The sequence below is a fragment of the Coptis chinensis genome, chromosome 7 (assembly GCF_015680905.1).
Source record: "Coptis chinensis isolate HL-2020 chromosome 7, ASM1568090v1, whole genome shotgun sequence".
NCBI classification, from domain to species: Eukaryota; Viridiplantae; Streptophyta; class Magnoliopsida; order Ranunculales; family Ranunculaceae; genus Coptis; species Coptis chinensis.
Window position 1 is genome coordinate 90,028,172 of NC_141462.1, and position 66,999 is coordinate 90,095,170.

At 36.0% G+C, this 66,999-nt stretch overlaps 10 protein-coding genes and 2 non-coding genes across 15 annotated transcripts; 5 read left to right on the forward strand and 7 right to left on the reverse strand.

Moving 5' to 3' along the window:
* Window positions 1-2,516: 2,516 nt before the first annotated feature.
* On the reverse strand, window positions 2,517-3,017 carry LOC147489853 (uncharacterized). The gene has a single exon (XM_086574746.1). The coding sequence runs from the start codon at window positions 3,015-3,017 to the stop codon at window positions 2,517-2,519; it is 501 nt and encodes a 166-aa protein (XP_086430872.1).
* A 1,449-nt stretch (window positions 3,018-4,466) lies between these two features.
* On the reverse strand, window positions 4,467-5,009 carry LOC147489854 (uncharacterized). Its single transcript, XM_086574747.1, has one exon. It carries the CDS (start codon window positions 5,007-5,009, stop codon window positions 4,467-4,469), a length of 543 nt encoding a protein of 180 aa, XP_086430873.1.
* Window positions 5,010-5,089: 80 nt separating this feature from the next.
* Window positions 5,090-6,103, reverse strand: LOC147489855 (uncharacterized). The gene has a single exon (XM_086574748.1). The coding sequence runs from the start codon at window positions 6,101-6,103 to the stop codon at window positions 5,090-5,092; it is 1,014 nt and encodes a 337-aa protein (XP_086430874.1).
* A 1,137-nt stretch (window positions 6,104-7,240) lies between these two features.
* TRNAS-UGA (transfer RNA serine (anticodon UGA)) lies at window positions 7,241-7,322 on the reverse strand. The gene has a single exon. It is a non-coding gene; the product is annotated as a tRNA-Ser (tRNA).
* A 559-nt stretch (window positions 7,323-7,881) lies between these two features.
* UGP3 (UDP-glucose pyrophosphorylase 3) lies at window positions 7,882-17,507 on the forward strand. 2 transcript variants are annotated; one of them, XM_086570087.1, is made up of 17 exons: window positions 7,882-8,595; window positions 9,189-9,369; window positions 9,500-9,649; window positions 9,794-9,955; window positions 10,059-10,231; window positions 10,350-10,416; window positions 10,848-11,014; window positions 12,465-12,623; window positions 13,469-13,593; window positions 13,731-13,825; window positions 15,112-15,189; window positions 15,383-15,478; window positions 15,919-15,993; window positions 16,091-16,182; window positions 16,294-16,456; window positions 16,973-17,033; window positions 17,126-17,507. In XM_086570087.1, the coding sequence occupies exons 1-17, from the start codon at window positions 7,976-7,978 to the stop codon at window positions 17,236-17,238; spliced, it is 2,577 nt and encodes an 858-aa protein (XP_086426213.1). In that variant the 5' UTR covers window positions 7,882-7,975; the 3' UTR covers window positions 17,239-17,507. The 2 variants fall into 2 exon arrangements, with proteins under 2 accessions (XP_086426213.1, XP_086426214.1); XM_086570088.1 differs by having other exon boundaries at window positions 7,883-8,595; window positions 13,502-13,593.
* A 265-nt stretch (window positions 17,508-17,772) lies between these two features.
* Window positions 17,773-20,164, reverse strand: LOC147489858 (U-box domain-containing protein 1-like). The gene has a single exon (XM_086570089.1). The coding sequence runs from the start codon at window positions 20,109-20,111 to the stop codon at window positions 18,006-18,008; it is 2,106 nt and encodes a 701-aa protein (XP_086426215.1). The 5' UTR covers window positions 20,112-20,164; the 3' UTR covers window positions 17,773-18,005.
* Window positions 20,165-22,338: 2,174 nt separating this feature from the next.
* LOC147489859 (uncharacterized) lies at window positions 22,339-23,998 on the forward strand. Its single transcript, XM_086574749.1, has 2 exons — window positions 22,339-22,753; window positions 23,115-23,998. Exons 1-2 carry the CDS (start codon window positions 22,339-22,341, stop codon window positions 23,996-23,998), a joined length of 1,299 nt encoding a protein of 432 aa, XP_086430875.1.
* A 54-nt stretch (window positions 23,999-24,052) lies between these two features.
* Window positions 24,053-24,864, forward strand: LOC147489860 (uncharacterized). The gene is made up of 2 exons (XM_086574750.1): window positions 24,053-24,254; window positions 24,680-24,864. The coding sequence occupies exons 1-2, from the start codon at window positions 24,053-24,055 to the stop codon at window positions 24,862-24,864; spliced, it is 387 nt and encodes a 128-aa protein (XP_086430876.1).
* Window positions 24,865-29,014: 4,150 nt separating this feature from the next.
* FOLK (Phosphatidate cytidylyltransferase family protein) lies at window positions 29,015-34,685 on the forward strand. The gene is made up of 6 exons (XM_086572478.1): window positions 29,015-29,477; window positions 32,777-32,844; window positions 32,918-33,049; window positions 33,692-33,807; window positions 34,163-34,277; window positions 34,361-34,685. Exons 1-6 carry the CDS (start codon window positions 29,097-29,099, stop codon window positions 34,536-34,538), a joined length of 990 nt encoding a protein of 329 aa, XP_086428604.1. The 5' UTR covers window positions 29,015-29,096; the 3' UTR covers window positions 34,539-34,685.
* Window positions 34,686-36,602: 1,917 nt separating this feature from the next.
* On the reverse strand, window positions 36,603-36,676 carry TRNAI-AAU (transfer RNA isoleucine (anticodon AAU)). Its single transcript has one exon. It is a non-coding gene; the product is annotated as a tRNA-Ile (tRNA).
* A 1,550-nt stretch (window positions 36,677-38,226) lies between these two features.
* LBD21 (LOB domain-containing protein 21) lies at window positions 38,227-38,908 on the forward strand. The gene has a single exon (XM_086571838.1). The coding sequence runs from the start codon at window positions 38,238-38,240 to the stop codon at window positions 38,757-38,759; it is 522 nt and encodes a 173-aa protein (XP_086427964.1). The 5' UTR covers window positions 38,227-38,237; the 3' UTR covers window positions 38,760-38,908.
* A 1,857-nt stretch (window positions 38,909-40,765) lies between these two features.
* LOC147489864 (trihelix transcription factor ENAP2-like) lies at window positions 40,766-44,301 on the reverse strand. 3 transcript variants are annotated; one of them, XR_015202107.1, is made up of 4 exons: window positions 43,305-44,301; window positions 41,829-41,904; window positions 41,630-41,730; window positions 40,766-41,108 (listed from the first exon to the last, which is right to left on the reverse strand). XR_015202107.1 is itself a non-coding variant. In XM_086572647.1 (2 exons), exons 1-2 carry the CDS (start codon window positions 44,149-44,151, stop codon window positions 41,095-41,097), a joined length of 861 nt encoding a protein of 286 aa, XP_086428773.1. In that variant the 5' UTR covers window positions 44,152-44,286; the 3' UTR covers window positions 40,766-41,094. The 3 variants fall into 3 exon arrangements, 2 of the variants coding, with proteins under 2 accessions (XP_086428773.1, XP_086428772.1); XM_086572647.1 differs by lacking the exons at window positions 41,630-41,730; window positions 41,829-41,904 and having other exon boundaries at window positions 43,305-44,286; XM_086572646.1 differs by lacking the exon at window positions 40,766-41,108 and having other exon boundaries at window positions 41,629-41,904; window positions 43,305-44,300.
* Between the last annotated feature and the right edge of the window lie 22,698 nt (window positions 44,302-66,999).

Consider the following 66,999-nt stretch of genomic DNA (forward strand, 5'->3'; position numbering starts at 1 on the left):
TTTAAGTATGAAAACATTCCAATAAGTGCAATCATAGCAACTATTGCTAAAATAAAATTTTAACTAACGCACCTTTATTATTAATATGATATCTGATGCCTCCTCCTTGCTGGTGACTTTTGACAATATACCTAATACCAATATTTCTGCTGATATCAGGACTTTATGCGCCTGGTATCGGCCATTGATTTTGATACCAGGATTTTTGACAATATGCCTAATACCAATATTTCTACTGATATCAAGACTTTATGTGTCTGGCAACGGCCATTGTTTTTGATACCAGGACTTTTGATAATATGCCTAATACCAACATTTCTACTGATATCAGGACTTTTGTGTGCCTGGTATCGGCCATTGTTTTTGATACTTAGACTTTTGACAATATGCCTAATACCAATATTTCTGCTAATACCAGGACTTTATGTGCCTGATAACAACACGTCTGTCGTTAACAGGGCTTTTGGCGATATGCCTAATATCAATACGTCTATTGATACTAGGATTTTTTGACAATATGCATGGTACCAGCATTTCTGTCGATAACATGACTTTATGTGCCTGGTATCTTCCATTGTTTCTGATACCAGGACTTTTTGACAATATGCCTGATCCCAACATTTCTGCCGATAACAGGACTTTATGTGCCTGGTATCTGCCATTGTTTTTGATACCAGGACTTTCTGACAATATACCTGATACCAACATTTTCGTCGATGCGGGGACTTTTATATGCACGGTATCGCCATTGTTTTTGATACCAGGACTTTTTGACAATATGCCTGATACCAACATTTCTGCCGATAACAGGACTTTATGTGCCTAGTATCTGCCATTATTTCTGATACCAGGACTTTTTGACAATATGCCTGATACCAACATTTTTGCCAATAACAGGACTTTATGTGCCTGGTATCTACAATTGTTTCTGATACCAGGATTTTTGACAATATGTCTGATACCAACATTTTTGTCGATAACATGACTTTCATACAAAATATTATAACATCATTGCATTATGAATCCAAAACTTTTATTATCATGAATATTCTTGCTACATAGCTCATTCCTTTAATAAAGTTGAAAAATACATTATTGATAAAATACCTTCAGATTTTTTACATTTTGAGGTTTTGGAAGTAAATCTCCATCAGCATTCTTCAAATAATATGCTCCGTTTATTCCCACCTTGTGTACAATATAGGACCCCTCCCAATTTGCTGATAATTTTCCAACCATTTTCTCTTTTGTCGCTTGAGTGACTTCTTTCAGTACTAAGTCGCCTTCTTGGAAACTTCTTCCTCTGACTTTCTTATTCAATGCTTTCCTTAACTATCTGTGGTAACAATCAAGCTGAATTCTTGCTTGCTCCCATTTTTCCTCTAAGTTTAAGATCTCTGCATGCATCCCTTGTTCATTCAACCCTTTTTCCACAAGAAATGTTCTAGTTGTAGATAATACCATCTCAACTGGAGTTACTGCTTCCATCCCATAGGCCAGAGTAAATGACGACTCTCCTGTAGCAACTATCGGAGTTGTTCTGTATGCCCATAACACACTATTTAACTCCTCAACCCATAAGAGCCTTTCTTGTCCTCTAACTTCTTTTTGATATTATCCATAATAGTCTTATTTGTCGCCTCAGCTTGCCCATTCCCCTGAGCATAATAAGATGTCGATGTGAAATGCTTGATCTTATATGATTCTAGGAAATCTCGTACATTGCTTCCAATGAAGTGAGGATCATTATCTGATATGATAGCAAATGGTAAACCATATCGACATACCACTCTCTCAAACAAAAATCCGATAATATCTTGTTCTTTGATATGTTGTAAAGCTATAGCCTCTACCCATTTAGTAAAGTAATCAGTCACAACAAGCATGAATCTTTTCTTGCCTCTCCCAGGTATCAAAGGTCCAACAATGTCCACCCCCCATAAAGCAAACGGCCATGGGTTTGATACGCAATGCAATTCCTCTGCTGGAACATGAATTGCATAACCATGTTTCTGACACTTAGTGCATCTCTTTGCATATCGAATACAATCCCTTCGCATTTGTGGCCAGAAATATCCTTGCCTTGTTATCTTGTTAGCCAAGGATCTTCCTGCTGAATGATTTCCGCACTCTCCTTCATGTATCTCTGCAATGATTTGATTAGCTTCGGCCGCCGATATACATTTCAAATGCGGTCCCCTAGGATTTTTTCGATATAAGCCATCCTCTATTAGCATATATTTTTCAGCTCCAGATTTTACTCTTCTAGCCTCATGTTTATCTTTGGGTAACTCACCTTTGGACAAAAATAAAATATAACTGCTTAACCATGACTCCCCCAGCGTATCTATCTCCATAATCTCAGGGTGCTTTATATCGATACTTGGATTCTGCTGGACACCCACTTGCAATATACGTCCTTCTGTATTTTCCAGCATAGCAGTGAAATATGCCAAAACATCTGCATGTCAGTTTTCTCCTCGATCGAGGTGTTGAAATTTGATTCTGCTGAAATTCTAAAGCTTCTTTCTGATGAAGTTCAAATAATCAATCATATTATCGTATTTAGTTGAATACCCTCCAATGATTTGGCTTACCACTAGCTGAGAATCACTGAATACAGATAATTCCTTGACATTTAACGACGTGGCCATTTCCAATCCTGTAATCAATGCCTCATATTCTGCTTTGTTATTAGACGCGTGGAATCCTAAGGTAACTGCTGATTCCAATCTCTGATTGTCTGGTGTTATCAAAACCGCTCCGATACCACATCCCTTTTGACTTGATGACCCATCGACAAAACGTCTCCACCAATTTGTACCAGCCCATGGATCATTCTCATCCATCACATCATCGGGTTCTTTCAATTGTAAATTACTATCTTTTTCAATATCCCAATTTTCATCTTCAGCGGGAAAATCTGCTAGAAAATCCGCTAATACTTGGCTCTTTTCTGAAACCCTATTCCGATACTCAATTCCAAATTCATCTATAAGAACTGACCACTTTGCCATTCTCCCTGACTTGGTTGTTTTGGCTAAAGTATGTTTTAATTGAAGATTTGTCATAACAATGACTGAATGGGCTTGAAAATAAGGCTTCAACCTTTGAGTGGAATAAAGAAGAGCTAATGCATATTTTTCCAACATCGAATATCAAGTTTCAGCCTCCAGCATGGTTTTAGATTGAAAATAAACAGGTCGCTTAGCCCCATTTTCCACTTTTACTAATACCGAGCTAATAGCAAAATCCAATACTACTAAATATAAAAATAAAGTATCACCTTCCTCTGGCTTTATCAAAGTTGGCACTTCTTGGAGATACTTCTTTAAATCTTAGAAAGCCTCTTCACATTCTTCCTCCCATATGAACTTTGTATTCTTCTTCAGTAATTTGAATAAAGGCTTGCATCGGTCAGAAGTTCTTGGTATGAACCTATTTAAAGCCGCAATTCTTCCTATTAGCTTCTGTATCTGCTTCCTAGTACTCGGAGAAGGCATCTGCTGAATAGCTCAAATTTGGTATGGATTCACATATATTCCTCTTTTTGTGACTATATACCCCATAAATTTCTCTAAACTGACCCCGAAAGTACATTTCTCTGGGTATCCTAAAGACTGTATTGAGGTCTTTAACATGATCTTCTATTTTTTTTTTTATTTGATTACCATATCATCGATATAGACTTCCACAATCTGTTTAATCAAATGCCTAAACATTTTCTCCACCAATTGCTGATACGTTGCTCCAACATTTTTTTTAGCCCAAACAACATTCAAACAAAACAGTAAAGACCTCATTCCACAACGAACACTGTTTTTAACTGATCTAACACTGCCATGACAACTTGAAAATATCCTGAATACCCATCACAAAAACTCAGCAACTCAAAACCCGCTGTTCTATCGACCAATTCATCAATCCTGGGCATCGGATAATAATCTTTCGGACACTCTTTGTTAACATCAGTAAAATCCACACAGATCCTAACCTTGCCATTCTTTTTTGGGATGACAATAATATTTGCCACCCATTCTGAGTTATCAATTTCCTTGATAATTCTACATTCCAACATCCTTTTTATCTCATTTTGCACCGCATTTGCATATATCGGCAGAACTTTCCTATGCTTTTGATGCATAGGAACTGCTCCTTCTCGCATATTCAACTTATGAGAACATATAAGAGGGTCAATACCTGAAAGATCTGCCATCGACCAATTAAGCGAATACATCTTTATTTGTTCTTAAGAAATCTACCACATCTTGTTTGACCCCCGCACTCAGCTTTGTTCCGATAAAAGTGAAACAACTTTCATCATTTTGACCGATATTAAATTTTTGTACCTCCTCCATCGTTTTGCTTGGAACCACTTCCATCTCTGTCTTCATCTCTGATGTAAATCTAAAATCCTGACGATGCTTCATGGTATTGGATTTTAGTAATAAATCTTCTGCTAATTGCTATTTGGTGTCTTCCGAGACGCCCCCAGTATCTATTTTCTTCTCTTTCATCATACCTTCCACAGTAACAAAATTGCATTTCTCAGATTCTGACTGATTACCTCGTTTCTCATGTGGTCCAAAAACAGTCGAAAATCTGATAACCTGATAAAAAGTACTGGGAACCGCCCTCATAGCATGTATCCATTTTCTTCCCGATATAGCATTATGATCCGAGTGATCTTTGATGACTATAAACTTAGTCATTATTGTTTGTGGACCTGCCCTTACTGGCAATTTTATTTCTCCAGCTGGTCTAGTTGAAGTTCCATTAAAGCCATACAAATTAAACTGCGGTTCCTTCAGATGCGACTCATCAAATCCGATACCTGTATATGCTTTCCAAAACAGAATATTGATTGAACTTCCGCAATCCACCAATATTTTCTGTACATCATAGCTAGATATCCCTAATGTAATTAACAATGCATTATCATGAAGTAACATTACTTTTGACAAATCATTGGGAACAAACATAATAGCTCCAGGTATGCTTGCCGCCATTAATGATGGGTTCACTGGTATCGGCTCTATGTTCACTTCTAGCACTTCCTTTACTGTCGATATCTTTCGTATTTTATCCCTTATAATCTTCTTCTGTGGATAACTCCTTTGTATATTATATTGATCACTCCTAAAGGCTTATCATTCACCATAGCTGTTACTTCTGGTCGAGCATCTGCTCTGAACTCACGAAGCTTCCCCTCTCGCATTAATCTGTCTACCTTTCTGAGCAACTGTAAACATTTATTGGTTTTATGATTTTTCACCTTATGGAAATTACAGAAAGGTTTATCTGCTATTTCTCTAAGCTTGTGAATCGGATGCTGGAAATAAGGTTCTTTTCCCACCCTCCTTAAGATATCCTCCACTGTTGTATTAATGGCGATATAATTGCTGGGGTCCAACTCTTCTTTCAGCGACCTTTCAAACCTCTTTTTCTGTGATGGTTGGTTCTCCACCTTTACATAAGAATCTACCGTCTTCCTCTTATCAAACTTATTGTAGTTATCCTCTTGAGTATACTTACTTGATTCCGATACCTGTAATACTGACTGATTCGATGCTGCCATAATTCCCTCCTCAACTTGCACATCTTTTTCAGTCTTATCATACAACTCTCTCAGAGTTTTGATCTCTTTCCGAAGCATATACTTGTGCATGTCAGAACTTGGAATAAGTCCTATCTGAAACGTCATTACTGCTGTCATTTCCGATTGATCTAAATGCTCCACTAACCGTGCCTCCGCCTTGAAGCAAGATAAGAAAGTTTTTAAAGATTTCTTCTTTTCTTGCTTAAGCTGGAACAATACTGACACCTGCTTCGGTTTGACTCGCTGATGACCATAATTTGACAAAAACTTCTCTTCAATCTCCCGATAACATGATATCGATCCTTCCGGTAGATAACAAAACCACTTCAATGCTTTCCCCTTCAGGCTTGTAGAGAAAGATTTACATAATAACGAATCCAGATAAACCGTACCTTTGTATATCGAAAATTGATACCGATATCCGAATAAATGGTCCATCGGATCTGACGTCCCATCATATTGAGTGAACTTCGGAAGTTTGAACTTTGGTGGAATGGGCATCATCTCGACGCTCTAGTGTATCGGATTTCTATTGACATCGTCCGCCAGTTTCCTTATTGAAGCAGTAGTCTTTTCAAGAAGCTGGTTTTGCATCATCTCCTGTATCATCTCTTTAGTGATGGGTTGTGGTATCGGCATTTCAAGTATCGGTGAAGCTTCTGTAGTTCTTTCATGTTTTTTCGATGCTTTTTCCACAAAATGACTTCCTGATTTTGAACTACATTCCTCTTCCTCGTCTCCCTGGATATCCTTTACAACCACACTCGGACTCCTCTTCTTCATCTCTTGGTTTTCCTTTAGTAATATCGCATTTTGCTGTTCCACTTCCCTCAACCCTTTCAAAATTTCTTGAATTGAAGCGTCACCTTCCATGTTCTCCTCCTGGTATCACCGACTCCCAGAAGCTCTTGTATTTCTTGTTTGCGATTGATTATCGTTATCCACTCGTTTGCTGTTTGTTTTCTTTCTTGGAGCCATTATGATTCAAAGCTCATTGTATTACTCACCTTTTCTCACTTTTCTGTTCTTCAAACAAATAACAAAATTATGGATTCTATATCGAAGAAGAAGAAAACTTCAAATTTTCTTGTTCTCGATCCATGAGGACACCAATGTGATGTCTAGGAACACCTCTTGATTGTTCTAAGATCACACAATCTAAATGAACATAATGAATGAATTAATGAATGAACAACATAAATGGAGAAGATGAATTGAATCTATGTGTTATTGACTTGCAATAACAGTTTACAATATCTCTCTCTCTCTCTCGGTTTCTCTCTCCTCTTTGCAATGATTTTTTTTTTATTATCAACTAATGAATTTTCTTTTGCTCTTCTAGTCTTTATATAGTATCCTGATTTAGCTTTGACCCATCCAATTTCTGACACGTGTCTCTTGTATTCTTCTTTCTCTTTTCCGCTCAATACCTGCTAATGTCTGCAAATGTTTGAACATAACCACGAAATATACCGAAATATTGACTCTTATATCAATATTTCAAGTTTTAAAATATCAGTTATAATATCTCTAGACACGATATTTGCCCACTACATATATTTCACATAACCGACAATGTTGGAGTTTGGTATATTCATAATCACAAAATCTCGAAATTGAAAAGCAAAAGAACGGGTAACTCGTCGACAGCAGGGTTCGAACCTGCGCGGGCAAAGCCCAACAGATTTCAAGTCTGTCTCCTTAACCACTCGGACATATCGACGGATATGTTGGAAGAACATAAATATTTAATTTATTACCTGTTATACACGAATAGGTCATAAAAGATATAAAGACATTTAGTCTATTTTGTGCTCACAGATTGCAGCATAGGTAATACCTAAAAGTTTTTGTTCTTTTACATGCACAAAATATCTTCTCATCATAATCCAAAACTCAGACCGATGTTGTTCCCTGTTGGACTGGTGGTGCAAATATCAAAAGCCATGTCGCTTTGATGAGTATTCCGAAAATATCAAGGAGTCAAGGACAACACAATTTTCACCGTTCGTAACTCATAGCACATTAGCACGAATGCACAATTGGTATCCCATTTGCGGGCACTACAATGACTTTAGCACCAGCTACGGAATCTGGCTAACTCGTACCGACTACCGAACCAGTCTCAAAGGAGATTGCGAGGTTTCAAAACAACCAATAGCAATTGGCCACCAATTGCCAGGTTATCGAAAAAAACAGGTTGGCACACTAAAAATGAGGCTAGCCCTCAGGATGGTGACAAACCTCGGTATATGCTACCAGCATCTCGTCTTATCCTTCACTCCCAAGTCCCAATCCTTCTCTCCTTTAAATATATAAACTCTCCCTCCCTGCGCATTCTACCTTAACCATGCTAGCATTTCACTAACTTTACGCATGGCGCGTACAATTCCTATCCTACACCAGCACTACTACTTTCTCCCCACTTCCATTCCCTTTATTTCTCTGAGACCACTTCACTTCCAAAAAACAAAAACATCCCTCCCCTCCTTTTCTCCCCTCTCCTCCTCTCCATTCAATGGAATTACTCCACGTGTATCAACAGCCGAAATCGAATACGCACCCGTACCCGAAGATTTCGATATCCAAAAACAAATCCAACGGTTACGAAATCTCAAAACCAAAATCTCGGATTCCAAAAACTTGGAAGAAAAGATACGTGTCCTCGAAACAGAACCAAGAGTGAAGACATTTATGAAAAAGAAAAGGGTATTAAAGTCATTAAAATTGGAACAACGTTATGAATTGTTCTTGTTAAATTGTTTAATTGCAGCTGGACAAGAACATGTTCTACTTAATTATAATGATGACGTGGAATTCAAAGATGATGATTTGAAAACAAGTTCGTTAAGGAGTGCTTTGTATAGTTTAGCTGAAATGATTGAAAATTGGGATGGAGTTAGTGATGAGAAAGAAAAAATGGAGCCATTCAATAAGCTTTTGAGTAATTTGCGCGATATCGACCACTTTTATGATTGCATTGGTGGAATTATCGGGTGAGTTCTAGTGTTTTACTACATTATATAACCAAAACTAATCTGCATTTGGAAAATAACTACAATAAGCTTCAAATTTTTTACTGTAATGAAAAAACAAAAACGAAAAGCATTTTAGGCAATAATAATATATCTAAATTCTTACCAGATGCTTGAATTACATGGAGGAACAGTGATTTCAATAATGTTGTACTTGCTCATGATCAAGTCCGAGATTCGAGAGCTTAATTTCTGTTTCAGATTCAAAAGGAACTTATTCCTTGGTTGATTTCTTTCCAAACTAATGTTGGTCATTGCTAGAGTGTATATTCTAGAGCACTTTGAAGCATGTAGATAAATTCAGTATTATATACAAGTTGATATCTGTCAACGGTCACATTTGATGTTCGCTACAAACTATATCTGTAGCATCAAGTAGTTGGTAATTTTTATGAGTCAGAGTTTGACACTTGCATCAGTGTCCATGCTCTTATCCAATTTGCGATAAAAGATCTTCAATGCACTGAATCTACTGCAAGTCTGCAACTATTTGTAAAACATTTCAAATTCATTCCATTTGCCCTCCCTTAATTCTCTATAGATGTTCAATGCAGATATCAGATAAAAGTGTTGGAGCTCCTTTCTCCGTCAATATCTGAAAGCCAAGGATTAAATTGGTCCGCTCACATGGAAGAGTCAATGAAACGACAAATCCAAGATATTCATGTTCCTAGTGTATTAGATCTTTCTCAAAATACAGACTACGCATCTCAAGCAGCACTATGGGGAATTGAGGTTAGCTTAATTAACATGTATCTTAACAACTAAAGTTAGGAAATTGTGAGATTAATGATCAAAGCTTACTTTCATTTTCCAATAATGTTGGATGATTTTGGAAGAATCAATCAAGATTTCTTTGTTACAGGGTTTACCAGAACTTGGTGAAATATATCCTCTCGGGGGGTCTGGGGATAGGCTTGGCTTGGTTGATGCCGTCACAGGTGAATGTCTTCCCACTGCAATGCTTCCTTATTGCGGGCGGACTTTATTAGAAGGCCTTATAAGAGATCTTCAGGTATAAGAAATCTGGAAGTCGAGACAGTAACATCTATTCATTTTCTTTGATGCTTTATAGAAGATGAGACAATGAAGTGATTGGCATTGGTTGGCGTTTTGCTGGAATATATAGTGATTGATGAACTTCTTTTGCTATTGGCAGGCAAGAGAGTTTCTGTACTTCAACATCCATGGAAAGCAGTGCATCACCCCCGTTGCAATCATGACAAGTTCAGCAAAGAACAACCACGAGCGTATCACATCATTGTGTGAAGCAGTTGGATGGTTTGGAAGAGGTCGTTCGAATTTTATACTTTTTGAACAGGTTTCATATCGCAGGATGTGCCATTCCTTTTTGTACATTTTATTTTCATGTCTCGTGATCATATTAACATAATTGTGATCTCAGTAGTCTGTTTACTTGGCAGCCTCTTGTTCCAGCTGTTAGTGCAGAAGATGGCCAGTGGTTGGTTAGCAAACAATTCACTCCAGTGTGCAAACCCGGAGGACATGGTGTGATATGGAAACTTGCATATGATAAAGGTGTTTTCCAGTGGTTCTATGGTCATGGAAGAAAGGGTGCAACTGTCCGCCAAGTCAGGTGCCTATAAAATTTGTGTTTGTAATTGATGTTTTTTCTTCCCACTTGTCCCTGAACTTTTACGTATCAACTAATTGGAAGAACTAGCACCGAAATGATAGATTGTTGTGTTTTGTAGCAACGTTGTGGCTGCCACTGATTTCACTCTTTTAGCATTGGCAGGGATCGGTCTCAAGAACAGGAAGGTATTGGTCATAATGAACAAATTCATTCCTGATATTCTTGCTTTGCTACCATGATCGAACCTCAAACCCTCTTTGGTCGAGATACCTTTTTTTTCTTTTTATTTTTTCCCCTTATAGTAGGATTCATCAGTATTGTTGTTTTTGTTTTTTAAATTGGATCTTTTAGTATTACCCCCCCTACTAGATGAGCCAATTAGGATTTACCCCAACTAGATGGGGAAATTAGGGTCTCCCCCCTGAATACACACAAAAAAAAAGTCAACTTAGGTTGACCGTGTTTTTTTGTGTGTACTCAAGGGGGAGACCCTAATTTCTCCATCTAGTTGGGGGAAATCCTAATTGGCTCATCTAGTAGGGGGGTAATACTAGTTAACCCTTTTAAATTTTACTTTTTCCCCGCTGTCCCCTCTGTCTAACATTTCATATTGCAGAAGCTAGGGTTTGCATCTTGCAAGAGGAAGGTTGGGGCTACAGAAGGTATCAATGTCCTCATTGAGAGAAAAAGAATAGATGGAGACTGGGAATATGGCTTATCCTGTATCGAATATACTGAGTTTGATAAGTATGGTATCACTACTGGACCTACTTCTTATCATAGGTACAACAATAATTATAACTAGTCTTTCAGTTTCCCTTGCTTATTGACTACTGAACTTTGAGAACAGCTTTGAATTATATGGTAACATCGTTTAAGCTTGGTCTAGAAGACATAGAAGTCTTGCATATGGTTTTTCGGTTTTCCCACATACAACAAGCATAAAGACATCACAAGGTTAGATTAGTTGAGCCTGCTAATCTTCTAAGCACTGTGATACTCAACCACCGCCAAACTTTTTATGGAATCAGTCCATGTATAATAAAATGTTTGGTTGTAATTAGCTAATTTATGTAGATAATATGTTTCAGTAGTAATCAAAATAGATCTTGGGTGGTTGACATGCTAAAGTTTCATGTAGTCATGTTTTGACAGTCCAGCTCCTTGCAGTGAATCTATCTTAATCCTACCTTTGTAAACTGAAATGATTATTTGTAGAATATGTCCATTTATTTACTTATACTTTTTCATCAGTATATAACCAAAGAAAAGCATTTTTACTAAGTGCTACTTGTCAACCTTTTTGGGTGGGGTTCTAGGGTTGTGGAAATTTGATTAATAAAACTACACTCCAGATCATTGACACAGTTAGAAACTTTAGACTTAAACATTTATTTGTGGTGTATGATCTCCACCCATTTTTTTTGTGTATGATCTCCTCACCTTATAGATCTTCACCTAAGTTAATTTGATACAGATACGGGTGTCCGTATCCGACATGGATACAAAGCGTCTAACACGGAGAAATATAAATATACAATATGTGTCCGACACGAATTATTTTTCAAAAAATGGCATGTGCATGTAACATAGGTCTTCACTTAGAGAATCAGCCTATTCAGTATTTTCAAACCATACCATATTAAAGGTTAAAATGAAATGGGCAGATTTATTTAAATTGCAAACATAATTTGATGGGAGTATATTTGGCTTCTCTTTTGTGGAGGTAATGTATCTAGCTAGGAAATCAACTGCCACAAATTGTCAGACCAAATCTAAAATTTCTCATTGTACCAAAGTGTTATGAGTTAAACAGTGAGTCCAATTTCCAAAAGTCCCCTGAATCCCCACCCTACAGGCGATATTGTGCTACATTCTCTTACCTTGTGACAGATTATGTAACTTTGAAACAAAATGATAAATAACCTAAGTAAACTGACCACTGCTCAGTATAGGAGGGTCAAAGGTGTCTTATGCAAAATGCATTCATGTTTAGAGTAAAACAATCATTTCAGAGTAACACAGCTACTATAGTAATTTAGGCCGTTCTTGTAGTTACAAGTTCACAGTACTAGGACTCACCTTTCCATGGTTAAAGTCTTTGCTTTGCTTTTATGACTTAAACTCAGTTTGCCCTACATTCTATTGTTATCGAGTTTTATGCCTTGTCAAATGCATTTATGTGGCTTATGGCTAATATATTGACTTGCTGAAAGTTTATTTGCTGTTAAAGTCTGCAGGCAGAATTCCCTGCCAATACAAATATTCTCTATATTGATTTAGCTTCAGCAGAGAAGGTTGGATCCAGTAAAAGTGCCACCTGTTTACCAGGAATGGTGCTAAACCTGAAAAAGCCTATCGTATACGTAGACCATTTTGGGATTCAGCACAGGTAATCATTTTCTTTTATAAACTCCACTCCATGTCTTGTTTTGTACATAGCAATCTAATACTTTTCCTAAGAACTTTATATTTTGAACAGCATGTCATATTGATTAAGTGATCTTAAGATCTTGAATAATTGGTAAGTTTTGTGCAGTTCTTACATAATAGGCTTGACAACAAAACCCACCAGCAGTGTAAATAGTTAAGTCACCTGAACTAGTGGTAAAGGTTAGGAAAGGAAATACTGTTTGTGATTTTGTAATGCCTCAGCCTGTTACAGAATCAATGTCTATTTTGACTGTTCTGTATTTTGGCAGTTATGTGGTAATAGATGTACAAAATAGGTCGCTATGTTTAGCTCTCATGGGTGTATTTTCTGTTACTCCTCAATGCATTTCAAAATTGGGTCACTATGATGGGTAATTGGTAAAATATCTGTGGTCAAGACGAGATGTTCTGTATTACATATTCAACTCTTTCTAGTCATGTCCCAGAGCAAAACTTACCTAAGAAGATTGTACTTCTTTGCTACAAAAGTCAACATCAAGTCCACAGATGTGACTATGGCACTGCTAATGTCTTTCTTCTAACGATATTGTTGTGTGCTTGTGTGTTGTGTACTTGTGTGGTATAACACATTACTTGATGTTTGTTAAGTTGTTATATGATTTGAACACAAGAATTGGTCATTCCTGGTTCTGTCTAACTTAGCTCGCTCATTTGTATAATGTATATCTTTTGGGGCCATATATATTATTCACTGATATATGTAGAAGTTGACCCTACGCATATGTTGACCTGACATAGTGGAGGTATAGTACTGATTGTATAAAACATTTCATATTCTTGAAGGTTGAATCAGAATCGATTATTTCTGTTTGGCAGTGTCCCTGGTGGAAGGCTGGAATGCACAATGCAAAATATTGCAGATAACTTTCTGAATAGATATCCGTCTCGACATTATGATGTTGTAGAAGGTATACTGGTGTTTTGTCTTCTCTTAGCGCACTTTCTCGATATGGAGTGCACGTTCTTTATTTCTGTTTCTGTAGCTTTTCTTTACTTTTACTAAGAGACGCCTATCATTCTTACGAAAAGAACGAATTGTTGACAGATACGCTGGATAGCTTTATAGTGTGCAACGAAAGAAAAAAGGTTACATCATCTGCAAAAAGGAAAAGAACACTTGCAAATAAATCTCTACGCCAGGTTTATATGTGTATACCTTTTATAGTTTCTTTCGCATGCCTTGATTAATTAACAAAAAGAAAGAGAAACTGTATCTATAAAAAGCCTCATCCAATGTGACTCTCCACCTAATCTGATTTGTTAGTCATATTTTGGGACATCAAACTAAAGCCAATTTACAATGAGTGGACACAGCCCATTGAACTTATGAATTACGACCGGACTATACATCTCAACACTCCCCCTCAGGTGTGGCGTGACTTGAGACAAGTACATGGATTATAATGAGTGACGTGGAGAAAATGGATCGTTGGGCCATACGCAGAAGCCTGTTCTCATACCATCTTAAATTCGGAGAATCCAACTCAAAACCAATTGGCAGTGAGTGGAGCGGCCCCAGGAACTTACATAGTTTGACACAAGACTCAAAATTCTCATTGTAGAACTATATAGCTCAACAGTGTGGTACCACATCTGGGGATTTTGGAACCAATCGAGAATGAGGCAACTGCAGTTGGGGTGGTGTGAGCCGCACAACGACTTGATTTACTAGAGGTCACAGCTAGTTTTCAAGTGATTTAGATTTTAGAGTGTCAAGAATCTTGCATTGTGAGTCCCTATTATAGTAGAGAAAGTTTCTTACTTTCCACAACTCTTGCTAGCCTATACAGCAATTTAGCATGAAATGGGTAAGATATTTTTTTGTCCGAAGGAGCTCCATTCATATAAGGGTATTAGAGAAAAGATTATTGATGGTTAGGAATGAAAGGATTTGAGGCCTTGTAGAGGGCTGTCTCTTGGAGGAATCTTAAATAGGATTTCATTGTTTCGTTGTATCGACAAAGAAGCTTCTACTTATGCTGTTACAGTCGTTACAGCTGTGTGGTATCTCTGCAAATTTAGCAAAAGTTTTCTGGTTAGGTTAGAACTAAAAATAAGATGATTCAATGGCTTTGGCTGTCTTGGGAGGTGGTCCTACCACCAAACCCCTCGAGGAAGATGCAAATTCATTTAGAACATTATTATCAAGTTGTGACACAACTACACAAGTATTGACGGTATTTAGTTATACACTACTTTGAAAGAGAGTTTGGTGGTGGAACCGCCTAAGACAACCAAAGTCCTCGAATCACTTTATATATCCTTCAATCAACTTATTTTATTTGTAGGGATACCAAGCACAGTCTATATTCTTAGAGATCCAACTTTCAACTTCTATGAATTTGTGTATCATCTTATATGGTTACTAGTGTAGACTTGATTAAGGACCTCACACTGCCACTTACAAGTTCTTACTTTGCCTGCAGACTCCAGATGGTTCACTGTTGGATATCATAAGAAATGCCTCTGATCTACTTTCTCAGTGTGATATTAAAATTCCCAAGGTATATTCTCTTAAAGTAGTTCCCCTGGGGTTTAAAACTGTGTGCTAAGCCTCTTTCTAGTTAACTTGGTATACTTTCGTTCATTGTCTCTTTTGACATTTTAAATGATTACGAAGGGACTTACTTTGACTTGTTTACGCCTATTCCTTGCAAAGCCGCTAAAACATCATTGCCTTTTCCTTGTGATGATCAGATTGAAGATAACGACAGATACTCCCATTCGGGTCCACCTTTTCTCATACTTCTTCATCCTGCTCTAGGCCCACTTTGGGAGGTTACTAAACAAAAGGTACCTGTACAATATAAAATATTGTCAGCTCTTGGTTCAAGGATAAGAAGGGTGGTGTTCTTATTTGAAAGAAGTTACCTTGATATTATGTTTGTAGTTGGAAAAGTCTTCACTTTGACCCAATATTCGACGAACATAATTTTAAGCATAAGTAATGAAATACTAGAGTTTATGATATTTGAAGGAAATAGTAATTTTGGTAGATAATTTGTGGGAACATGCTAGCAGGTGTGCGAACACTATTAGTTGCTCAGATTTTCTTCATGAGCAATCTCTGCGCCCATAGTCTGTAATTGTCGGATGGTTAACGGTTTTTTCTTGATTGAAATGGATTATTTGTTCTTTGGGCCATTGACAAAATACGTATGAATTGATTAACTCTCACAGCACAAACGCTGGATAAATAGGTACTAACTCTGCCAGCATTTTTCATATTGCAGTTCTGTAGAGGTTCCATTTCAAACGGATCCGAGCTACAAATTGAGGTTGCGGAGTTCTTTTGGAGGGATGTTGAGGTAACCAACATGAAGTAGATCTCTCTTAAATCTTAATGCTCACATCATTTAGTTTTTATCCTAAAATTGCGTAGCACTGAATTCGGTTTGAGTTCAGCTTGATGGAAGCTTGATCATACTTGCTGAAAATGTTATGGGCTCAACCGGAATTAATGAAAATGATGAACCCATATTGCAATATGGACACAGGTAACTCGTTGGCACATTTGTTTATTTTTATTAATTTGACTTTTTGGATATTTGGCACCGTTCTTGAACATTATCATCTCAGTGGATGCTCATAGTAACTATTTGTTTTAGGTGTGGAAGATGTAAATTACGGAATGTCAAAATTTTGAATAAAGGGATTGATTGGAGTTCTGCTGACAATTGTTATTGGAAGCATGATGTTCAGAGAGTTGAGGCAGTCAAGGTTGTACTTCATGGAAATGCCGAATTTGAGGCAACAGATGTAGTCTTACAGGTCAGAAATGCACACGACTGCTTATGCATAATCTTTAGTATAAATCTATAAACAGGATGACTATATGAGAAAAGCAAAGATTTACTTTCATACATAATCAATATTTTAAATTAACATGAAAAATTACTGTTCTAGAGTTCAAAACCATCAAGAGATAGATCTCGTTAAGCCTTAATTCTAGTGGAATGGCATGGGAGTCATCCAAGTCTTCCGGACAGACTCAATGACAATAAGCCAACTCAGAAAACTAGAATTAGATAGTTGCAATTGTTTAATATGTTTTTATATTTATCAAGTCTTCTGATCATGTCAGTTTATCTTTTGACATATGTTAGGTGGCATATTGGGATGGAGGATCTCTTATTTTTCTCCATCTACACATTGTCCTGACATTCTTTTAAACGTGAATCTTTGTATAGTTGTATCCTATGCCTGGGTCATTGGATAATTTTGCAGATTTCTTCTGTGGATATGTTGCGAAGTGCTAATTATTATTATTTTGTTTTTCAAATACAGGGAAATCATGTGTTTGTAGTTCCAAATGGCCACAAAATGCTAATAACTGCAGGAAATCCAGGTTCCTATTCTAAATTTCAGTAACAGTGCAGCTTTATTTATCTTTGTAGCTCTATGTAACTTTATTTGCATTAATGTTCATGAACGATTCAGATATGTCGATTAAGGTGAACGCATTAGAACAACATATGATGGACAGTGGAAGCTGGTTCTGGAAGTACAAGTTAAAAGGCACACATATTCACCTGGAAATGGTTGAGTTGTAGATTCTTACTAGACCTCCTAATAATCTTATATTATGTGAATCATGGTTCACATGATGTTAAGCTTAACCCACATCTTCAGCTTGTTCCATCTCTGATTGGTTAAACCGAAGTTAAACCTCTCAAATGGTGTATATCCATTTTTTCCTTCTTTGTAAAGTTAGAGCATTGTAGAAGGATCACCTCTTGTAAAACATCCTCCCATTGCTCATGTAATCTATGTCATATTTGTTCATCCGATTGGTAATAAAATGAGTCTTTGTTTGAAATAACACACTTTGCCTCATATCTTTATATTATAATTCAATCTAGCGCTGTTACAAACTAAAATTTCTGAATGGTACAGACACAGTGGTGCTTATCTCCCAATATCGAACCACTTGAGTTAATAATTCAACGGGTCCCTCTAATTCAAGAGACTGCACCTTAGTTAAACTGATTACTATGTAACTGATATTACCAATGACAGTCTTGATTTTGGAAATAAGAATATCGCCGATTTTGGAGCCAAGTAGTGGAATTATAAAACATTTAGACTTAAGAATTGTGAATTCTAATTCTTCGATGGGAGATAGATCAGTGACTGAATTTAGCGCAATCTCCACTCATTCTCTAAGAAAGCGACAAGAACACAAAACCCCCTCAGATTGCGAACTCTGAAATCTGAATTACTTGAAGTATCTATGAACAATATTTCCATTATAAGATACCACACATTTACAGTTTCTATTTATAGTTTTTTCTGTCTTTGTTTGTTCTGTACTTGTTCATCATCCAAGGTGAGACTGAGAGCAATATCTGTTCAGCAATCTAAGAAGAGCATCAGCCTTCCTTCTAGCCTTGAGGGAACCGTCAGAAACCAAGCACTGCAGTGAAGGAATACTATGTGGGTGTATCAACAAGCGTCTTGCCAGTTCTTCTCCTCCATTCCTGCACAACCCCAGCAGAAGAGTTACTGAATTCTCCCTCCCTTTTGGAGAACCGAATCTCAAAAGATCAATTAGAAGAGGCACCACCACCCTATTCTCCCTTATCTCTTCCAATCCTTCAATGCAACCTGAAAGAAGAGCTAGTACTGCCAATGCATCGTCAGTGATTCCTGCCTTATCATCCATAAGCAGCTCAATGAGCAAAGGGACTGCTCCAGCAACCACCACACTTGCTTTGTTAGCATTGTAGACTGCAAGGTTGAACAGAGCTGTGGCAGCATCCCTTTTCCCAACAGTAGTCCCCTCCTTCAGTAGCCCCACCAAGGCTGGGATAGCTCTCGGCCTAGCACCAATTGCAACCTTGCAATCATCTATCATGGACAAGCTGAAAATTGCCGCTGCTGCATTCTCTCTTGCTTCCATGGTCTTCCCAGATTGCAGAACTTCTATAACGTTGTCAATTGCACCAGCTGCCATTATCAGCACCTTATTGTTGTCAAAAATTGAGAGGTTAAGCAAAGCTGTCACAGCATTTTCCTGAATCCTTGGATCATGTGTGCTTAACAATGTAACTAGGAATGGGATAGCACCAGCTTCTGCAATGATTCGACGGTTGTCCATTCCGGTTTTTGCTAGCAACCGGAGTTCATATGCTGCCTGCCTTTGAACCTCAGGAGACCCAGTTGCTATTTTTCCTACTAGGAACTCCGCGGTCATCCTGACAGCATCAGAAGCAGATTTTGTGGCAGAGATGTGGTCTATGGCCTTCTCTGATTGTTTCCGTTTACTACTGTTCCTCTCCAGTTGATCTGAGGATGATGTGGAGGAAGAGGGTTCATTTAAGGGGATATTGTTCTCTTGGCACCATTGATGGATTAAGCTCTTAAGTGCATAGTTGGGTATCAAAGCCATGTGAATTAGTTTCTGCCCACTCTTAGGACATGAATGATGACCCGAATTAATCCATTGGCTGATCGAATTCCTATCATAGGTGTGACCTGACGCTACTATCACAGGATCTCGCATTAAGTCTAAAGAAATTGGACAACGGAGCTCATCAGGTATGGTGAAAGTTGTTGATTGAGAAGTCAAAGAAGAGTTGTCTGGATTCTGAAATAACAAGGCCAGTGAACTGTGCTCCAACTGCTGTTGATCTTTCTCTATTTGTTCATCCCTGAAAATAATAGATTTTGAATATGAAACAAGGGAAACAAGATTATTGATATTGGATATCACAATAAGACCTCCTGTACCCGCTTGCTTCTGCGCCTCTGCCTCTAACCTCGAAATTTCTTCTTCAAAGTCAGCTGGGCTTGTCAAACCAATGTCACACATAATCTCTTCTACTTTCTTGCAATCCACAATCCCCCTCTTCTTACCCGCAGTCTTATCACTACTGTTGCTGGTCATCACTTGCAGTAGCTCTTCCCTTCTCTGACACTCTAAAGGATCAACAACTACACTAGCCCTCTTGGTCTGCTTATGTAGAAGTTCTACTTGCTCTCGAACATCTGACGTAACATCAAGCAAACTCAAAGGAAGAATATCAAGCGCTTTTGCCATCTCTTTCACCAACACATGGAATTGCTTGGAAACTAATTCCATTTGTACAAGGTTCCACAATGAACTCCCTTCATTACACTCTTGAATCAAAAGCTTCACCCTTCGAATAACCGAGAATAACTCTGTTAGACATAATATCGAGGAAGGTGGAAATGGACTTTTGGTGTCTCGAATCTCCTCAAATAGTGAAGAAAGAAGTTTGATCCTTCTTATCATGGTAGAGATATTACGCGATTGCACGAAAGGAAGTTTGTTCATTGTAGACACTTGGTTGGAGATGTGAACCAAAGATTCTATTAGAGAACCTGTTGGAAGAAAGCCTGAAGATGGAGAAGCCATGAGAATTGGAGCTTTAGTTGCATTCATGGATCTCTTTTTTTCCATTTCTAAGCTTCATTAGCCATTCCGATTATTTAGAAGCTTCTTCTAATTTAGAATAATCATGATATTAGGTGTCCTTTAACAGTTTATGTTTGTTCACTAGCTTAGCAAGGTGACAAAAAGGTTGGTAGTTAATGGCGGGAATTAGGACTTAATGGGTTGCTGCCATGTGGAGGAATTACATTTCCCTCCACTTTATTTAAGTATTTAAACTTGTGAGAGAGTCAAAGGAGCACTGCTTAGTTCCAAGAGCTAAAATCTAAAAATCCAAGTGCAAGAAGACTTCGGTAACGACATTTAGCCGCACAATTTGAAGAATTATTTAGTCATAGGGTGCATTATAATGGCAATGTTTAAAGTTTGATTTTCCACAAATAAATTCTGAAGCCCGTTGTATATTTCAATTGTTGACAAGACCATTTTGTTGATGAATAACAAGATTCATTCGTTGTGTACCCATATATTGATTAATCTCTATCAGTGTCTAACTTTGAAATTTTCTTATTTATTATAGCATCATAACAAGTTGAAAAATCCTTTGATAGGGGGGTTGTGCTACTTTCTCAACTAACTCGTTTTATAGGCTTGAATTAGGTGTGAATAGTTTAGCACTTGCAAAAGAAATCATACAAAAACTTTACGACTCGCCCCCTCCTAAAAAACAACTTTTCCAACAAATTGATTAACCTCTATTAGTGTCTACATGGAGAAAAGTATCACTTGCTTAGCAACCGTTCTTTGTGTGAACCAACCAGACCCGAAGTGATTGTTTTCAAAGAACGGTTGATTAATAATGATTGAACTGGTGGCTTGGATCGCCATAATCCAATTCGGTTCGAAAAACCATTTTTGTAAATCATCAATCTCTAATTCAATGTTTTTCACCACTTGACTTCAAGCCACTTCTCTTGTCAACAGGTCTAGTGTAGCTGTTTGTAGGTGCTATTGATAAATTCTAGACTGTTTACTAAATTAATTTTTAATTGTCATTTTTCTTATATTACTTAAAAATACAAATCTAATCAAATTTGAACCAAATCTTGGTTGGACTCGGTCTTGACCCATTAAACAATATATCTCATTCAGCTGCCCACATAATAATAATAATAATAATAATAAACTAATAAAAATCTATCTATAATTATTGTTTATCTAGAATACAATTTGTAATGTGTAGGTTCATCCTGTTGAGTGTTTTGGGTTTGGGCTAGGGTAAGCTTGGGAGGTTCAAGGCTGGAAAATGGTTGATACTGCAGTAGTGGCAGACACATATATTGTCGAGGGTATTCAACCATAATATTTGCATCTGATCAGATCAAATTGTGGCAATTTTTCTTACTGCTAAAATGACAAACTAGAACAATTTTGAGTTTCTTTATTCGCTAAACAAAAATTTATTTATAGATTAAAGTAGATTTTTATTTTTATTTTTTTTAAAGGTAAGCAGGGTTTTTGAGAGGTCCCTTACCCCTATTTTATTAAAATGAAAGCACTAACTTTATTACATGGATTAGAATCTTACATCATACATGGATTAAAGAAGAAAATTGAAGGTTTTAACATCAATAATTCTCGTGTTATAATATGTCATAATAGTGGTGGGGAGGGGGGCAGCACACCCAAGTTTTTGAAAAAAGAAGAAGAAGTAGTAGTGTTCAAAGTAGAAATTTAAGCCCAACAAATTTAGCCCAGCCCATTAGAAAGTTAGAAATAATGAAGAGTTAGAAGTTGCTCAAAAGAAATAACGAACAGAGAGAAACTCTCGGCCTCCCGGGTAACTCAGAAGTCAGAACTTCTAAAGTCTAAACTCTCGGCCTCTCGGGTGGCAGCACTGACGAGTAGTATCTCAGTCTTGGGAGTATTTCAGTATTTGTTTATTCTTTTATTTGGTTCTTCACTTCTTCGACTCTTGCAAACTCTTATTATTCTCATAAGGTAAATTTTTTAGTTCAATCATTCTCAATTTATTAACTTATTATGATACTTGTTTAGTTGTTTAAATGTTTGTGCATTAGACATTAGTTTAGTTAAGACCAATTTATTTAAATTGTTTATATGAATTTGTTTATTTGTCTAGGGATTTAGTGACACCAATAGAACTATTTGTTTGAATTGGATTTTGTTTTATGCATTAGAAATTTTGGATTGTGTGGATGATGTGATAACACCCAATGATAATTATTTTCTCTATCTATTGTATATTGATAATTATTTAATATCTTAGGTTACAATGTCGCATCATCAAGCGCCCAAAAAACCATTAACTCTTCTATCATTCTATAAGCGAAAAGATGATAAACTGGAAAGTGACGAAACTTCAACATCTATTCTTGATAATTCAAAACTTGATGGGGATGAGCAACGTCCTACCAAAGTTCAAGTTGTCGAAATTGAAAGAGTTGAACCTTCTTCTCGAGTCCAAAGAGTCGGAGTTGAACATTCTTCCAAAGCTCAAGAAGTTACACCTATGGAAGTTGATGTCACTTCTCTATTTGAACGTGATCCGGGTAAACGTATTGCTATATATGAATACCCACTTGTTAAGCGTGATGAAGTCCGAGTAGTTTATCTTAGAATGGGACCTTGTCGACCGGCTCATGAGAACAAAAAAAATTATTCATTGACTATGTTTGGAAAGCAAGGACGTCAGTTCAACACTAATTGGTACAAACTATTTCCTTGGCTAGAGTACTTACTCCACTAGGATAGAGCATATTGTTTATATTGTTTTCTCTTTGAAACCAATCCTCCGAAGCATCCGGTGTTTACCATTGATGGGTTTCAAAATTGAAGGAAAGTTAACAATGGGAAGCAATGTCCTTTTTTGAAACATGAAGGTGGTATTTGTTCTCCACATAGGTCGGTAACATTATATTTGTGAGAATCTAATGAATCCTTCTCGATATATAGATAGTGTTATCAATAGACTTTCTAATAAAGTAATTGCAAATAATCGGATCATACTTCAAAATGTTGTTTAATGTATTTGGATGCTTATACTACAAGGGTTTCCTTTTAGAGGCCATGATGAGTCAAAGAAATCAAAGAATTGTGGAAGCTTCCTTGCAATGTTTGAGTTTTCAAAAAATTTGAACAAGAAAGTTGTTGAAATAGTAGGTAATTGTTCGGGAAATGTCATGTATACTTCACGTGGTATTCAAAAGGCACTTTTGCATATATTTGTCGAAAATGTGAGAAAGAAAATACGTGAGGATGTTGGTGATGCAAAGTTTTGTATCATTGTGGATAAAGCACAAGATAATTCACGAAGAGAGCAAATGGCAATTATTATAAGATTTGTTAATCGTGATGGTTTTGTTAGAGAGATGTTTTTTGCTATTGTTGGTATTGAAGACACTTGTGCATTAACTTTGAAAAAGGAGATCTCCAAAATTCTTGCTAGTAAGAATTTGTTTATTGGAAATACGAGAGGCCAAGGTTATGATGGTGCTAGTAATATGTGTGGTCAATGGAATGGATTACAAGCACTATTTCTTAAGGAGTGTCCTTATGCATATTATGTGCATTGTTTTGCGCATCGACTACAACTTGCATTAGTTGCAACTTCTAAAGATGTTTTTGATGTTTGGTTATTCTTTTCAAAGTTGGCATCCATTGTTAATCTCCATGTTCCGCCTAAGAGGACGAAAGAGTTAGAGAAAGCTCGAAAAGAGGAAATTGAAAACTTGTTAACAATTGGTGAACTTAATAGTGGACGAGGTGCTAATCAAATTTGTACATTGCAACGAGCTGGAAAAACTCGATGGAGTTCTCACTATGAATCAATTTGTAGCTTGATGGAGATGTATGATGCAATTTGTACGGTTCTTGAACTCATCATGAAGAATGGGTCTAGTAACACCATGCGTGGGGAAGCTAAGGGTTCTTAGGTTGCTATGAGAGACTTTGAATTTGTCTTTATGTTTCATTTATTGCATAAGACTATGGGAATCACAAATGTACTATGTAAAGCCTTGCAAGTGAAGTCTCAAGACATTCTAAATGCCATAGGTTTAGTCTCAAGTACGAAGGAGCTTCTTCAAGAGTTTAGAGAAACAAGTTGGGATAGTTTCCTTGGGGATGTGATTTCTTTTTGCAAGAAGCATGACATTGATATTCCTAATATAAGCTCTCGTCATATGACAGGTACACGTCGTTCTTGCCAACATAATGATTGTATTATAGTTGAGCACCACTACCACGTTGATATATTCAATGTTGTAATAAATTACCAGTTGGTGGAGTTAAATAGTAGATTCTCTGAGGAAGCAATGGAGCTTCTTTCTCTTAGTTCGGCTTTGGACCCGAAAGATGCTTTTAAGCACTTTCATATTGATGATATTTGCAAGCTCATCGAGAAATATTATTGTAAAGACTTCACGAAGCATGAGATACTTATTTTGAGAAGTCAACTACAACATTATAAGCTTGATGTGACTCATCATCCTTGTTTTCAAAAATTGTCTACCATTTTTGAGTTATGTCGAGCTTTAGTTGAAACAATAAAGTCAACTATTTATCATTTGATTAATAGATTGATTTGTTTGTCTTGACTCTTCTTATCTCCACAGCGACTGTTGAACGAGCCTTTTCAGCTATGAAACTTGTCAAAACACGACTCTGTAATAAGATGGATGACGAGTTTCTTGCGGATTACATGGTTATATACATCGAAAGGGAGTTTACTAACGAAGTTGATATAGAGTTAGCAATAGATGAATTTGATAAGAAACCTCACAAGTCACAATTTCATTAGTGTCATGTTTTAACTTTTGGATGTCTTTTGTTATACTTGTCAAGATCTATTGTGAGTATGTGTCTATGTAAAGACATTTGTTTTTGTTCATTTTGAATAGTATAATGAAGATGATTACTTTTTGGTATGATGTTTGTTGGAAATATGAAAGCGAAGATAATGCCCATATAGTTTTTAGTGGGACATTGTTATATATATGGGAAGGGATAGAGGCACATTCATTATGTGCACATTATAGCCACATTTTTTACATACAAATGAATTACGGCCTAGTTTTTTGTGGAGATGATCTCCCCACCATGAAGATCATTCTCACAAAAAATCATAATATTTGGATATGTCTAACCATGTAAAAATTAGTGTTCATTTGTGTTCATTTTTAACTTTTCATCTAATGGTCTAAAACTTTTGTGAGCATGTTCTAATGTTAGACTTCTTTGAATGAGCTAAATTTTTGTGAGCATGTTCTCCATGGTGGGGAGATCATATCTACAAAAAATCAACCCTTAATTCAACTTTTAAGTCCATAATTTTGCTTGAATTAATTTACAATGTGGCTATAATATACGCATAATAATGTGCCTCTATCCCATGCATATATATATATATATATATATATAGTTTAACTTAAGTACAGCCTCCCAGCTTAACATTCCTGGATCAGCCCCTAGTCATAATATGTATATTTTACTTAATATAGTATAATAGTTTGTAGGTACTAATAGTGTTTGTACTAAAACTTGAGGGTATTCACATTACAGCGAATACCCTAAGCCCTAACAGGGTTTGTCCCTGGTGGCAAACCTGGATCGAGCAAGGGAATTGAAGTGATGCGAATATTGCGGGGCTCCACAAACTTCTCTAGTATTATTTTTATAATCACATACAGAGCCTCGATTTGGACATGCTACAAATATGACCAAAGTCAAATATTTGGTCATATTTCACAAATCTGGCCTAAAAGCACCAACCAATAGAAAACATGTAGCAACTTATTATCAAACAATCCATATATTTGAGGAAATAATTTAAAGAAACAATTTCACTGCATCCATGCAGAGAAAATGATTGTCTAATCCAACTCTTTCTTATGGTTTTCACTGTTTGAAGTGTTGAATTTGTAGTAGATAAAGTTGCCACAACCTTTGTTTCTCATCCTTGAGCAATTGGAATTGAGCTACAAACAATTTTTATAAGAGTTAAACAAATAATTCCGTAGATGCATAGTATTGAAATATTGAAAGAACCATATCATAAAATTCATGGACAGTTTAGTTATTTCCAAAAATGAGAAAAGGAAAAATGTTGACAAAAATAGTGTCGTACCATCTTTAAATGAAATTTCAGATATAACACTTGCAATCTTTTGTTTGATGGCATTGTTCTCCAATGTCAAAAAATTGCGTTGTTGTTCATGACAAGCAACTTGCGGAGTGAGAGAATTTATTTTATCCTATAAGCAAATAAGACGATACATAAGTACAAACCTATTAACGCATGATAGATCTTTGGCATTGCTAATTAATTTTATCGAGAAAGAAAAAAAATTTAATACCCTTAAACAGTCTACAGTTCGTTCGAGTTGAGTTGTATATTCTAGCTTCTTAATTCGAGATCTTTGTGCTGATTCTCGATTAGCAAGGATCCTATAATCAAATAATAAGATGATCCATTAAAAAATAATAATTAAAAAAATTGAAGATGATAAAAAGAAAAAGAAAAAAAAGTAGTGTTTATTAATTAAAACTATTGGGAGAGTATGTATAAAAAAGGTAGACCCACCGTTTCATTTTCTTTGGTTCCATATGTGGATTGATATCACGCCCCTTTTTTGGTTGAGTAGTAACATTTTGCGGTCGATCCACTTTGGTTGAAGGAGTTGTAGTAATGTTTGGAATTACCGAAACAACAACATTAGATGGATTGGTATTGAATTTACTATATCCATCGTTGTTGATGTTTCCAAATATCAATGCAGTCGAGAAAACTTTCTCAGGTGGCAACATATTTGGGGGAACTATTAATTGAGATTCATCATCGTTAAGCTTACCAATAAATTTTTGACTTAAATTAAAAGTACTAGAAGGGGCTTTTCCATAATGTGGAGGTTGCCCCGTGACCACCATCTTGTTCCTTTCTTCCATTAATTTACCTGCAAAGTAAAATAACATTATATTAGCGCTTTTACTAAATAAACCAAAATTTATAGATTTAAAATGCATCCATATTTACTCACCATCCAAATCGGAAAAAAAAAAATGGAGAGGGAATGGAAGAAATGTCTAAACCTAACACTCACAACATTTAAATAGAATTGCAATAGAGAGAGAATGTGAGTAATGGAGACTGCCAAATATGTACATTGTCTATGTGCACGTACACGTGTTATCGTATAAATGTTACCTCAACATAATCCTTAGTAATAAGATTTTTTTTTTTTTTTTTTTTAGTAAATAATATCACACCAATAATTAACAAATTTCATTTCACCATGCAGTTTTGCACTTTTGCAAAGAAACATAACATTTTCACAAATCCAAAGTGGGCCATAGTTTTGGGATTTCAAAATTGTCTAAATCTCGATAAATGCAGAAAAATTCAAGTTGAATTTCATAATCAATGGAATTTCAATCTTATATTAATATTTCAAATTTTCAATGCCTTATTCTTAAACCAAGAAATGGGCCTCAGATCAGCCCCCTGGTTCTATTATGATTGTATATAAACACCCTCCTATTGGCCCATACCTCCTAACCTCCCTATTTTATAGTATCTCATCAAATAACCTCCCCGTTTTTTCAGTTGAGAAAAAATCACGGTATGTTTTTTATTTTCCCAATTTTTTGCTTCCTTTTTTACCCTTTTAGATAAACATGTCATATTCATCGCCATTTCAAAGAAAAAACACTTATTCAACTTCAATAACATGATTCAACTTCGATAACATGATTCAACTTGGAAATTAAGGGAATAAGGTTCGATAATGAGGAAATAAGGTTCGACGATGAAGAAATCAGGTTCAACAATAATGTAGAAATCATGTTCAATGAAGAAACAAAGCTTCATGATGAATAAATGAAATAATCACTTATTCTCTCAACCATTTGTTAGTCGTGTCTCGGTATTTGTTTTATTTATTCTTCTTTTTCTTTTTCTTCGATCTATTTTGAACATTTTCCATCACTATGTAAATTGTTTTTTGTAAATTTTAGTATGCAAATTTATTTTTACATAATGATGTTTCTTTGCTAATCCCATCATTATGTAAATATGCTTTTGCATAGAAATTTTACTATGCAATTTTATTTTTACGTGGTGATTTTTCTATGTGAATTTAATTTTACATACCGATTTTCTATGAAAATTTATTTTTATATATTGATTTTTCTATTTTTTCTTCTTCATTTATTCGAACAAATTGGGTCTTGTCATTATGTAAAATTGTTTTTGCATACAAATTTGAGTATGCAAATTTATTTTTACATAGTGATTTTTCCATGCAAATCCAATCACTATGTAATTTTGTTTTTGCATAGAAATTCAACTATGCAAATTTATTTTTACATACTGTTTTTCTATTAAAATTTGTTTTACAAAGTGTTTTTTTGAAAGTCTATTTTATCTTTTTGATATATGAATTTTTGCATTTCGAAATCACGACGACTTGAATAAGTTTTTTCAAATAATATCATCTTCAAATGGTTTTCAATCCCAAAATCGTCTCGTAAAAAACCGAATCTACAACCTTCACGAGAGCTACCACTTTTGTAATTTATTTTTTTCATGAAATGAATGATATTAATATTTTTTGCATTTTATGTTATTTTGAAGTGATTTCTCGGTCAAACAAAAAAAAACGGGAGTTCTCATGTTGAAAATTGGAAAGAGAGGAAAGAAAGACATTATAGGGGTATTTCCGTTTTTATAATGTTTTTTCTTAAAATAGGAGGGTTTCATGAGTTGGTTGGTTTTGAAGGGTGTTTTATTGAACCATTTACCGGGGCAGGGAGATTTATCTTAAAACCTGATTTTCAAACACCGCATCAAAATTCCGATATTCAATTCGAAATTGCGAATACTGGTGTACCATGCACATTCATGATGTGAAGTTCCGAAAACAACACTACCGAAGTACAAATCAGTTCAGTCCTCATTTCCCAAACAGTAATCATGTGACTTAACTATCACTTATCGACGACTCTTTTTTAGTTTATATATTATATTATTATATTATGGCAAAACTTGTTGCCAGCTTATTCTCATCTACCAATCCACTTCGGTCCACTCTCACTTCTACTAATAACCGGATTCATCTCAAAACCACACTCGCACCACCACTTCCCCATGTTCCTTCCTCGTTGACTACTCATCATGCTAAAACCGGTACTCCCTGTTTTTCCGGTTACATTCCCTATAAAAACAGCTTAATCCTCATTTCACAAGTCAACTCATTCTCATTTCGAGCTCGACGAAATATAAAACCCGTTTCAGCTGCCATGTTTTCGGATAACCTTGTGCTCAATGATTACTGTGTCAGTGCTGCAGCTGCTGCTACTGCTCTTGCTTTGCTTGTGTTCTGGGGTGAAGTCGCTAAGCGAGGGATTCTGGATCAGGTACTTTCTCTTTTCTCTTTATACAAGTGTTCAAATGTTCTTGAAGCGATTCCTTTAGTTGATTTGGAGTAAATGTAGGGAAACTATAGGTTAAATATGTTTTTATCAGCATCCACCAACCGATACCCATTGTTAAAAACCTAGTATAGTGTGTCCTAGAGGTTCTAGGATAACGATACAAAGAAATTACATGTGGATCCATTCAGCTCCAAATTGATTAATTAGCTTTGTAAGAGTCTGATTTCTAGGTGTTGGACTCTTGGTTCCCAAGAAATCCTAGATTATAAGTATGGGCTTGTAATTGAGATAAATCCGATAGTCTTTAATTTGTTTTTCAGAATTATGAATCAAACTAAGTTACATTGACACGGATGGGTGTGTCCGTACCCAACACAGAGTGTTTGAGACGGATAAATATAAAAAATTGAGGTATATTTCACACAATGTGTTCGATATGGGTCCCACGTGGATACGTATCCAACACCGATTATTCTCAAAATATGGCGTGTCCATGTAACATAGGAATTAAAGGAAGCATATCAGTAAATTTATTCAAGTGTTTGTTATGGCCTATCATTTTTTTTACATGACAGGTGGATTACCATCTTCTGTAAAGAAAGAAGAAGATAGCCTTCGAATATTTACTCAGAGACTTGAAATGAGAGATACATATATGTATATGCATGAAGCACATTATACAATATATGAGTCTCAATTAAATAGCAAGTAGCTACTAGACCACTCAAATGTGTACACCTCATGTTACAAGAGTGTTCCAATTACATCTAAACATCACCCTTTTAATATCCGACAAGCACAAAACCAACCATACAAATTCTCTATGACCTCCTCCACAATCTTGTGTAAGGTCGTCGTCTCCTTTGCTTCCAAGATCCTCTTGTTCTTCTCCTTCCAATGTGTCCACCCAATTGCGCTTGAAACGAGATATTATATTGGCTTATTTAGTTATGTTTAACAGACGTAAAAGAACAAAACTCACCTCAAATAAAAAAGACTTGTACTGAAGGTAGTATTTCTTCTTACTTTACATGATATACCATCAAAATTTTATTTGTACAGTTTGTGATTTGATTTACTAAATTGTTTTTTCCTGATATATTTGCAACTTCATAACATTGCCAATGAGACAAGCAGGCCTGGTATTTCCATTTTCAGAGCTCCCAGTCATAGTAAACACATTAAGCTGAACCTAGATCATGAACTCATGAATATTATGAAACTAAAAGTAGACTATTTTATTGATAGCCTGATACTTCCTTTTAATCCAGTGATTTCTAGATACATGTTGCAGTTTCTAATCCTCTCATTAAAACTACCTTTGAGATCTGGGATCAGTGTGATTCCCTTCAGCAACCCAAGGTAAGCTGTCGCTGTTTTCCCGAAGTGTGAGTTAGGTAACTTTGAGTCCTACATGTGCCTTGTAAACCTTAGGAATTAAAAGAGATCAGGTTTTGATGAGTTCATTAGATGTTTGTACCTAGGCATGCAAGAAGCCTTGCGTTCTATATCTATATACTAGGAATAGTTGGATATCTTGGAGGGAAATTGTGCTAGCTCGTTTAAAAAAATGTTGTGTAGCATGGAGTTTGTGCCAGTTCTCTTGCTTGTACTTTGAAATTCATGAATCAGTCAGTGTATTATTATTCGTATGTCTATACCGTATCTTCCAGTTGTTGAGCAATTAACCATGAACAGAATCACTGCAAAATTGTATTCATGTTTTGCTCTGTTAAGACATCAATTTCAAACTACCTCTGCAATTGGAAAACAGGGCACTGTAAGTTATAGCCATTCCATATAAACTATGGAGCAGTTGGAAAAAGTTCACTAAGCTAGAATGGTAATGGTGGATCCTCATTTTAAGAGGATCCCAGATGTATCATCGAACATGTCGTATCCAAGAAGCTCAACCAATCATTGGATTAACGTGTCTTCACTAACAGTGAAGACCTTAGTCCGCTACTTTTTTTGGTCCATATATTGATTACAACATGAATGATAGAAAATGTTGGGTTGTGAAATATGGCGGCCTGATAATTATTTAGTGATATTATGGAGGGATGGCTTATAGTGGAGTTATGTGAATATTGGGGCTCTTTCAGGACGGATAATTCAGATGAGCACAATAAATGGGTTTGAAACTGTCCAGAAATGATTCCTTTAGTGCCTGGTCTTTTTACAAAGCTCTGGCCAGAAACATCTCGTATCGGCTGCAAGGAGTACCATCGTCCTCCCCAAGTGCAGTTTTCGCTTTGGTGTATGCTTCAAGGTAAAATTTTGAGACGAGAACAGTCTAGAGCAAGGGGAAAAGACGTGTCTCTAACATGTGCATTATGTGAACTAGAAGAGGAAAACAAATAAGCCACCTGACGATTCGTTGTGGTTTCAGCATGGAAGTATGGTTTTATTTGCTTCATCTGGTGGGAATTAACATCAGCCAAGCCATTGATGCTCATTCTGTGGTCTCTTGTCTTATCTCCTACAACTGCAGCTTTGGGAACTGCCTTCCGTCTGTTCCAGATCCAGAAATGCGAGATGGCGGTCATTCTGGAAAAGGAGAAATGATGTTATGTTCAGGATATATCAGCTTTCATAGAGTTCACGATTCGCAACACTGAAGCCACCTCAGGCCTTTGGACTCCGATGAATAGAGCTATGTTACATGGACACGCCATATTTTAATACATAATCCGTGTCGGACACGTCTCCGTGTCCAACACAACGCACACATATTGTGTGTGATATACCTCCATTTCTGGTATTTCACCGTGTCAATGTAACTTAGGAATAGAGAGAGGAGGGACTATTTTTTTGGGAATCGCTTGTTGGGTTTCAGTTGTTTAGCTTAGCTTATTTTCATCACATTTTCCTTTTTGATGAGTGTGTTTCTACTTATGCTAATAAGATGCTGAAATGTTAACAGCAAAGAAAAACTCGTGGAATTTGATTAAAAGAATTATTTTGGAGGAAAAGATGGATTATCTCATGTGGCACTTTCTCTACCCACCCCTTTTTGCCTTGTTTTATTGCAGTCATAAGATGCTCAATGAAGATATTTCCCTTTACTGTGCAAGCTAACTTGTTCTGGAGCAGTGTAAGTGAAAATATGCCTTTGAGATAAATTCAAAGCATTTGTGGAACACCAAAGTCTTTCCCTGAAACATATGCACTCAGTGGCATTGACTTATTTGTGATTTAGAGCCAACATGCATAATCAGTACTTCTGTCAGTCGTCCTATGACCATATTATTTACCTTAACCCATTCTTTTCTATGCAGAAACTTGTCAGGAAATTTGTGCACATAACCATTGGACTGGTTTTCATGCTTTTCTGGCCACTTTTCAGGTAATCTCTTTTGGCTATGTTATCATTATTCCTCATTCTTTGATGTCAAATAATGTTCTCTTGATCTTGACAGTTATCGACGCGAAGCGGCATTTCTAGCAGCTCTTACTCCAGGAGTGAATATCATACGGGTGCTTCTCTTGGGATTTGGAGTTTATAAAGATGAGGCCACAGTTAAATCAATGAGTAGATATGGAGATCACAGGTTGTAAAACTTGTTAGATATTCTTGGGTCACAAGTCATAACACCTGCTAGCCTTACCTATCTGGATCCAACTGTGCTTTTTGCATGGTGCCTTGTCAATGCATTAAACTCCACCACTCATTGGGTACTTATTTCTTGATATGAGATTCTGCATGCTAAGAATCAAATAGGCTTCTAGACAACCTCGTCCAAAATTTCATACCACTATTTCAACGTTGGCCTTAATTTCCATCTAGTATATCCTAAACTGCAGAACAGATTGTTAGAATCAACAGTTTGGGTTGATTGTCTTGGGCATCTTCTGTAGAGAACCCCATCAGGTGTTGGTGCTACTGCCAGATCCTAAATAGGAGAATTTTGTATGCCAAGAGTCTAGTAGACTGCTGGTGACCAGAGACAAAAGTCCAACAGTTGTTTTGAATTTTTGCCTGTGAAATAGATTCATAGGATCAACAATTTTACTCTATCTTACTTGAACTTTTAGAGAAACTCACCAGTTTGTGGTGCCTCTGAATACTGCACGAAAGTGTGCTAGTTTATACTTGCTGGTCAAACTTCTTGGAAGAGTTACTCTACTACTACTACTGTGGTTATTGTGGTTTAACATTTGACAGGATCTTCCTTTATTTTCCAAAACCTCAGGGAACTTCTGAAGGGGCCACTATACTATGTCATAACAATAAGTCTGGCTTCTGTTATCTACTGGCGAACCTCCCCTATCGCAATCGCAGCAATTTGCAACTTGTGTGCTGGAGATGGTACTGCTCATTGTTTGGGTGTATTACTATAGCGATGCAGTTATAAAAGCATGCAAAATTATCTGCCACAACTTTTGGAAGAAACAGAAAATAAATTCCTTAGAGGTTTTCTAGACAAAATTTAATCACGCTTAAAAAGTTTGAAAACTCTGTTAAGTTGTTTTTAGCAATGGGTTTAGAGTATAATTGTTTAGGTATTCTCAGGTGTGGATGAAATTGTTGGAGGACAGTTTGCTAGCCTTAATCCGTATTCTTATAATATTGTTGAATTTTTTTGAATTAGCCATAAAAGAATTAAAATTAAGCTATAATGTTTTTCTCAATGGGTTTAGTTTATTTTTATGTCTGGTTTCAGGTGTGGCTGACATTGTAGGAAGAAGACTTGGCAGAAATAAACTTCCATATAATAGAAACAAGTCCCTTGAAGGAAGTATTGCAATGGCCACTGCTGGTTTCATAGCCTCTGTTGGGTAACTTTCTATGAACCACTTTTTATCTTCAGAAATGTACTTCGTGAGAGATATATTGTTGATTCGTTGTGATGGGCATACAGGTACATGCACTACTTTTCCTTGTTTGGGTTAGTCCATGAGAGTTGGGAGATGTTATTCGGCTTCCTCATTGTATCCTTGGCCTCAGCAGTAGTGGAATCACTTCCTATTAGTACCGATCTTGATGACAACCTCACAGTTCCCTTGACTTCTCTATTGGTGGGCAGTCTTATCTTCTGACACCTAGCTGGGTGATTTATTCAATTCTGTCATCATATTTGTTTTATTTTATTTTTAATCGAAGTGTATGATTAAGAAAATTGTAGTAACGTGTAATACGACTGTATATTTTAAAGGAAAAAAAAAGGGACCAATTTAACAAATAAAGGCATGAGCTGCCTGAGAACCACTATCTTCTATTTTTTATTCTTCTTTTCTTTTACAAAAATGCAAGCGGTTGTTATTTCTTATTTATAAAGAATAATGAATTACAGTTCTCTCAGTGGTATTAAACTCTCTGAGAGTTTCTCGTCTCCTAGCAAGTTACCCCTGCTTAGAATATGTCTACATGTATAAGCCATTTCAGTATTGGGTAGTTATCTTGTCCAGCTTAGCATCCATTGGCATTAAGAACTAACCAGTTGCTACCATGTGGACTCTATAGGTAGGCTAAGTAGTCTGCCGCTCTATTGGTTTCTCTATAGACATCCACCATTGCTAGCTCTTTACTTCCTGGTTCTTGAATGGTATGGCAACTGAGTATGGGAGATTAGTCCCTTGTACACCATGTTATCATTTATCATAGTAGCCCATTGTTATATGGAAGGTATCTAAGGTTATTGAAATTGGAAATTCGATATGATTGTTCATGGACATATTTTAAGACTGCTGTAAAGCTATTATTTAAGCATCCCATCACCATTGCACTTCCCATTATTAGATCAGTGCGAACAGTCTCAACTCTCGATCCCACAGTCACGCTAGACCAAACGATCCAAGCGCACTCTTGACCTAATCCCAACATGATTAAATTCCAAAGACATAATCTGAGTAGACTTATAAATCCAATTTGCTTATCCAAAATGTCAAGCCCGTGTGTAGTGGGTTTAGCAGGTCAACCCTCCCTATTACCCTATAACGTCCCTAGCTATGTGCCTATGAGAGAGGGAGTGCTATGAGAACTTGAATAGTAGAAATCTAGTATTGATTTTATCTTTGCTATTAGAGAAGCTTCAAATCATTAATATGCCAATGAAGAATCGAAATGTGCAAATCCTTTATTATCGTGGGGGACTTGGTGGGCACTGAAAGTACGTGCTTAAACTACAGTTTTAGAAAGCAGAAAAAGTGATCTGTGAATGGCTGTGGAGTTTATCATTGGTGTTTGTTACAAGATCTCCTCTGAACTTGGAAAATGACACCCATTACATCAACTTCTGGTTTTCAATTGGATGGTCGGAACTCGGAACTTTCTTCTTCTATGTCATTTTTCAAATTCTAGCATGGAACAGTAATTTAGTACTCTTTCAAAAAAAAAGTACATATTATATATATTTGCCAATTTTCTTTGGTAGGGTTTAAACTTATAGGGGAAAAGATGTCATTGCGTTAAATGAAATTACACAAGCTCTAATAATCCTGATATTATCAACTAACTATCAGGTGTCTCAACTAACTCTTAACTAACGTACAGTCGTACACAAGCGAAGGTCAGCAAGTTCGAGTTTCTGACACTCACAAGAGGTCTCTCGGGGAATGCCACGGGAAGACGGGATATGAATTATGATGCAAGTCATGCAGCACATACTAAACTACTAAAGAACCCAAAGGAGATTGAATCAAATACATTGTCTTTAACTTGTGCCAAAATAAAATAATACAAAAAATAATACAAAAAATTAAAAAAAAGGAAAAGTTTGGTGGGCAGAAACCTTTTGTTACTGACATATCATGTCTACTTGACTACCTTTTAACAATGAAACATCTTATCTTGATTATTAAGATCACTGAGAAACCATCGCCTCCCAAATTTGATTTGTCCACTTTCTTGTGCAAGTGTTTGTGGGGTTTTGATGTATTGGAGTATAAAATAATGAATCTATGCAATTACTCTTATAGAAAGAAAAATCTTATGAGATGTCATTTCACATGCTCATCATACAAAAAGTTCCATTACCTTTAATTTTATCCAAGCTGAAATTTGGCCACAGTGAACAGTAACGAAGATTTAAAATGGTGAAAAAGTAAGAGGTAAAAGATAATTTAATAAAAAATTAAAACTATAGAGAAACGAAATAACAGTAGTGGCCTATGCAGGTCTCGAACCTGCGACCTTCGCGTTATTAGCACGACGCTCTAACCAACTGAGCTAATAGGCCTTGATGAAGGGTTGGTGGTACTCTTATTTGATAGAAAAAATATCTTATGTAGAATTGTCTTGTTTTGTTTTGTTTTCTTTCATGATACTGGTGTTTGCTTCGATAATCTCAATACAAAAGCAAATGTCAAATTAATATATTCTGAAACAACCGCGCAATAAGCTTTCATTGAGTTTCCCACCTAAGGGCCCGAGAAGCCATTTGCTCTATTTGACTAGCAAAATTTTGCAAACTTGGTTACCAACCACAGCCTCAATTGTCTATATTGTTCATGATCAGTCACAAAAATCTTTGATTTTTTCAAAAACAAGTAAAAAGTCTCCAAATTGACCGGTTACTAAATTTCTAAACGAATAAACAGTCGATAAAAGACTCCTAATTCTCGATGTTTACCAATTTTTTAACGATATTTTCTGATTTTTATGATGATAAATAACCTTTTATACATTTATTTTAATATTTTATTTCTAAATTGCAAATATTTGTAGGATATTGTAAGAAATAACAGGACTTCACATATATATTTGTAAATTTTGAATTTAATATATGTTCAAAGTAACAATGAACACACTGCATATTATTTTATGTTTTAATTATTTATAATTTTTCTGATTTTTTCCAATTTTTTTAACGAATTTGTACAAATTAACAATTTCATTTCGAATTCCGAATTTGTGACTATGTTCATAATCATATCCAACAATCGAACATAGTGCAATTTTACGCTCATGAAGTTTCCCGTCACGTACTCAAGATAAAAGCGCCTAACTAGGGTGTAAATGTAACAAGCATGACTTGCACTTACCAGAAAATTAATGAACAACTTCCCGTGATAGGCTACGATAAAGAAGTTGTGCCCGTTTATCTTTGGAGCTAGAAGAGGGATCTTTTGAAGTAGTTGCTAGGTATTTCCACCACTAAAATTAATCTACCAAAGTATTCAAACTTAAGCGATCAAAGACTTTGCAGTAATTTAAAGCTTACAAAGTCTTATATAGTAGTATTTGCATCGTATTAAGAAAGATTTTAAAAAGTTTACCGAAAAAAAAAACAGAAGGATTTTAAAGGTAGCAAATACTTTGAACATCCCTATTCTTGTTCATGACCACCCGTCATTCTAGCTCAAAATGTACCTGTGGAAGTTTTTTAAGGAGAAAATTTCACTGTATATCGAATGAGAGGGTGTGGACAAAATGGAAAGAATTTTCTTTTTCTTTTTCTTTTTTTCGATAAAATAGAATGGAAATAATTTACTTATACAGTTAAACGTACGATTGGAATTTCAACAGAGTTGCTCGGGGTCAGCTCATTCTTGGACTTGGCTCGTTTATGGCTTGCTCTAACTTGTCATAGAGAACTGTATACTTTACAAGCATGAAGATTTTGTTTTTATGAAAATCATCACATTACTGTTTTAATTCATGACTTAGAAATCGACTTATTCTATATTGTACTAATTAAGTCAATCTAATATTCTAAAACGTCCATGCAAAATACTATATATATACATGTGAAGGGAGAAGGATAAGGCACTATGGAGTACAACGACTTATATGGAAAAATGAAGCGCTGTGATTCACGTTCTGCTTCTTCATGTGCTGCTTGCAAGCTCCTCAAGAGGAAATGCACTCCTAGTTGTATATTTGCACCTTATTTTCGTTCAGATGATATTCACAAGTTTGCCAAAATTCACAAAGTCTTTGGAGCCAGCAACGCCAGCAAGATTCTCAGTGAAGTTCCTCCAGATCAACGAGGCGAGACAGTTAATTCACTGGTTTACGAGGCTGAGGCGAGACTGAATGACCCAGTTTATGGCTGCATTGGAACGATGGCTATACTGCAGAATAAAATGGTGCAATTACAACATGATCTTGCCATTACAAGGGCTCATCTTGCTTGTTATACCAGCACTAATCCTCCTCCCCCTGCATACCCTGAAAACAATGATTATGTTGGTGCTGTGCCCTTCACCGACTGTTATGGAATGGTGAATGAGAGCAATTCAAGTGTTGCCAACTCCTTAGAATTGCAACAACCTGATGAAGCACTCCATGTTCCATTCGAAACACTTCTTGAATATTGAGTTCAGTAGAGTTAACTTGTGATTATACTACGCTGGTAGTTATATACTCTTATTAATCAATCAATAAATCTTTATGTTGGCCATGAATATGTATCATGGAGAACATATGAAATGGCTGTCAATTAAATCGATATCTTTGAATTACTTGGTTTCTTTAATACAGTCGGGACTCGGATCTTTATAATTTTCATTTTTTTTTATGAATTTTATAATATTTCAGTTTGTTATATTGACATGCAAATATTCTTTTTTCGCTTTAGGCAATTGATTTATCAGTGTCATGCAGCTCGAGGCCTCGAGGGCAAACCACCGGGTCGACTTTTGTGCATCAGCAAGCATGAAATAGCAATGCAAGGGAATTTAAAGGACAAACATGGTTTAGCAGTAATGTTTCCTCAAATGGATTCCGAGAATATTGTTAGATTTGTCAGAAAATTTGAGAAATAAGCTGAGTTTGAAAGAGTATTACCTAAAGTCCCAAACTAAAAATGAGTACTACTACTGCTGATAATTGTGAAGGGCCAAAATTAAGAAAGTTTAAAGAGTGATTTCTTCCCCAAGAATCAGAACTTGAATTAATGCCATGTGCCCGGTATGAGCCAAGTAGAACATTTCCTGTTAAACCAACTTACAACCAATGTAAAAAGCGAAAGTGCCCAACTGAAAGAAACAAATTGTCCCTACGCTATGTTGATGAGGATGTCCTGGTGCTACTTTCTTGAATCTTGATGTTTGCCATGTGGTATATTTATCTTACTGTCTTCTTTCTTATGACTGATTATTGAGTAAAGTTCAACTTATACTCCATGGAAACGTACACCTTTATTATCTATCTTCGGAATGTAAGAGCAACATTCTCATAGATACATGAAACACTCCTAAATTTGGAAATGGTTATTCTCGAAAAAAAAAAAATGAAACGCTCCTAATCGACTTCCTGATTTGCACAAAAAAAAATATTATAAAAAAAACAAAAAACAAACAAACTGAGTACCATGTCCGGTGGGGAAGTCACTGGGTAATAGGCAACGTCACAATCATGATGTCAATAGGCCCTTGTATGTCTTATTGGCTGCAACTGGGAGAAAATCTGTTTGTGGTGTCATCACCCTCACCACCCAGTACTCCAAATAAAACACTCGCTTCAGACAATTGGAAGAAACTTACAGAGCGCGAGAGCAAAATTTCCCTCTGATTCAATGGTCTCCATTTGCAAGGAAATAACAAATCTAAAAGCGAATCAACTTTGGATCTTTTCATCCCAACGTTCATTGGTCAGACACTCAGACCTCAGACCAAGAACATCTATAAATTGAACAGGAAATTTTCACAACCATTAAAGGTGCTCATTCTGGTGCCTGCGCAAAACACTCTACTCCTCCCGAACTCTGGCAGTTCAATCATGTGGTGCATCCTTGCATAGGAATTAGGAAGTGAATTATTCTCCATTGATTTGGGCAGAATACTGCCAGTTTGACATATTTCTATTCAGGTACCTTATGAACCAGCCGGGTAACGATGCATATCACTGCAGCCCATTCAGCTTTTAGAAGCACCAACATGGCTGCTAAACTTAACACAACCAGCAAAGTTCTTACCAGCTTTGTAATGTAAACATTCAGCTTTTAGAAGCACCAACATGGCTGCTAAACTTAACACAACCAGCAAAGTTCTTACCAGCTTTGTAATGTAAAACCCTTTAACATCATTGATTTCAATTTTGCATTGTAGGTAGAAATATCCGCACATGATTCACTTAGGATGTACAAAGGTAAACAATACACGCGACAAGGTCTCCCACAAAGGACAATTTATGCAGAACTGAATTATAAACAAACAGTGAAATTTACTTTTGATAGACAAATGACAGGATTTCAGTGGTTTTTGGAGGGACTGAATGAGATAAACAGGGTTAGTATATTTACATACAAGGAATATATTTATTTTAACGGCAAAAGTATTAGTCCATAACCCAATAACTGAGATATAATGTAAGCCCCATGATGTAATAGCAACCAGCACCCTATCATCTCACTAAAGAAAATTAATACTGCAGTTCCAGCGCAAAAAAAAAAAGGATACAATTACTATGTTACAGCGATAACAAAAAAGTAGAAAATCTACTGTTGATATAGGTGTGCATTTACATGTAGACTGAGCGAGCACACATAGAACATACTGTCGTACCAGGCACTGGCTTCAACCTTTCACAGATATCTCTTCATCTTTTTGTATCTTCATTTGGAGATAAGATCTCAAGGGACAGAAGGGAGCTATCCCAAAAGCATCTGTATTATTCTCTCCTTCAAACTGATAAATGCTTGAGCCATACCAGCTATAGCTTCTTTCCTGTTGACAGTTATATTATATTAGCTCTACGCCTCTAATACAATTGCAGATACTCACAAAATAAAACAAAAATCCCAGATTTCTGATATTTTTTGCTTACCTTCTAAAATTACAATTAGAATACACCCTCTTTTTTCTTTTTCTTTTTACTTCAAATTCTTACTGAAAACACATACTAAGCTCAGTCACAATGCAATATCACACACACACACACACACCCGATAAGTCCAATATATGATGACTAATATGGCACGCTAAATGAAATAAAAAGAAAACACACACACACACACATCAAAGGCTACAAGCCACCAATTTTTTTTAGTTAGAGGTTTCCCGATTAAAATCCCCTTATATTGCCCGATGAAGTTGGAAATCGATCCCAAGACCTTGACCCAAGCTCTCAAGTCTAGTGAAGGCTACAAACCACCAATACAAACAAGCGAAGAAATGTAAAACACAACTAACACCATATAACTATAAAATGACAACACCACACATGTTACAGATAATCATCGACCTACTTTCAGATTCTTCTTTGAGGACTAGGCATTCCTTGATTTCCAAATAACCCTATTTGCATTCACAGTCGGTCAGTCCCGCGTCCTGCTTCCTTACCAAGGCACTAAGGCATGTGATACACCCCAAATTCCAAATCAAAGTCAACCCTCTAAATGTAGAGCACCCATTGAAGACCAATTCTAAAAGAGCTCAAGCTGTTACCAGAGAGTCTCCAGTTAGGCCATTTGTCAAGACTTCTACATTGGCAATATTAGATAGCAAAGGCTGCACAGCATCTCTGCAGGTTAAGTATAAATAGTTTATTGGCGTAAAGAATTCTTCTTAAGAAGCTTGGAATCCTTTCGAACAGTACAGTCTAAATTATACAATCTACTAACTGAACGCAATTCAAATTTTAGACTGTATAGTACCCAAAACAGAACCGAACAAAGAAAAGAGAGTATTCCACTGAAGGCATTTACAATAAACGGAAAGAGAAAACTATAAAGAAACAAAAGGGAAAGAATGCCATTGAAGGAAGTGCCATGACAAAGCAAACAACTGGAAGAGGATGCTCTCCAAGTCACGCCAACCAGGGAGAAAAAATTCCCATGATTTCAAAAATTGCTCAATAAATATCAGTCATCTATACTACAGGTACACAATCTGCTCCAACCATATACCTCAGATAGTTAGATGATGGTACACTGTATTATGCTACAGCCGAAAGGAGATCCACACCAACCTTGGACAAGCCCGTTCCAAAACAGTTGAGTCAAGGAAATTACTAAATAACGCCAATGCTGTATATACACAACAGACCAAATATGATCAACTGTTTCCTAGTCAGAACTCAGAGCACAGTGGACATCTTTCGTTTCTCGTAGTGAGGTCAGGGAGTTAATGTTGGTGTGCAATTTTGATCCCATGCCAGTGTAGTACAATCTTCTGCATTACTAATTGTACTTTCTTCTCTTGATCTCTAATGAAATTTTACATCATCAAACAGATATTCTGTGTTACTAATTGCAGTTTTTTCTTCCTACAATTTTAAAACTATGAGCTTCAATCAGCTTAAACAAGATATCTTTAGAAATGAAGGGGATTGGAACATCCCTTGCAAGATCTTGTAAATCCAGTCCTTGACCTAGTTAAAAGATTCCTTTTACGAAAAAGGTTAACATCTAACGAAACAAATCGTGTTTTTCAGATACCTAATACAGACAGTACACCAGCAAAAAGGGATGTCCAACAGGTTGGATTCCATTTCAATAGAATGTATCCATGCTTACATTTCTTCCTATTCTATTAATTCAATGGCCAGATCCAACTAACAAACACACAACATAAACTATTTACAATGAAAACAAAGGACAATAAAGAACTTCAACCTTACTACTCCTCTGCCCATTTGACACTCGAACCTACCATATATATACACATGCCACACGAACTAGAAGTCGCCAGCTTAAATATCTTATTGGAACACCTAGAAGCTAGGCATTTACTCAACAAAGTTTCCATATTCATCTCTTTCAATTCACGGCTTGTAAAATATACTTCACTTACGATTATTCATGTGAATCAAGGTTATATAACAAAAATCAATTCTCGCTACATTCAGTAGAACCACATTCATTCAACAGAAAACCAGAAGCATTAGTCCATACTTGATAAGCTTATATAAGTTAATCTCACCAGAAGCAGAGACATTCTTAGGACGTTTGGTCTTCTCAAGCTGAAGCTGCGCTTCCATAAACATCTTCATCCTTTGAAACTCGAGATCTTTAGTAAACTCCATCCTCTGCTTCTCCAATTCCATAATCTGCTCTTGCTTGGAAGTCTCGATTCTCTCATAAATCTCCCCAAATTTGACAATCGCTTTGGCCAATTCCCTAAACCCCTCATCCTTCCCCACCTCATTCCTCCCCATCTCGCCATCAGAACCAGAATACACAACCACACTTGGGCTCCTCCTAAAACTAGGGTTAGATTTAAGCGTAAATGTAACGGAAGGCGGGGGTAAGGGTGGTAATTTAGGCAATGAGGAATGCAAGGAAGGGGTGAGATTAGCACCAATGAGTTCATCCATACGTGTATAAAAATGCCAATTAGATCCACCTGGTTTTATTCTTTCCAATTTATACTTCTTCTTAATTGTATCCACTCGATTCTTGCATTGGACATCAGTTTTCCTTGGTTTGTTAACCGCGTCCTGACGGGAATTAACGGCGTCTGATACGTCTTGCCAGTCTTTTTGACGGAGATTTCCACGGCTTAGTTGTAAGTAACGGTTTCCCCATGCTTCAATTAATGTGCCTGTTGCTCCTTCACTCCAAACATCTTCACGTCCGTTGTATGGGTGGGCCCGGTTGGTTTCCATGAGAAGAGAAGGAGAGAGAGAGAGAGAAAAGAAATGAGGGACTAAGAAGGGAGATGTTAAGGTACGCCGGAAGTGGATAGATCGAAGATGGATTTCCGTCCCCACCAAAGAGAAAGAGAAAGAGAAAGAGAAGGGACGTGTGTCGACGTCAGTAGTGTGCATTGTTTTATTGTAATCGGACGGTAAAGGTTAATAAAATGGTCTTCTTCTTTTCTTTTCTTTTTTCTTTTTTCTTTTCGGCCGATGATGTAATCTCTCATGGCCACTGGACTCTGTTTATGTGTTCACCGTCATTTTTAATTATTTTGGGCGGCCCAACAACACAAACCCAAAATTAGTGCTCAATTCTTCATCTCTGTACGGGAATCCATTTACCATTTTTTTTTACCCTGTTTGAGAATTGAGATGATGGATGAGACAGATTTAAGCTTTGTTATAGCAAATTCATATCTGTATAATTTTACAAGTTGTAAGTAGTCAAGTCTAGATTTGCCTATAGCATCCCGATGACTTTGTACGAGTGAGATGTATTTTTCTATGACTGTGTTGGTTGAGCAGAAAGATGCTTAAGTATATTCAAGGCAAAAACCTTTGGGCTGTGTTTGTTTAGTGGTAAATGGGGGTGGCAAATAAAATTTTCCCACTAGATGCACCATTTGCCAGTGTTTGGCTGCATTTTTGGCAAAACACTGCTTTTTGCAAATGATATTTTCCCATTAGAAGTGGGAAAATAGAATCCAGCTCCCCCCCTAAACTCTTTTGCCACCCATTATTTTCCCACTAGGGCAATAATAATTTGCCACCTCTTTTCTCTCTCTTTCACAGCCGCATCTCGTTCTCTCAAGCCCTAGATCTCAACAGGTAATCTCTCGCTCTCATCTCCTCTCTCTTCATCCGCTCTCCTCTCATCTCTCTCTCTTCATCTGCTCTCCTCTCTCACTTCTCTCTTCATCTCTCTATATCTCCTGTCTCTCTCTTCATTTTTTGTCCTCTCAGAGCTGGTGCTGGTGCTGTGTGTTGTAATTGGTGGGTTAGAATCAGCTGCTTTGAATAAGTTTAATCTCAGAGCTGGCTGGATCGTCGTCCTCTTACCAAATGCACGCTTTAGCTATTTTAGTTCTGTGTGTGTACTCCCCCAAGTTCTGTCCGAGTCTCTCTCATAACTACCTAACCAGTACCTATACCTACTACTGCCATTGTCACTACAAAATCGAAACAGATCGATGTGTGCTCAAGCCAAATGCTATCTACATACGCATCACAATGCAGCTACTTCGTCTTTTCCTTCTTCCTTTAATTACCTGTTAAACATTGTTAGACAAGTATTGGATAAGTATAATACAAACAAAATGGATTGGTTACTGTAAATAAGGTATGTGATAGTGTAGAAAAGCGCATAGTACTGATTGAGTTCCACACCACCATAAAATGGCCCTGCTTATCTTGGAACTGAAAAGGTATACTAAAGTCTAAAAATCACAAAAAATTCTAAGTTGCATCTATACAGAAACAGGATGAAGCAAAATAGGTATATTTACATACAACGTCATCTAAGACCATGTTTCACAGTATAATCTAAACAACAAAATATATATATATATACCCCTATATATATATATATATATAATTGTTTTCTATAGCCATTTTGTATGTTGTAAAATTAATTGTATGTTTTATGGCCATTTTGTATGTTTTCTTAACAAAATATACCAAGTTTGTTTTACTAATTATCCTAATGCACTTTCTTAACTTGTCATTGTTTTAAGTATATTAACTAAATTTGTATGCTTATTAATTAGATATGGCAATGCGATGGACAACTGAGATGGACAATGTTCTTATCGGTATATTCCATAACGAGCTACTTCTAGGTCATAAGAATGAGAACGGATTTCTTCCAATATCAAAAGAGCGTGCAAGAGAAACACTCCAAAACACATTTACATTTGGTATCGACTTGACTATTAGTCATGTAACTCAGCGAGTGAAGACCTTACAATGGATAGCACGCGATATTGCTAGTGTAACAATGCAACAGGGGTTTGAATGGAGTTATGAAGAACAGAAGATCATAGCTAGCAACGAGGTTTGGGATCAAGCCATAGCACGTGATCCGAGTATGGGAAAGTATAGAAATAAAATTTATCCAAGGCACAATGACATTTTATATGTGTTTGGATAACAATGGTCGTTAAGGAGTATTGCATTTTGACTCTATTTTATGGTTGTTTCAAAGACACTATTACTATTAATGTTGAGTTGTATTGTTTTTAATTATCTTTATTTTGTATTTTAGTTTTAGCTTTTTTTTTAGACTATTGAGTTTGAAAATAAATAAAAAAAAAATTTCCAAAAAGTTGAAAAATTATTTGCCATGGGAAAAAAAACCATGTAAACAAACACTGGCAAAACTGGCAAATCCCATATTTTCCCACTAGAAATTTTTGCAAACAAACACTGGCAAACTAAAATTTTCCCACTACAAATTAGCCTGGCAAAACTCTAGTGGGAAAATACTGGCAAATCTAATATTTTCCCACTAGAAGTTTGCCACTAAACAAACACAACCTTGGTGTTTCAGTCACACCATTTAGTTGACTAATTGGGGGCCAAGATGCAATATAAATTACCCCAAGACGATTCACAGTTGAGTGTCATAGCTGAAATTGAAACCTCACACCAGTGTGTTAACTGAAGGGTTATTTGGTCTTAGGATTATTATTGATTGAGTTTTAGCTTCAATTAATAAAATTCCTAGTCTTTAGGAAGCTGTTCACAACTTTTACACTTTCTTTTGGATTTCTGTTTCACGTATAGACTGTTTCCTAACTATTCAGTTCATTCATGTAAGGGTGCGTTTGTTTACCAGGAATTGGACTTGAGGAGTGGAATTAACTGGAATCCTTGGTGGACCACTCACTTTTGGCCTATTTGGAGACATAGAATTGGATTCTAAATGGACTCCAATTCCTTTTATTAAGTCTTTGACAGACCCCTGTTAATCCAAAGGAATCCTAGACTATGGGAATCGATTTTTTATTTCTAATCCGAAAATGGGAAAATAAACTAAAAATTGGAGTCTGTTAGAGGATTCTATACGGCAACCAAACACATTAATTGAAGTAGGAATTGAATTCCGATGATTTCTAAACGTTTGCCAAATACACATTTTATAAGTTGGAATCAAATTCTATTCTAATAGATTCCATTCCAATGGTTTCCTACTCCGTTCTATTCCTAATTAGTTTCCAGTCTCAGTTGCCAAACACACTCTAATGTTATATAATAACCACTGTTATTGAATAAACACGAGTCATTCAATCCAATTTTGAGTTCTTTGTCTTTTTTTTCTCAACAAACTGGTATCAGAGTCAGAAAGAAAAACTGTAATTTTTTTTTTCTTTTGAGTGATTTCCAAAACACAGAGTGAGAAAGTTGAAAATGGCAGCAAAGTCAAATAACTTTGCGCAACCTTGAATCCAGGGCCGGCTCATCTATGTAGCAAAATAAGCAACGGCTTAGGGCCCCGCAGCTCAAGGGGCCCCCAATATATTCCAGTCCAGTCCACTATCGGTAAGAGAAAAAAAAAACGTTTTTACATTGGAAAAAAAAAAAAACGGTATACAGACAACAGACCCTTCGTTTCTCTCGCCTTCAGCTTCTCCACCGTTTCCCACGCCTTCAATTCTCAAGCAAAAATAATGCACGCCTCCATCACTAATCAACGTTCTTCTTCATCTCTTTATAAAACCAACAATACACTCTTACCTCTATCATCTTCTTTTTGCTTTCTTTGGTTTTATAATCCCTCATTCTTTCTGACTCTCTATATCCTTCTTCTTCTCTCTATTTTCAAGAAAGATAAAAGAAAATAAAAGGTTGGTGTCTTTTTTTACTTTAATTGTTAAATTGTTATATTCTAAATTCTAATTTAATTCCACTCAAACTTTTTTTTTTTTTTTTTTTTTGGATAGTGGATAGTGGTTTTAACAGGTATAATTGGACTAGTTGCTTACTTGCTTAGCCAAAGTGATTGTCGCGGTCTCGTGGATTGTCTACTTTTTTACCCTATACTTCAAACGCGACTTCGCCTATCAATTAAGCTTCGTCTCACGGTGATTGTTTCCATTTTATTTTATTTTTTGGTATGTTATGTGACTATGTGAGGACTTATTGCTTATTGCTTGCTGCTTGCATATTATTTTACTGTTTTGACATGAACCGAAAGTATAAATCCGGTAATCAAAAACGTCAAGAAAAGAGAAAAGTAGATGAGGCGATTGAATCTCAAAGAGGAGCTATTTTTAAATTTATAAAAAACTATAAACAAAGTGAATCGGTTAGTTCAAGTGATAATTTAGTAAATGAACAACCTGACCAACCAATAGAAGTGGATAATAATGAAAATATAGAACACATTGATACTGATCCTAATGTAAATTTTGCTCCTAGTGTTTCTGTTCAAGATAACATTGAAGAAAATCAAACAAATGAAAGAAATGATAACTCAACAGAAGATTTGCTTGTTAGTATTGATGAGAACCTCAATGAACAATCCAACTCTTTAGTTCAAGATATTTATGACCCTGGACAATGGGGTAAAATTGATACAAAACTAAGAGATTTGTTAGTTAAGAAGGGTCCAATTAGAGTTAGTGACGTAGAATTTCCTATTGATATGAAGACAAAAAGAAAATTTTCAGCTAAATTTTATACCCAAGTAGCACCAAATGGAGAGAAGTTTGATAGAAATTGGTTAGTATATTCAAAATATTGCAATAAGGTCTTTTGTTTCTGTTGCAAGTTATTTAACTCAAATTGCACCCAATTTCAATTAAACGGTGAAGGGACTGATGATTGGCAAAATATTGGTACCAAACTTAAAAAACATGAACTTTCTACTGGTCACATTGATAATTTGACACTTTGGGATGAGTTAAGCGAAAGATTAAATAGCAAAACAACAATTGATAAGTATATCCAAGAGCAAATTGATAGGGAAAAAGAACATTGGAGTAATGTACTACTAAGAATTATTGCTGTTGTTAAGACAATTTCTAAAAACAATATGACATTTCGTGGAAAGAATGAGAAAATTTATGAAGCTAATAATGGTATGTTTTTGAGCTTAATTGAAATGATTGCAGAGTTTGACCCAATTATGCAAGAACATCTCCGGCGTATCAAACATGATAAATTAAAGGTTCATTATCTTAGTCACAATATACAAAATGAATTGATACAATTGTTGGCATCTGAAATAAAAAATAAAATTATTCTAAAAATTAAGGAAGCAAAATATTATTCTGTTATACTTGATTGCACTCCTGATATTAGTCGATCACCAAGAACAAATGACTGTCATATTACGCTGTGTAGATGTTTCCTCAAGTCTCATAAGAATCGAAGAGTATTTTTTAGACTTTATAATAGTAGAAGACACGTCGGGTAAAAGACTTTTTAATGAGCTATTATGTATTTTAGAAGAATATAAATTAGATTTTAACGACATAAGAGGTCAAGGGTATGATAATGGATCAAATATGAAAGGTAAAAATCAAGGCGTCCAAAAAAGATTGTTAGATATAAATCCTAGAGCATTTTACTCTCCATGTGGATGTTATAGTCTTAACTTAGTATTATGTGATATGGTGAATTCTTGTTCAAAGGCAATATCATTTTTTGGAATTTTGCAACGTATTTATTGTTTGTTTTCTTCCTCTACAAAACGATGGGATATTTTATGTAAGTATTTAACTAAATATACGGTGAAGACTTTGTCACCAACACGTTGGGAAAGTCGAGTTGAGAGTGTTAAAGCATTGATTACTCAAGCGCCAGAAATTAGGGATGCTCTACTTGAGCTAGCAAAAATTAGTGAGGATCCAAAAACAAAGAGTGAAGCCGAAAGTCTAGCATTGCATGATTTAGAAAATTATGAGTTTTGTTTGGAATGGTTATTTGGTATGATATATTAGCTGTGAATTTGGTTAGTAAGGATTTACAATCTAAAGATATGCCCATTGACATGGCTATAAATCAAATAAAAGGTCTAATCATTTTTTTTTTAAAAAGTACAGAGAAGAAGGATTTGAAAAAGCTAAAATAGCATCCATGGATATTGCACGTCAAATGGATATAGAACCGGTATTTCGTGAAAACGTGTAATTCGGGAGAAAGAGACAATTTGATGAGAATGTTGACAATGAAGTAACTCAAACACGAAGAGTCATTTAGAACTAATTTTTTCTTATATATAATTGATCAAGCAATATCATCTTTTAATAATAGATTTGAACAGCAGGTTAAAAAGTTTTGAAGAAACGCTCGGATTTTTATTTGACGTGAAAAATTGAAATCAATAGATGATGATAGGTTAAAAGAATATTGTCTTAATCTTGAAAGTTTTTAAAACATGGAGAGAGTTGTGATATTGATGGTACAGATTTGTTTTTAGAATTAAGACTACTAAGAGAAATTTTAGATACCAAAAATGAATCTGCAATTAAAATATTGAACTATCTAAAAAGAATACAATCTTTTCCAAATGCTTATATAGCTTATAGAATATTGTTGACAGTACCTGTAACCGTTGCTTCAGCAGAAAGGAGTTTTTCAAAACTAAAGTTAATTAAATCTTACTTAAGATCAACCATGTCACAAAAAAGATTGAGTGGATTAGCTACATTGTCTATAGAAAGAGATTTTCTAGAAGAACTTAAATACAAAGATTTAATTAGTGATTTTGCAGCTCAAAAAGTAAGAAAAATGAAATTTAATTGAAGTTTGTGACATGTAAAAATTTCTTCGCATAAAAAAAAAAAAAAAAAAAAAAAACAAAAACTTTTAAATCCGCCAAAGTATTTTGATAATACATTGCCGGTCCCAAGCCCGGATAAAGGATGAGGGTTTGCACTCATATGATGAAATAACATAAATAAAGCAATAAGTTATAAACAATTTTTATTGGTATTAATTGTAGAAAGCCCCCTATTCGAACTTTGCTTAGGCCCCGAATAGCCTTGAGCCGCCCCTGCTTGAATCCCAAAGTTTGATGAGGATTATGAGCATTGGAACATGCTAATGGAGAAACTCCTACGTTCAAAGGAGTACTGGAGTGTTGTTGAAAAGGGGTATGCACTATGCAGAGCCTACACTTGGAGTAGTTTTAACTGATGCACAACAAAAACCTTGGAAGAGACAAAATTGAAGGATCTAAAGGCAAAGAATTATCTTTTTCAATCCATTGACAAGTTCATTCTGAAAACCATTGCTTATAAGGAGACGACAAAGCAGCTGTAAGATTCAATGAAGGTCAAGTACCATGGAAATGCTAGGGCGCAGCGCGCTCAACTTCAAAATTTTCGCAAAACTTTTGAAGTGTTGGAAATGAAACTTGGAGAATCTGTCACAGATTACTTTGTGAGGGTGATGCTGGTGGCAAACGATATGAGGAATCTTGGAGAGAATATGACTGATGTGAAGATCATTGAGAAGATCTTGTGCACACTTATTAAGAAGTTCAATTACATAGTTTGTTCGATCGAGGAGTCAAAAGAGATCAATCGTCTTTTAGTAGATGAGCTACAGAGTTCATTACTTGTTCATGAACAAAAGTTTAGAAGGGATGATGGAGATGACCAAGCACCGTGGGTCTATGATGACAGAGTTGGAGGAAGAGGTCGAGGAAAAGGCAATTATAGAGGTAGAGGTCGTGGCCGAGAACAAGTGTTCAATTGGGCTACAGTAGAATGCTTGAAGTGTCACAATTTTGATACTTTCTTCGAGATTTCTGTTTCACGTATAGGCTATTTCCTAGTTATTCAGTTCATTCATGTAATGCTATATAATAGCCACTGTTATTGAATAAACACAAGTTATTCAATCCAGTTTTGAGTTCTTTGTCTCTTGTTCTCAACATTAACAAGTTGGAGAAGTAGAGAAAAAAAGTTAAATCCTTTTGTAAGTGGTGTTTGACTCTTTGGTCTTCTATTCAATTCATCGTCAATGATTGCCTTAATTGAAACTTGTGTGCCGCCTCGAAGATATTTCCCTTTCTGTTTTTTAGTTACTGTGTTTTATTTTGTATTCATTGGCTTCAATTTGAGTTTTAACAAAGAAAGAAAAACAAAAGGAAAAAAAGTTAAAAATGTAAAGTGGCGTGGGTCCTAATGACGTCACTACCAAATAGAATATGAACTCGTTAATCTGATTAGTTTGAACCGTTAAGATTGTTTCAATCAAAGGTCTAAAAATTGAATTAAATCTGAGTCAAAAAAAAGTTGAGTCCTAGGAACCGGACCCTAAACGGAAATATAAAATAATTGCGGGTGCAACTAGTATGCCTAACCAAGTACTCAGTCGAACAGGAGGGCTACTAATAATCCTGGCTGAGAACTTCCAAAGTCAATTCCCTTGTCTGCTAGTTACAGTACTGAATTCTTCCTGGACCTTAGCTTGTAGCGATATGTATGCTTGAGTTTTCAATTCTGGTTAGACAAACACCTAACCCTGAACGTACCTATGTCCTATGTCTCTTTGGCCCATTTCTGTAATATTATGAGGTAGTATGATTAACATCAGATTTTTTTTTTCTTTTTGATTGGATAGAGAATCGTACCTTTCGTTTGAAACACAGGCCATTCTCGCTGCAGCAAAAGAATTTATCTTGAATTATGCGCCTATGGTTATAGTTGTGACGTACGTGCATATCACATATCCTGTTCTTATCTCGGAACTCTCTTTTTTATCATCTGATTATCCCGGAACTCGAAAACAATGAAAATCGAGAAAACGAGACATGGCCAAAGCGTTACGAGATTTTCATTTCTTCGAATTCAATCACCAATTCAGCACGCATTACTGATTACTTTGTACAATACTTTCAAAGCTCTCGATCAGTCATGCTACATGAGAAAATAAGCGAAACGAAGTAAAATGATTCACTATATATAGCTTGATATCAACTAATACTACATGACTACATGTATAAATACAATTTTGTCTATTTGATTGAAGCTTTGAATGATCTTCTATCTTGAACAAACTCCAAACTTGTGTCAATGCTAACATACCGAAAACTTGTCCTTGACATCCAACTAGAAGCGAATTCGACATCTTCGTCTAGCTTCAGTCACGTCGTAGTTAACATGCTATGAACTTGTCCTTGAAATCTCCAATATAAGCCAACTTCACATCTTCATGTCCATGAGCGCCGACAGGGTAGATTTCGATGGAAATGTGGTCCGAATCTTCGTCTATGGGTTTTTGAGTTCGTCGAAAACATAGGCAAAAGAAGAGAGAGGAGAGTAAAAGAGTGAACAAAAAAATAAGAACAACCATCATAATTTCTCCATGTAAAGCAAAACTCTTATCACCCAAGAAGAAAAGCTCCGGTGGTTCGTTTTGCTCATCAGGAGCCATGGAAGGTGACATAGGACAAATTTGCTCTTTGATAGATCTTACTCTAAAAAATCCACTATAACGGTATTGATAAAAGAAGAAGGTTCTGAGAAGCTTCCTACTACATTTCGCTTTCTCTTATTTAATTTGCCACGTCTAATGTGAAGCTGGAAAATGTACGGAGTTATTCACATAATCACATTCTTGAAACAACACGTACTCTTTGAGTCTTTGAAGAGTGAGAACAAATGTGTTGGGGACTTGGGGCATAGTTTGGAATTTCAGAATTTTTGGAATTCTGACAAATTCAAAATTTGAAATTTATTAAATTTCAATTCCTATTACATTTGGAATTTTAAATAATTTTGAAATTTCAGATATTTCAACTTTATATTTGGAATTCTGTTTTTTATAAACCGAAATTCCAAACAGAATTTTGAAATTTTGTTCGGAATCACAAACTATAACTTGGGGCAACCTTTAGCGTTAAAAAGTAAAAGTGCGGTCTATGAGACTAGGACACCTGAGCGCGCGAGTGATGGGTCATTGGTTCACTCTGACCAAAAAACGAAAAAATGTGTTGTGAATTTATGATACCCAATTGTTTGAATATTCATAATTAAGTCAGTTTTTTATGTTGGAAAAGAAAATATATGGTAAAAGAAAATTTTAAATTGTAATGAATTAAACTGAAGATTTGTAGCGTCAGGTAAAATGTGCAAATTATCAAAGCACGTAAATATATGTGCCATACTGCCATATAATGATTTGAACAGAAAAAGCGCACGTACAGGCGGTACAAGCTTGACATGGATCTCAATGAACAGACGTATTCATAAATTTTTAGTGCTCGGTATAAAGTGGAGACTTGTGCTAGGTTAAGTAAATGTTAATTTGTTAGGATCCAGATTAAGTAATTGTTAATTTGTTAGGATTCAGAATGGTAAATGTCTAAATTTACACTAAAAGTTAAAATTTAATTCTTAGCTCTTAAATTAGGGAATAGTTTTGTGTAGTATTAATGGTTGTTCTTCATGATTAAGAAAATATATAGGTATCCAGCATTGTATTAGTGATATTAGAATCAAATCACACGTAATTTTGAAAAGTGGTTTTTATAGTTATTGAGAGTGAGCATTAGGTGGGTCACCTATACTGATGAGTATAGATGTGTGGTCGAAATGAATGACATGTGAGAGACACATGGATAGCAGTTGTAAGTCTATTTGAATTGGCATATGATGTAATGATGATGTTCTCCATAATGATGGTGTATGGTTGTAATAATATATATATTACGGCGGAAAGAGAGTTTAAGGATAAATTGGTAAAAATAACAGTAGTAGGTGATGATGTCACGAGATGAAATCGAGTGACGAAGTCATTGATATGCTGAGTATGCAAGTGCTCTAATACAACGAGTGTGATAGGCGTTCGTATATCTGGAGGTTGTATTATGTTGAGGGAGTCGTTGTGCGTGCACATCACGTGACTAATAGAATATCCCTTACAAAGATAATAAGAATCCATATCCAATTTGCGAACACCTTAGAAATAATGCGAACACCAAAGAAATAATGAAAACAAGACCTTAGAAATTATGCAAACACGACCTTTTGATTTGGCTTGGAAGAAAGGGCATGTATAGGTGATCTCTCTCATTTTTTTCCCCTTTGGTCATTTCTTCCTCTAAGTTAACTAATGATCCTAGTATCCCACTCGACTCAGTAATAGTTCAAGGTCTCAATTCAAACAACTTATGTCAAGTTGGCAGTCATTTCGTATAAGAGACTAATCAATGGAACTTGTTCCGTGTAAAGGACCCTAATTGTTGAGTATGATGGTCGCGTTTCATTACTGACAACTGACAACTGAGTAGTTTCATTAGTGACAACGACATATATTTTGTGTGACATTTTCAAGGATTGGTATGTGATCTGGTTAAACGACGTTGAACTGTTTAACAATGCAAATTTTGGGTATAATTCTGAATACAGCATTGGAAAAGAGTATTTATCGATGGGAAGGTAGGACATTTTGGTATCCTATGGCCCGGCCAGGAAGCGAAATGGGTGAAACACTGCTGCTAAAGGACGTCTTGACTCTTGAAAACAGGATAATTATTTTTTTTTTGGACTCAGAACTGAAGAAAGGATGATATTTCACCTTAAAGGGTGATGTTTTGTTACTTCATTTTTCTCGTTTTTTGTTCCATGGAAGTATGGAACTAACAAAAACCTCCTTACATAACGGGGCCGTCTGATAACCATTTTACGTAGAATTAATTGTGTTTACAAAATTATCGATGGGAAAAGATAGTATTGGAAAACACTGTTAAATTTTAACATGAATTGTTTGACACGAGCTTTTAATGAAAAAACAGAACCAATCGATAGTCACGTAGGTTTTAAGGACCGAGTTTTGTTGTCCCATCCAACTGTTGACAACCGCTGATGTTTACACTATTTTGGAGCAAAAAACTGGACCCGGTTATTCATTTAATAAACAAGATTAAACTGGAAAGATTTTAATGACAACATATTCTGGTGTTATGCAAGAATATGATATCATGACTTTATCTCATCCTATGCAATAGGGTTTATTAGTGATAACCCCCATTTTATGACATGTTTTTGAGTTTATTCCCAAATTTTGAATCATCACAAATATCTCTCCATTTCATCCAGCCCCGTTTAGAAATCACCCATATTTGTTCTATTACCTAAAATACCTTTAAGATAAATTAGGAGTCTGATAAGTTCGGATGCGGATATAGCTGTATCCGAATCCGACGGATATTAAAAAAATTATCCGAATCCGATTTCGGATATCCGAAACGGATATCGGATAATATTTGATCCAAAAATTAAAATTAATTAAAATTTTATTTGTTTTGAATAATTCATTTTACCACTATAAAAACTAGTATAAATATTATATTTGTCATTTATTATTATTATAGTTTTATATTATTAGTTTATGATTTTATATAATATTTTGTACAATAAAAAATAAATAAATAAATTATATATAATAATTATTAATTTTTTAAATCGGATTGGATATTATCAGATACGATATTATATTCGTATCCGATTTTTCGAATACAAATTCGAATCGGATTCGAATATTTGGATATCCACATGCACTCCTAGGATAAATACAAATGTTTGTCACCAAATAATCATATTCCAAATGAAATTTTGAAATATTTTAGCGTCAAAATTCCGATGATTGAGTCGACTCATCATCTTCCCCAATTGAAACCCAAAAACCAGCAGCCCCATTTCTCTCATTTTCTCGTACTTGTCACACGCCTTTTAACACCTTCTTCACCTCATTAACTCCACCCCTAGTCCTAACAAACAATGCAATCTCTGACCATTTCAACACATCCACAAAGGGCAAATCAGTAACCGCACGGTCACTAATCACTACCACCACACAACCGATACGTAAAGCTTCACTAATACCGCCAATCGAAACTGGAATATCGTAAAAAAAAACAAACAAAACTTACTACTCACTAGCCCCTCACTTGGATCATAATCAAACGGTTCCGAATCCAGCTCAAAATCGGGATCTCCACTTAATTATTTGATGAAACTTGAACTCCAAGTCTCCAATTCTTTGAATATAAACCATTGAGATAGCCAGCATACCTGAGATATTTAATCTCCTTCATTGGCTTCAATTCCTTTGGAAAATGAAAAGGTGGTAAGGTAATATCTTTATGAGGAATATACCTGTTTTGAGTTGACGGAAAACAAGAGATCTGGATTGAATTTTTTTTCAACTCAACTAAACTCCGTTTCGACTCATACCGAACACCTTCACATGCTATGTAGAAATGAAAACGAAGTTTGTACCTCCTTGATCAACCGAGAGATGGATTTGAGTAAAGAGTTTGGTGGTACGTGTAAGTACTAAGAAGAAGAGATGAGCTTCTTTTGAAGACTTTCTATAGGCCCTATTTTTTGGGGGGTCACGGATAACCAAGTTTTGTGGTTCTTTGGCTGCTGCCTTCTTTTTGGTTACTTATTTGAGATATTTATCAGTTGTATCGATCATTAAGCGAGATGACTAATCCACTTGCTTCTGTCGATATTCATCAGCTAACTTCTCAAATTGACCAGCTTGTCTGTTTGGTTCAGAGTTCTCACTTGCAGAGTTTTGGATCAATTAAAGTTATTGGGTTTTTCACCCTAACCAATTTCGAATGATTTTTGGGCTGATTGGTGGTGGAGGTCGGTGGGTTAGTGCTTAGGGTTTGCTGGTTCGGTGGGTGAGAAGAAGATAAGGGCGATGGTGATTCTATACACCCGGTCGTTGTTTAGTTTAGTTAGTTGGGTTTGGATCGATTTCTTTTAGTTTGTGTTTATCCCCGAGGGTATTTTAGACAATAGAATAAATATAGATGATTTCTGAACGAGGCGAGATGGAATGGGAAGACATTTGTGATGATTCAAAATTTGGGAGGTAAACATAAAAGCATGTCATAAAATGGGGGGTTATCACTAATAAACCCTATGCAATACTCTTATCTATTTTTATATATAAGCCCAGATCTTCTTCCCCTCCTATGGAAATGTGACCCTTTTACACCTTACAAAAATAATTCGACACTTGTCCCACTTATTTAACACCCAAACCGTAAGGTAGTAACGGTGTTAGATAGAGAGAACAATAAATTCAAAACAAAATCCCTATAGATTAGGAAGATTTCGTGTGGAAAATGAGAAAAAAAAATCCCCACAATCTTACCCTCTTCTTCTACTAGGAAAAAAAAATTGTATTCATACTCCAAAAAAAATAAAATCTCTTGAACTAACAATGATATTTTTGGATATATGACTTGTTGATCACATTATTATACTGTCTTGGGCTGCTGCTACTAGCTAATTAGTGTTTTTTTAGCACTTAAACTGTTATACAACATTATATGGGAGGAATGAAAACTGGAAAGAAAAACACACACACACGACGTTAGTTATGTATGTGTGGAACCTTCATTGATTTATGTGGAAGCAAATATATAAAACTAACTAAAAAGGCGTTAAATGAGCAATTCTAATCTTGTGGCGTAAGACATGAGAATAAGAGTTCGGGATAGGTAGCCTAATGCATTAAAGTTTTATTTCTTTGCTACTCCTTTGTTTTTAGTTTTGGTCAAGTTTTGGTTTTTGATGCAGATGATACATTCTCTTCTTCCCAAACAAAATGTGTATTCGACTACAGAAGTACAAATCGAGGAACCCCACTTTTTACTGCAACTAGCATTCTGGGCACGCTCGATGAGCGTGAAATCTATTATGGCACGCACAATGCGCCTATTGTTTTTCACACTTATTTTATACTATCTATCTGAAACCGAAATCAATCAGGTTAATAAAAAACCTCGATTTCAAAATTCAAATTTGAATCGATCATTAAATTTTTTAATTCCCGACCCGATTTATTGTTCTAGATGTAAAAAGGTCTCATTAACCCACTAATTTAGACTAAATATGTTAAATTTGTCAGGGTAAAAAAAAAAAAAAAAAAAAAAAAAAATCTGAAAATTTGTTTGGAATTTCTGATGAAATTGTCGAAATTTCAGATGGAATTGTCAAAATTTTGAATGGCATGGATTGTAATAATAGTATGAAAATTTGTCCAAAATTTCTGATGAAATTGTCGAAATTTTGGATGGCATGAGTTGTAATAATAGTGTTTGGCGAGGCTGGCAGATGTCATTTGAGTCGTTGACATGTTCAATGGTCTCTACGGGGAGAGTAATAAACGTTTGCAATAAATGGCGTTTTATTACAACCCATGCCACCCACAATATTTACAGAACACATAATCACGTATCCATGTACACGAAAATTGAAAATAGTATAAGTGTATGGAGAACCCACTCACACAATTTACGTACAAAAATCAATACCAAAATGAGAAAGGTTATTAAGGGGAGTAATAAATATATGCAGAGAGAATAGTAAGAAAAATTACACACTTGATATTGAGGGAGTGATATTAGGAGGTGATATTGAGGTCGGTGATTGTTTTTCTTTATATCTCCCGCATGAGTAAATTTTTGGAAAAAGAAAATAGGTGAAGGCAAAATTGGAAACAATGAGAAATAAGAGAGGACAAAACTGGAAAAAAGAAAAACGACGTATGAAAATACTGTAACTGGGGGAGGGGGGTGGTCATTAAGGTAGTTAGATTACTGGTGTGAAAGGAAACATATGTACATTTGGGACATTAATTAACTACCCTCCAAATTTTCATGTAGTACTACACTATTATTATATATATATATAGAGAGTTTGTTTTGAATTTATTGTTCTCTATATCTAACACCGCTACTACCCTACAGTTTGGGTATTAAATAAGTGGGACATGTGCCGAATTATTTTCGTAAGGTATAAAATGGTAACATTTCCATATGGGCAGATAAGATCTAGCCTCTTTCTATATTCTATTTGGAATGGCGGCGTGGGAGAGCGAGCTGTGGAGCCGTCTCCAATACATTCGCATATTTTATCTGACCCCACCAACAAAACCCTTCGCACCTTTTTCTCTCGGATCCCCACTAGTTCTCTATTATTATTTTTTGTTCTAGGCCCCACCTATCTAATCATGCGACGCCACGTGCTCATAACTAGTATTAAGTTATGCAGGTTGGGTTGTAGAACCCGTTCTCTTGTGGGGAGGAGGTGTTTTCCTAAAAGGAGTAGCTAACCTTGAAAAGTGGGGATCTAGACGAGCAAGGTCCAAGATACTATTTCTATTTTATATATATATATATATGGGCGGGTTTCGCCTTTTTTTGGGGAGTGGAATGGTTTTTTGGTTTTCATTCTAAATGAAAATATTTGATATATCTCCATCCGTATAACAATATTGAATAGAGTGGTTTTTTTAACCTTGAAAAATATATATCGCAGATATATATTATTTCCGAAATATATTGATACATATCGACCTATATATACTATATATCTGATATAAATTGTTGACTTTGACTATTTTTTTATTAATATATCAATGATATTTTTGATATAATCGATGATATTTCTAATATTTTTTGATATAATCGATGATATTTTTGATATATCAACATGCAAAACAAAATTTTGACATGCCAACAAAAGGATATATATCCACCAATATATCGATATATCTCGGTTTTTGCATAGGAGCAAAGAGGAAGTAATGGAATACTGGAATATTGGGGTTGCGTTTGTTTACTCACTTACTTGAGGAAAGGAAAGGAAAACCCATAAGCGATCCACCCTAGAAAAGAAAGGAATGTAATGGATTTTTTTTTTGACACGTCTATTTGGTTACTTCGGAAAAGGAAAGGAAAACATAGGAATAGAATCTATGATGTTTGTGAGGCTAAAACTTAAGAAAGGAAAGTAATAGAAAACTATATATTATTTTATTAAACTTTATTTCTTTTTTCCTTCTCCTTTTCCATAACTGTTTATTATGCAAAAGCTAAGGAAAGGAAAGGAAACTAGTCTTTTCCTTTTCCTTTTGATTTCCTCTCAAATCCAAGGCTGGTTGAGCCACGGACTCGAACCCTTTCCTTTCCATAGTTTAGTTTCCACAGGAGAAAAACAATTTTCTTTTCCATAGCAAACAAACACACTAAACTTATAGAAAATGTGGACCACATGTAAAGGACATCCCACTAGACATGTGATGTGCGCACAAGGCCCACATACATCGACTCCTTCAGCATAGCTCGACCTCAGACACACAGATACATGTCACACTTGAAGTCGACTCCTGGCACTCACCATACTCAAAAAAGACTCGCATACATATCAGCACCAGCGACTCGTCACTCGGCTCCACCTCGTGACATCATCACCTGCCACTATCATCATTACTACCATTTTATCCTTAACCCTCCTTCCCACCGTAATACATGTACCATCACGGCCATTCACCATCATTACAAAATACTTACCATCATTACACCCTATGCCAGCTCAGACAAGCCTGAACACCTACGGCTACTACCCACATGCCTCTTATGGAAGCATGCCACTCATCTCGACCGCACGTCTGTACTCATCAGTACACGTGTCGCATTCGATGTACACTTTCAATGCTTATAAAAGCCCAAGAACTACGTGTAGCTTGATTCCAATCTGATTATTGATCCCAATATGAGTTATTAACTCAAACTTTACTACCACTTTCAATACACATACTGGATACGTAGGCATCTTCAACCTCATGAAGAGCAACCACCCCCATTAACAACGACCTCTTTCACTTTAACTTAAGAGCTAAGTCTTAATTTGGTATAATATCCTGATAGTCCTTTAAGGTAAAATTAGACATTTACACCACACTAGACTTTTCCTTTCCTTTCCATCCTTAAGTGTGTAAACAAACACAGCCTAGGTGGAGAGACATCCATACACATGGAACTAGGGAAATTGAGCGATGCAGGTTGAACTTAACGGCTAGCATTGTCAGCTCTTTTACACGTTGCACTAATACTAGCATTGGAAGAGGCACAAAGTGAAAATATAAAGACTTTGATTGGACAACTAAAAGGGGTGATAACAAATCGGCTATTCAAGCTCTACAAACATCTCAACCCTATGAAGACCAAGCATCATTGGATTGGATTGGATCAACTCATCTATTCTTAGCAATTCTAGAACTATTCTAAGCTCTTTGCAAACTTTTGTATTTTGTGTATGGTTAAGTAGAACTTTAAAATAAATAGAGAGGCGCACTTAATTGCTCAATGGGCATTGAGATATAATGGCTCAGAGCCACCTCCATAATTTTTGGTCTGTAGCCCCACTTATTTTGAAAGTTAATATATAGAGTATGTTTCCATAAAAAAAAAAGTGTAAAATCTTAATGGCACATGTGTGGAGCTGATGTGGTGAGGTAAATGGAGTGCCTCTGAGCATGCACACTGGGTTATACAAGAGGAGGCTGTGAGCTCTTGTCACACCCTGAATTTCGAAAAATCGGAAAAACAATATTTGTTATCGACTCTTCGATTTTTGAGGTGTGAAAACACAATCAACTATAAAAAAACCTATCATTGTTGAATTATTCTAATAATATGAAACTAAGAATTTTTTTTTAAAATACACCAAAGTCATTTTCATTACAAAAATTTACAAATATGATTAAACAACTCCTCAATTATAATTACAACAAAAATCAATCAACAATCTTTCTTGAAACGTTAATGCAAGCCACATGCAGTAATAAACCTTCTTCAACACTAGTCTTGTCAAGACTTATCAACTATATTCATTTTATGAATACACTCGATAAACAAACATACAAATCGGGTCAGCATTATAAATAATGCTAGTATGAGTAGTCATAAAATACAAATCATATTTATACATATATGAATACAATGATAAAGCAGTTAGTTCCTCCATCGAGGTGTCTTAATTTCTAACTAATATTACAACATCTATGCATACAATAATTTAAGACAGGTAGTTCATGCACTGAGCCACCTTAGCTTCAAATTCAACAATAATTAATCATTTAGTTCCTCCATCGAGGCCTTTTGGCTTCAAACTAGATCAACTGCATCTAACAATAACTAAATAACAAAAGTAAAACTTACTTTATACTTACACTGGTGTAGGCCTGATCACAGAGTAGGTTATACCTACATAAATAATTATTCTACCCACCTTTCTACAAAACCATTATGAGTGCAAATAAAATGCTATTTAACAAAATTTATCTTATAAAAAATTTCAATCATTCCATCAAACCGAAAAGAACAAACTACACGATAAATTTTACAACCATAGTCAATCATTTATTATTGTGTTAACATACACTTTGACAAATAATAATTCTTAATTAGAGTTTCTTCAAGTGTCCTTAGAATAACATCGTCTTTATGTTTTATCTAGTTTCATGTCTACCACAATCGTTCCCCTCAATCGAGCTGAACATGCACATCCGCATGCCTCTTTCACATAATGCATGTGGGAAACAAGTCAGCCATTGAAGGGTGGCCATAGCATGGTCAAGTCTCTCCAGTACATGTGCACCTGGAATTTTATTATTGTTCTAAGTGAATTTTGGTCCCTTGAAACCTAAATCCACCAAACCAAGATCATTGATTAAGCTATTAAAATCCAGCATGTATTTAGTCAAGTTGCTACGACCACCCACTTTCTCATTTAAACATGAAATGACATTAAAATCTCCAAAAAGGCACCAAGGACCAGGCACTAAGAGAGCAATGTCCCTCAACTCAGCCCAAACCCTTCCTCGGTGGCATGGAACATGGTCTCCATAAACAAAAGAAAAGAAAAAGGAAGCCTTATTGTAATAGTTTGAAACTTTAATTGTAACTTGGTTCTTTGTAGCCCTAAGTATTTCCAGGTCCACATCCTCTTTCCACATGATTGCAAGTTCACCACTCAGTCCTTCAGTAGGTATAGAAAAACATATATCCTCCTAGCTTTAGCATCTTACTAACAACCACTATACGCCTACTATCCGCCTTAGTTCCAAACAAACAAACTATATCCACTCCCAAAACCCCCATCTGGTCCTTTATATGTTAAACTACTGTGGTGGAACCAATACCATGACAATTCTAGGCGTAGATCGTCATTGAGGTGAAGGTGACTGTGTAGGGACAGTCACCGCGAACCCTTATGGAGCAATTACATAATTGGAGCCTTTATTTGTGAGTTGTGTTGATGGAGCCACTTGAGATTGACATGTCCATAGACCTTTAATCTAACCTTGCATAGTGTTCCCAAATATTATCTTCACTTTCTTATGGATCTAGAGTAGTTCCTTGACCTTGGAAGTTCAACCTCCTAACAAGGGGGTTTCTCATAGCAGAATCATCCATGGCCAAAGGGAGGGGGCAGTGAAACACTCTCATCCGAGTCATATGTACTACTCTATCTCTTGCCGATATGGGATCATCTTCATCTCTTGATCTCCATGTGTTTCACTGGATTTACTTGAAATGGATATAATGTGAGCATTCCGTGGAATGAGATCCTTTCCTCCTCATCTCCTCAGCCAAGATCTTAGCTTTTCTTCGATCTATTGACTGCATTTCGCACCCCTCTACCCAACATTTTCTTTTGTTTATTCGATTTATCAGCCATGGGGAGACACAAGTGTAAGATCTTTCTTTTGTTATTGCTATCTGGGCTTGAGAGACAGAAATTTGAATCTTGTGGGTATGGTTTACAAAAAGGGGTAGGTATAACTTTATTCCTCCTAGCAATTCTAGGGTTTCGAACCACCAGCTGCTTAAAAGCTTTTCCATCTTTTCTAACCAGTCTTGTGTGTTGAAAAATAATGGATTGGTCAATACAGTGTGTAGATACAGTTCCCATACCTTGGTTTCCATCTTCTACAGTGGGTAAGGTTAATTTAGGTTGGTTTTCCAAAGGATCTCTTCAATTAGGATAAGGTGTCTGCGTGTGATGATCTGTGCTTGGGGATTATAGCTCTTTCTGGATGGAGTTGGGTGGGTGATCTGTGCTTGGGGATTCTAGCTCCTTCTGGATAAAGTTGGGTGGCCTGGAAATTGTGGGTAGATCCACATCTCTATCCCCCATTATCTAAGGTCCATTGGGATTGTCTTGGGCTTGGACTAACACAAAATGAGTGTTTCCTAAACAAGACCCAGATCCCGATACCAAACCTATACTCTCTGATGATAGGATGGGCCCAACTTATTTTTTATTCTCTGACCCTTCAGGCCTAATCGAGCAAGGCCTTGAGTCCACCTCCATAGATATCTCTATATTTGTTACCATTACAATTCTAGATGGGCCCATCATTTGTGCCCCCTTGCAAAATTTCCAATGGCTCTATTGTTCCTGTTTTCGAGGTGGGTTCTCGGTGTCATGCTAGGCTACCATCTATCTGAACGTCCACGTGTCACCGATGATCTCCCATGACCGGAAAACCCATCCAATTTTGGAGCCAAAATCTCATCAAACCAAGGTTGCTTTGGTGGACAAGATATGACCACTACCTGTTTTTCCTTACATGCTATCCCATTGAAGAATTTGTTGGCCTTCATCATGCTTGTGAAGTTTGGTTTCACATCTTTGTCTGAACTCCCCACATTTAATCAAATCATATCTATACTGTGCTTTGATTCGGCAAGCATAATGATCATGTCCTGTAACCCCACCCCACAGAAGTAGTAGAAAATGTCAAACTTTTCATATTTGAAGTTAACATGGAAGAAAATTCTCGTTTCGAGCATGATTGTTATATCCTTAGTGATTCTCTCCTTGATATCCAATAGGACTCGGACCCTTGCTACCGGTTTGCTGAACTCAAGTGGACATGATACATCCTCCTCATAAACCTTTCCCAATTCCACTCCAATAATTCTGACGTTTTCTTTGTTAATGCGTTCTCTTGGAAGGCCCCATATTTGAACCCAAAAATTGACCATATCAAAATTATAGTCTTCAATGTGTTGAGTCCTTATCCATTTCATGATGGAGAAAATGTGGTCATGTACCAGCTAAGGCCCATTGCTGGTTAAATGCTGTAATTCATCCTTTTGTTCAAAGGTGATCTTGATGTGCTCTTTGGTGATAAGTTCCATGGCAATTTGCCCTCTAGTTTGCCATATTTGGTGAAGGTCTTCCTCCATATCAGCTAGTATGATTGGGTAGCCTCCATACATTTTCCTCACCACCATCAGTTTTTCATCAGCATGTTCTTCAGCATTAAGACATTCAATCACCACTTGTTTTTTTTTTTTTTATATATAAGGAGGTTATTCAGTTTTTGTTGTAGTAATTCTAATTTTGTTGCTGCTGACGTGGAAGCTTCCCCTAACAACAGGGGATGTTGTGGTGAACTCATAATAATGAAAAACAAAACAAAAAAGGGTAGCACCAGAGTATATATGCCAGAGAAGAAACTCTAGTATGAGAACACGTGAGTGAGAGTTGATAAGTTTAGCTTTTAACTGGGGGGGGGGGGGAGAAACTGAAAGTTGTGGATTTGAAGAAGAAAGAATGAAGGGGATGTTAGGAAACTTATTTAAAAAAAATATACTTATTGTTAAGTAAACGAGAAAATCAAATTGATATAACAAATATATCATGAACAAACCTTTAGTTCAACGAAAACACTTAATTTACCAAAGAAAAATTTGTCTTAAGTTGTTAGGAATATACAACTTAAATGTACTTACTCTTTACCAATCACCAAACAATACAAACCTTTTGTCTTGTACGTGTCTTGTATTTCTTTGTTAAATCTGAGCCTAGTGTAGAAACACTATGTCCTTAAGACAGATTTTCCCCCTCATGGTGCTTGAAGGTTGATGGGGGAAACTGTCTCCCAAGATAGAATGAATTTCCTTCTATAGAAAGCTAGCACTTCAATTCTATAGAATCAGCGAACACAACATAGTATTTAACTAAGAACAGAAGGAGAAGAGAAAGATCAGAAATGTGTAACCTGGTGTGTCTTTCTCTCCAAATTCATCCATTATTTATAGGTGAGAAGTGTTTTTTCGAAACAACACAGTAACTCTTTGAAAAAGTTAGGCACCTCTTTGAAAAGTCACATGTTTCGAAAAGACGCACAATT

Bases quoted from the DNA above. Each gene is read 5' to 3' on its own strand.
- LOC147489853 (XM_086574746.1), bottom strand. From the start codon at position 3,017: ATGGCAAAGTGGTCAGTTCTTATAGATGAATTTGGAATTGAGTATCGG.
- LOC147489854 (XM_086574747.1), bottom strand. From the start codon at position 5,009: ATGGCGGCAAGCATACCTGGAGCTATTATGTTTGTTCCCAATGATTTG.
- LOC147489855 (XM_086574748.1), bottom strand. From the start codon at position 6,103: ATGATGCCCATTCCACCAAAGTTCAAACTTCCGAAGTTCACTCAATAT.
- UGP3 (XM_086570087.1), top strand. From the start codon at position 7,976: ATGGCGCGTACAATTCCTATCCTACACCAGCACTACTACTTTCTCCCC. The intron at 12,624-13,468 runs GTAATCATTTTC...ATATTCTTGAAG, and splicing joins CATTTTGGGATTCAGCACAG to GTTGAATCAGAATCGATTAT. The intron at 15,479-15,918 runs GTACCTGTACAA...TTCATATTGCAG, and splicing joins GGGAGGTTACTAAACAAAAG to TTCTGTAGAGGTTCCATTTC.
- LOC147489858 (XM_086570089.1), bottom strand. From the start codon at position 20,111: ATGGAAAAAAAGAGATCCATGAATGCAACTAAAGCTCCAATTCTCATG.
- LOC147489859 (XM_086574749.1), top strand. From the start codon at position 22,339: ATGTCGCATCATCAAGCGCCCAAAAAACCATTAACTCTTCTATCATTC. The intron at 22,754-23,114 runs GTCAGTTCAACA...TTATACTACAAG, and splicing joins TATGTTTGGAAAGCAAGGAC to GGTTTCCTTTTAGAGGCCAT.
- LOC147489860 (XM_086574750.1), top strand. From the start codon at position 24,053: ATGGGAATCACAAATGTACTATGTAAAGCCTTGCAAGTGAAGTCTCAA. The intron at 24,255-24,679 runs GTACACGTCGTT...TTATCTCCACAG, and splicing joins AAGCTCTCGTCATATGACAG to CGACTGTTGAACGAGCCTTT.
- FOLK (XM_086572478.1), top strand. From the start codon at position 29,097: ATGGCAAAACTTGTTGCCAGCTTATTCTCATCTACCAATCCACTTCGG. The intron at 32,845-32,917 runs GTAATCTCTTTT...TGATCTTGACAG, and splicing joins CTTTTCTGGCCACTTTTCAG to TTATCGACGCGAAGCGGCAT. The intron at 34,278-34,360 runs GTAACTTTCTAT...ATGGGCATACAG, and splicing joins GGTTTCATAGCCTCTGTTGG to GTACATGCACTACTTTTCCT.
- LBD21 (XM_086571838.1), top strand. From the start codon at position 38,238: ATGAAGCGCTGTGATTCACGTTCTGCTTCTTCATGTGCTGCTTGCAAG.
- LOC147489864 (XM_086572646.1), bottom strand. From the start codon at position 44,151: ATGCACACTACTGACGTCGACACACGTCCCTTCTCTTTCTCTTTCTCT. The intron at 41,905-43,304 runs GTGAGATTAACT...CTTAACCTGCAG, and splicing joins TAAGAATGTCTCTGCTTCTG to AGATGCTGTGCAGCCTTTGC.